The 72,089-nt window shown below is 43.8% G+C and overlaps 2 protein-coding genes across 2 annotated transcripts in view; one reads left to right on the forward strand and one right to left on the reverse strand.

Moving 5' to 3' along the window:
* Positions 1–11,558: 11,558 nt before the first annotated feature.
* LOC142814176 (lachesin-like) lies at positions 11,559–45,398 on the reverse strand. Its single transcript, XM_075892203.1, has 6 exons — positions 45,187–45,398; positions 16,665–16,774; positions 15,719–15,950; positions 14,263–14,535; positions 12,974–13,261; positions 11,559–12,042 (listed from the first exon to the last, which is right to left on the reverse strand). Exons 1-6 carry the CDS (start codon positions 45,227–45,229, stop codon positions 11,909–11,911), a joined length of 1,080 nt encoding a protein of 359 aa, XP_075748318.1. The 5' UTR covers positions 45,230–45,398; the 3' UTR covers positions 11,559–11,908.
* Positions 45,399–62,068: 16,670 nt separating this feature from the next.
* LOC142814127 (uncharacterized) overlaps positions 62,069–72,089 on the forward strand; it is an 18,351-nt gene continuing 8,330 nt past the window's right edge. Inside the window, exons 1-4 of the mRNA XM_075892057.1 lie at positions 62,069–62,086; positions 68,729–68,862; positions 69,402–69,502; positions 70,431–70,531. Of these exons, the coding sequence (XP_075748172.1) occupies positions 62,069–62,086; positions 68,729–68,862; positions 69,402–69,502; positions 70,431–70,531 (354 nt within the window). The remainder of the gene's footprint in view (positions 62,087–68,728; positions 68,863–69,401; positions 69,503–70,430; positions 70,532–72,089) is intronic.

The raw sequence follows: 72,089 nt of genomic DNA on the forward strand, positions 1-72,089 counted from the left end.
CGAACGACAATGGTCTTGCGTCTGGAGAGAGTGAACAGAACGTTTATTTGATGTATTGTGCAAGAAAATTGGTGAATGTTATTCTGGAGGCGCTGCGTTAGAGTGCATCGATACGTGTTGCGGAGGCGAACGAGTTCATCGAGACACGCCTTACGTGAGACATGAGCACTATCTGGCAGTTATATTGAAAAACGAAACGCGTGGCATGCGCGCCCGTCTCGGAGGCGATAAGGTGTAGAACGCAAGGTGGCGGGTTGGTGCCACCACTGTATCGTCTTAGCTGAAGCTCCTTGATAGTGGCTTTAGTCTTAGCAAAGCGTTGGAAACACTTTCCTTTTCGTGCAAGGGTTGCATTATCAGCGCAGCGTGATAAACGCTACGGTCCTCAGAATTACTTATGTATGTATTTTCTAGTATAAAGACACACATAGAGAATATTGACGTGTTGCTATGGTGCCTCAGATATGCGCAATAATTGTTTTTATGGACAATCGCACAAACATGGACGCTCAAACTTAAGGGATACCGGTGGGCACTGACGATGGGGTCGACCGTTCGGTGTCGTTTAAGGTATAGTTATGGTGCACAAACAACCAAATGTACAAACACACCAAAATTTTTCCGTCGAAGGTCCCCAAGAAAGACTATCGTTTTTAAAATTAAAACACGGTCACCTATCTTCTGCATGCTTTGCATAGCGTGAATTTACAAGGTACGGGGATCTGCCTAATTTTCGTTTGGGCTGTATGTAGGCCACTCGAATTTTCTTCTAAAAAATACCACTCTCACACTACCGAACCCATTTTAAATAAAGTTTATTCATTCTTGCTTACTAAAAAGATGTGCCATGTGCATGCTTCTAGATGTTGAGTCTTTTTTTTGATTTCAGGCATACCATGCGAAAAAATCTATTGCTGTTTTTTTTTTTCTTCTTTAAAATGGAATGGCAGATTTTGCCCCTGCCCACCCTGTTATATATTGTGGGTTAGAACTAAGACAAAATCGTCAGCGAAACGTGCCGCACGCCTGATAACGCCGACTCAAGCACACATCACCTGACCGCAAACCACTTTCTTTGCTTGACTTGAATGCGAATGTTGTCATGATATCCTTGCCGGTGTTTTATATATTTATTTTTTGTTCATTTCTTAATCTAGCTATGTATTAATATACCTATTTATTAATTCTCGTAAAAGATTTGATGGTGTACTTCAATTGTCCACTTAAAGTGCATCGAGAGTGCGTTTCCGTGCAACAAACGGTAGAGGTGCTGCACGCCACCACTAATACAAATGTTGCAAAAGATGAATAAAACAAAATGCTATCTGTGGTTTGATACCTACACGAAAGTGACATCAGCCCAATATTGCATAGTGTGCAAAATTTCATCTAATTTAAAAGAGTAAATTGATTTGACTGTTTACTCTATTTTATGCCTTGAAAAAGAGAAAGAAACTACTTTATTTCTGATTGTTTTTATCTCTTCCCTAGACATCGCGCCAGAATCTGCCAAATACCATATGCGACACGAAGGCGTCATCTGATGCATTGACCTGTTGGCTTTCTTGCAGACCTTGTGACAGGCCACAACAGAGCGCATAGATTTTCCCTAGCCATCGCCTCTCTATAGATTCAAATTCCGCGCCAGAATCTGCCAAATACCCTACGCGACACGGTGGCGTCATCTGATGCATATATCTGTTACCTGTCTTGCAGATCCTGTGATTGGCCACAACAGAGCGCATATCTTTTCCCTAGCCATCGCCTCTCTATAGATTCAAGTTCCGCGGCTAAATCTACCAAATACCCCATGCGACATTGTGGCGCCATCTGATGCATTCACCGGCTACCTTTCTTGTAGACCCGGTGATCGGCCATAATAGAGCGCGCTACCGTTCTTGTGCCACGGGGTAGTGCCATAGTGCCTAGAATTTTTTAGGCACCATAGTAGTGCCTAGAATATACTTACGAGTGTGCCGACTGCCAAGCGTTTCCTATGGAATACGCTGGTATTGCCGATGATGCCTTCCTCCTGAAGCCATCAGACGGCGACACGATAGAATTCTAGCCACCCTGTCCGAGCGGCGGGGCGCACCATGAGCGCGCTTCGCGCGGGTAGAGTACACTCTAGCGCGGGCGTTGCATGGGCGTCTTTTGCGCTGTGAATGCTCTTCGGATGCGCGTCCGCAAACCCAGTCGGTTGCGGTGTAGTTGTGGGGCATTTATGCTGTTCAACAGGCAGCGCATGCCTCCGCATGTCATTGCCGTGTTTCTTTTCTGCGCACGTTGTTCACTCTCTTCACGAATCTGGGATGTCGTCGCAGAAAAGGAGGCGTGAATACAGCACTTTTTTTTTTCCACCCTAACAACGAGCGGGTCTAATAATTCAGTGCCCCTGCATATCCCGAACACTTAGCCACGTGGGAAACCAAGATATAGTGAAAGGATCGTGTCTCCGGCGGCAGTCGTTTGTGAGAAACATCGTAGTAATTGCTATATTGAGCAATCGTCCAAATTTACAGTCAATAGTGTCATCAATGAAATTACCCATGATAAAGTCGCACTGAATTTTTTATCCTTTACTATTTATTTGCAACACTCTCGATCTCTTTTTTCACGCGTACAAGATGACTTCTCGTGGAAACCAGCGTCACCGACACCGGCATTTCTGCGATATGAGCTGTTTAATGCTATCGCGTTAATATATTGCATTATTTTTGTTGCAACACTCGACAATGTCCACATGTGTACCGGGTGTTTGAAGAAACGTGTCCAAACTCCACAAAAATCAAGAAAATGCTATATTTACTGTAGCACTTGGAGCATTAATATTGAAAGTTAAATTATTTACTTTTAAAGAGTTCAGCTTACGTTAATGTTTTCTCCAATTTTATTCTTAATTTTTCGCGTTTGTGTGTTCATCTTGTACATTATTGTGATGATGTTGGGATAGCCGGCTCTAGCGTAGCCTATGTTCCCATATTCTGCCAAATATAAATAAAAAATAAAAGAATCGAAGTTCTTCATACGAAGAACTCCTTCTAGTAATAGAAAAAAAAACGGCTTCAAATAAATGTTGTGGCATGATGAAATGACCAAATGCCGTGATTTTCACTGCTGAATTTCGTTCAACATCATTACAGTTCACGTTCTTTCTAAAAAACACGTAAATTTATTTATTGGTAATTTTTCCATCAAACACTCGATATTGTGTACCGTACAAGTGAAAACGGTACGTTCGTTTGTAAGTACTACGAAAAAGTATTGCTTTGATTACCCTTGCCCCCAACCAGCGTTCCTTCGATGGAGGCGAAAATGCTGTAGGCCCGTTTGCTCAGATTTGGGTGCACGTTAAAGCACCTCAGGTGGTCGATATTTCAGGAGCCCTCTACTACGGCGTCTTTCATAATCATAGGGTGGTTTTGGAACGCTAAACCCCACGTATCACTAAAGCAAACAGCGTCACACAGCTCTAAGCGGGCTGGGAGGATCCATTTGCGTCTGCCGTACGCGCGCGCGTTGGCTGGAGTATCGACGCCGCGACACCACTCCGCTTGGATGGATGGATGGATATGGCTGTACCCTTTTGATCGGGCGGTGGCTAGCGCCGCCAAGCCGTAATACTTAATCAACCAAAAGCTAGATTTATTTTTTTTCTTTAAATAGTGAGGTGAGTATTCGTACTTTGCAGTGAACGGTTTAATTTTCACTCGTGCATTGACTTTAGCCACCATTCAGATAACTTCCTTCTAGTTAATTCTACCCGCTTAAAGTTTATTTTGCCCTCACTGGTCCCTGCGGCTATCGCCGTCTGGTGGCCGCCGGGGGAAGTCATCATTCTCCGTGCCCCCACGGCGCCCGCAGTTGGCAAACTAGTAGATATACCACGGCGCATGGATATCATAGCCACCCTAGCATGGAGGAAGGAAACACTTCCGCCACGCCATGAGGCATACTTGCAACCGCGATAACGATGTGGGCATTTTGCTGTGGTGCATTGAGAACGCGTACTTTGCCAAATCATTTGAGACAATTAGGGTATATATATCATTTCTTTAGGAGGGAAATAACAGAGAACAGTCCCATTACAGTTAAGTATAGCCACACGGACATCAGCACCTGGGAAGTTTTACTTCCAGTCTACCCTAGGGCATGCATTATGTTTTACATATTATCTTCTTTTTTCTACCCATAGTAATCAATTTTTGAAAAGTGTACCCAGCAAGGTATTCCAGAAAATACTTGCTTCTTTGTGCGTGCACTTGTATGTTACGTAATTGATCTCCTGCAGGGAATATAACTACTAGAAGTGTTGCAGAATTTAAATAAAACAACATAATATCTGTCTGTTCATACTTTCACTGAAGTGACATATCTGTGCCTAGCTATTGCATAGTTTCGAAAATTTTATTGCATTTATTGGAGTAAATTTACACCTTTATTCGATTTTTTCGTTTTTGCACCTTGACACAGAACTCTTGTTTTCGTGTTTGATTTTTCTTTATGTTTCCCTGGCACTCAACTCACCAGTCGCGTCCTATGTTCTGTCAGATTCGCTATGTGACATAGTGCGCCATCTAGAGCACCATGTGCCACAAAACTTGAGACTCTGTGGTTGGTCATGATAGCGCACGCAATCCTTCCCGGACCACGGACTTACCTGCAACGTGAAGTTTCGCTTCTTTTTCGCCTTTGGTTGGGGGTTGCCTTCACAAAAGCATATACAACCCTCATTGGATTCACCGACAGTGCGGAATGCGACGTCGGCAGCAGCGAAGAAGACATCGAGCATGTGCTACTCCGTTTACTTGATTTGCCTCTGAAAGACAGAAGCTTTCTGACGCATTGCGACAATTGGACGAACGGCCACTCTCTATGCAGCTGCTACTGGAGCACTGTCCTCCTTTTCCGTCGGCTCAAAAGGCAGTCAAAGCCGTCGTGCGCTTTTTGAGGACTACAGGCCTATGTGAAAACCTTTTATTTTGTGTAGTGTCACCGCTGCATACGCGTCATCCTTTTTTTTTTTTGTCTCTCTTCTCTTTCTTCTCTCTCATCTTTATACTCCCCCTTGCCATTACCCCAGCGTAGAGTAGCAAACCGGGGATATGTCTGATTAACCCCCCCTTCCTTCTCTTTTGTTGTTCTTGTCCTCCTCTCCTCCTCTAGGATGCACCGGTAATCTGTACGTACCCAAAAGAGAGAGAGAGAGAGATAGGTTTACTTACAGAAAGACAGAGAGGTCGGCCTGAGCGATAGCTTGCTCTAGCCTGCTACTCTACACTGGGGGAGGGGAAAGGGGAAATAAAGACTAATGGATGACGATGGTGAGATGGAGAGACGAGTATGCAGTATTCTTTCTGGCTGAGAGAAAATTTATAGCCACTCATATAGTCCAGTTGCTTCCAAAAAGGTTATGACCGCTCTTATGACCACAATCGCACTGCTGGTGTCTGGCCAAGGGCCCAACACGGTCTTATCAGTTAATGACCTACTGCGATATCGTTCAGTAGAAGAAATCAGTGTTTGTCGTTCACGTGCGTATGTTGGGCAGACACAAAATATGAGCTCAAGTGTTTCTGGCACATCACAGTGCACCAGACGTTACGCCCATGTTATCGGTCGCTGTGACACCAGTCCTAACTTACCCAAAATTTATATGTTATCACTGTGCGTAGCTCCTTCCTTACTTTACGAGGAGAATAATAGAGAATATTCGCATTATTAAAAAAGTGTCACATTATCGACATCGGTGCCTCAGAAGTTTTACTTCCATAGAGTTGTCAACCATAAGCATAGCGCGCAGTTTGAATTTGCACTTCCATCATGAACTCATTATCACCTACGGACATTCGACCTAGCAATGAACGTTGTACGTTGGACGCTTTGAAGGGGGTCAAAAAGCAATGAAGCAGAGCATGGGTCATGTAGTGTGTGAGCGAAATATTTTCGTTGGGGTATAAATGCCGAAAGGCAGGCCTGGATCGGTGTTATAACCTCATGAACAGCCTTGGGAAGAGTAACCAGTGCAATTAAATATATGAATGGGGAGAAGGCGCTAATCTCTTGAATCGCTAAAGAGTCCCAATACCTTCTACCATATCTACTTTCGTGCGAAAAAGTTTGATCAGAGCCTCGGCAATATCGGGTTGTTGGCGAAGATTCGGCCAAGGTTTTCACCAGAAAGGAAATGCCTGATGGTTCAGTTTTGCCGAGAGCTACATCAGGAACTGTATGCACAAAACATTGGGGAAGTCTGCGATTTTAAGGAAATAAGTTGAGAAAAAGGAATAAGTAGAGTTAAGGGACGGATGTAGCCGCAAGCATTTGGAGTGCTTTAGGACGGTGCGGCACACTATAGATGTTTGACAACATTGATTCGGAATTCAGTGATCTATAATTGAAGCCACGTTGGTCTACTCAGATCAGTGTGAAGAATCTGCGCAATAATTCGTGCTGACAGATAATTTTCAGGCTAGCAACAAAGTTGGTTAAGTATTTCATACTACATAGACTGACCAGCGAGATAAAATGTGGGTACCTGAATAGTGCTGGCTGCATTCATTACGCCACAAATTACTTTTTTAAAATCTGTGCTTTATTTTATTCTAAAGCATATTGCCTGTAAGATATGCCCAAAAACCCTTGAGTGTGAACTTGTCTCTTACGTAATTGCTGTGGTATGGAGCTACGAGATGCAGTCAAATCAATGTATATTGCACGCGACAGGCATCAAGAAACAATCTTATATAGCTGTCCTGTATGCTCCACTATATGTTTAACAAAGGGCACATTGAGCAGTGTGAACATTTATATTTCCACCTTTACTTCTTAAAAGCATTGAAAATATGAATTCATCTACTAGTGATCGTTTTTCTGAGCTGCTGCTCAAGAGAAATTTTCTTTTCAATTTGTACATATACTCGACATTGTCATTACATCATTAATATGGCGTGTCGCCAGCATTTTATATCAATGGAAATTGGGATCCCACATCCACACACCTGTGTCTGTACAAATATGTACAGAGATTGAAAAATTTAAGGAGGCAGAATGATAATAAATACTGAAGCCTATTTCTTGACTACTCTTATGGAGTTAGTAAGAGATATTACGCTGTGTTCCTGCAGTTTTATGTATGAAGAATGCTTATAAACGTTTTCCAAGTGAGTCATGGCATAAGTGAAATTCACTTATTTGTATTAGCACGCTGATAGCCAACACTCTGCGAGTGCTTTCTCGAATATCTGACACCACCATAGACTTTGCGTACAGATTTCAATCGGACATTACCATGTATATTTCATTGTCGAGTTTTATTTAGATTAAGAAACGTAATTGTATATTATACATAGTGGCGATTCTAAAGGTATACTGAAATAATGCAACACCACCCTTTAGTATATGTTAAGCAGCCTCAATTTTGACAGGAACAAAAAAAATGCATAGCACATCTACTGTGCTGGCTTGTCCCAGTCAAAAGTAGCGTTGTTGAAGATTGACCATTGTCAATTGCCTAATTTTGAATCTTCATAAGATGCTGATCGACATTCAGCAGATGGGGTACCCTAAAATATTCTCAGCAACATTTCATTTTCAGAAACATGAAAGCACTTCTCGAAGAAGGTACTAAAGTAGAATGAGAAAAGTTTATTCCAAGTAAAACAAAATGCCACACACTCATGTCGAAACCGCACTGCGGTCGTCTTAGTCATCAATCCAGACAGTACAAAAATATACGCATTCCACAGCTTGTTGTGAGAAAATACAAGCAGTTGATCACTGACCAGTTTTTAAGCAGTGTTAGAGGATAGCAGCCATTGGCTTTTATGGAGAAGTTTGACAACACGTGGGAAGAGTGTGACGCTATAATTTGGGAAAAGGAGACAACGGGAACTCTGAGCTCGCAGACAAGTGAATATCATTGAAGGGCACATATTTTTTCCGATTCCTCCCTCATTTTAACCACCCTAAACTATACCATTCACCTCTGTCTACGCTCTTACTTCCCCAGCATCTACTCCTAGGTAGGGCATAAAGTTGAAAAAAGTTTAGACAACTACTCTGCCTTTTTATTTCTAATCTTTTTTACTACACATCAAATATATAGAGCTGTAATGCATTCAAAATGCCCACTATGTAATACTTGACCAAACAAAAATAGATATTTGTGCTCAATGCTCTGTGTCCCCAAATTCACCATGGTCTGTGATAGACTTGCACAAGTCTAGACATTTTAACAGATACATTTAATTTGCTCTATGAAGTACAGTGTACGAAGGAACATGCCTTAAATCAGAAAAAAATGTAGTACTATGAAGGTAGTGTCTCCTTGTCTCAAATCTTCAATTTTAGTGGTACTGTTGAAGCAGATAGCTCTGCTAGTATTAAGGAATGGCCACACTCTATTCCAATGTTTTGCAGATGTTAAAGGAATCGATTAAAGATTATTTTGTCAATTGTCGTCTGTTCAAGCGTGCTTTGCTTCACCTGTAAAAGCCACGTGGCAGGCTCCTCTACACAGCCAGTTGATTTCCACATTGGGACATATTTGAATGAATACATGAATGAAATGTGGCACCTCTGGTACCACGCTGATGTGTATATACAGCATGCAAAAATGAGATTTTCCAGATTATACATGTCCAAGAAATCTGATTAAGAGGACAACGTAAGCCAGAGTCGGGGTGAGTCATTTGAACAGAACAAAGTTTTAACATGAATAAAACAGTGAAAATTTGAAAATACATTCAAACCTCATTATAACAAAATCACACCTGTTATGAAAATACTTTATCTGAAAATTTGTTATAAACACATATTTGCACTGCTGTATCTGTGACTGACCTATTTTTCATTTACTTCGTTATAACCAATAGTTCGTTATAATAGGTTTTGTTATATCGAGGTTTGAGTGTACTTTATTTGAAAGCAATACAAACATGAATGTCTGTTATCACTCTTATGACATAAGTATAGGATCATGAGAACCAATTTCTATATTTTAACTAAATAAAATAAAACAGATTAAGCATTATTCCAGAGACTCCCTACACTATATATATACACAGCCTGTGCATCCTGTTCTGTGGAAGATATAACATCTCAGTCCTGAAATAAATCAGTTTCCAATCAATTGCAATGAAAGGCTTCATATAACAAGTCACAAAATAAGGAACACTTTCACAATGTCGCAGCATGTGAATAAAAGGCGGTTGCTGCAACTCTGCAATGTTTAGCCACCATCAGCAGGCCGTAGTACCTTTTAAACATTTCTCCATCTGCCACAACAGTTATGGCTACTAAGCATATTATTGCTTTATGTATTGGAACTCGTGAAAATGCTTGCCAGTCGAGAACTTGTAATATTTAGGAAGCTTGTTTGACACAACATCTGAGGACGTGGCAAAGACAGCAAATTTAGAAATACTTATAACAGTGCTCTTAGACTAAATAGTTCTGATGAACCCATTCCTTTCATCAGGCTTCTGTGAGCCAATCGGCTTAGCTTTAGCTGTGACACGCATGTGTGCTGCGAGCACAAGCACGAAAAGCAGCTAATAGGTAGTCTTGGCAAAACACAATGTGTTTCATGAACACAAATTTCTCAACCTCGTGCTCTCTTCTTCTATATTACACAATCTTATGGTAAGTCTCTAAAAACACAGAAAAATAAGCTTCATTTTGTGGTCATTGAATGGTCATACAAACAATACTAACATATATTTCATATTTAAAACATCTCGTCACCCCGTTTACACGTACAATTACAGCAAACTGAAAAAAACATTGTCCCGGCAACCTTATGTGTAAATTTAAAGCATGCAAACTTGAGTAATGAAACACGTTAATCATCTTCCCACATTTCAGCATATTCTGTTCAAGCATTAACCTTTCGCAATCTCAAGGACAACCTGCTTATTTGTTCACAATGCTCCATTTAAACTTGTAATAAACACAACATACATCCTTACACTTTAAACATTAGGATATAATTATTTTTATATGTTACAGAAAAAGGTACTGACTTAAAGACTTCTCGAAATGCAATCAATATTTCTTTTAATTTTACTTCTTGTACTGTTCTGTTCATTTTCAATTGACTACCTGTGCATAACATATGTTTACACACCTCCACATGGTTAGCACAAATATAGTTTGGGAAGGGGATTCATTGTTAATATAAACAGAACAAAACTTTTGGTATGTTTCAGTTTATGAGTGCTTGTGAATGTTCTCCTGCATGCTCCAACTAACCTGCTGATATAAGGACATGCTGAATTCAAGCTTTTTAAATATATACAGAAGGTATATAGACAAGATGTGAGCAGAGTTTCAATATTGTATTTTTGCTTATGAAAGTATTTCACATGTTTATTCATGTGAGAACTGAAATAATTAATATGTTATGTACATCAATAATTTCAAGAAATATCATGTACATGTTTGACAAACATCCTCACCAAAAAGATAAGAAACTATACATATGGCTGGCTTTAGGAGGAAGAAATGGACACTGAACAAAACAACTGCTGGCAGGGAGGAGTGGTATGATTTAAGTAAGCATCAAAAGTATTTTAGTGAACAATTCTATCACACATTTTTATGTTATGGCTGAAGCAGTTAGCCTGATAGTCAAGTAAATCGGCTATATTAACTTCATAAAACATTTTTGCTGTTTTTCTTTCATGCACTCATGCCAATGCTGCACTCTGCTCTAAAGTCAAGCATCCCAAAGACAGTTTCTAAGTGTCATTCCACAAAACAATCTGAAGTACTAAAAAGCATGTAACTGACATTATACCAACGTTTCATCTTTCACACTGGGTATTTGTTTCCAAGAAGGGCAGTGTTGAAAGTTTCACAAAAGTAAATCAGAAAACACAGAATCCTTTGTTATCACAGCTCTTCAAGCATCTGAATATTCAATGTACTAAACCACATTGCAATGGTTAACTTTTACCTGAGAAAGCTGCAATATAAAAAAAGATTAAAGTTTATTTATGTTGACATACTTTTATTATTCCTAGCTCATGTAAGCTTGTAAAAATTGCATTAATGCCTTCAATAGGGCCATTTGACAATATGAAACACGAAGATATTTTGGGTACCACTTCTTGCTGAAATGATTTCTAAGCTCTGTTCTAAAAGAACTTCATTACATGCTTTCAGTGTTTAATCCGATGGTGAGGGCTAGTATAGCATCGGTTAAATGTACTATTTCCATATTCTTAAACTAGACATTCTGCTATTATTGGTGGTTGCTAAGCTAATAGAGTTGTAAAAGCGCAGTTGACTGATCTTATATGATACAGAACATTATTCTTGTAATGAAAACGTGTCTAAAAGCAAAGCCTAACAATGTGCAGCGAACTCATCATCTTTATTTGGACCATGACCAGAAGTAGAAATATATTGTCCAGTGAATGTAGCAATACAGTGAATAATACCTGGCAGAAAAGAAAAAGTCAACTCATGCTGTCAATTCCTTATGATTGGCTTTTTATGGCACGCACTCCTTTACTACTTTGTTGAGAGCATAGCACACTATGCACATTAGCAGAGAGTGTTCCTGCTTTTATTATACGCTGATTAGGCACAGCCCACATGTGTTGTCACAAGGCATGTAAGAGACTTACATCCAAGTTAAGTAGTTAAAAATACACAAAAATGGTGAGCAATGTGCCTGTTATACATTTGGGTCTGCATAACAGCAGCTGGGCAGTAACTTCTTGAAAAGTTTGCCGTACACTTATATTTCGAAATTTCAAAACTGCTGTAATCTTTCTTTTCTTTTGTGAGACATCACTTAAAAAAAACTTGACGTGGGCTCTCAAGAATACTAAATCTTCTTGTTCATAAAAAGGGCTCATTTTTTCTTCACAAAAATATCAATATAAGGTCATGATGCTCATTGCTTGTTCACCGTAATGGCAAGTATCATTGAAATCATGACCAAGAAGCAAGCGAAAGAGCTCTGCAAATGCGAGGAACCAGACTGGTACGATTTGTCACACGCTGGCGGGCAGATCACGTTCACAGTTTCTGTAAATGACAGAAAAAAAGAGCAAAGCCAGTGAGAAATCTTCAAGCAGTGCAAATTATCAGAAATATTCTGGGCAGATTTTAACCCATTTTTGTGTGCAGTGCTATCGTAAAATATAATGACACCACATATGAAGAAATAAAAATAATACACTTGCAATCTGCTCTTACATGGAACATCATATGACTGCTCTTTGTGTATTTAATATTTTTCTTTCTGATATAGCTTTCCAGTGAACAACTATGCTTGATCCAGCTCAAACAACCCTTTTAAATAATGATTCAAGCCATGCTCTTGTTGACACTCTGTATCAACAGTTTCAATGCATTGTCAGACAAATTTTAGCAATGCCAATGAAGCACTTTAGGACACCCAATGTCATTTTACCTCTCTTACTCTCATTTTAACTAATGAAGGGGTCAGTTTCCATACAGTTAAATTTCTTTCACTTGGTGTCATAATTATTAGAGTATAGTAAAAAAAAGGAAAATCACTTTTGTATTTCCCTACATGTAATCGTCTTTTGGATCCATTTGATGCTGGTACTCTGCATTGCGCACAAGGACTTCTGTGCCTGCGAGGCAAAACCTATTGCACAGTTGCACTTTCTGAGAAAGGAAACACATGGCATTCAAGCCAAGATTATTACAGAGGCCTTAATTTTTGCCTTGCTTTCTGCAACACATCAGCAGGGCTTCTTGTATGAATAATGCATTTTTGATGCTTTCAAACTTGAATGGAGAATCACGGGATAGTATGAATCTTCATAAACATACAGGCATCTACATTTGTACCAACTGTTTCCTTTTTCCTTAAACATCCAGCGTCACCATTATATACTTACTTAGTACCTCCGGCATGATACCATTTTATGCACTGTTCATGAAAGTATGCATATATAGGCACAGCTTGTAAGAAACTCGTACTCACCATATAACTCGATGATCTTCTCATCAGAGCCCAACTTGTTCAGTGCCTTGCATGTATAGTTTCCGTACTGCTTCTTCTCGATGGCAATTATGCGCAGAGTGGAGTCGGTGAACTCATCGGCCGTTGAAAAGATGGAAATCTGGTAGTACTGATTGTCATTCAGCTGGTAACCATCCTTAAGCCACACGATGGACGGTGATGGAAAGGCTTCGATGTGGCACAACAGGTCCATAGGGTTTTGAAGTGCCTGGCCATACCTCGGGCGGTCCACAGATACCACTGGTGCAACTGTGTGAATGAAAAAAAAAACACAAGCACTTGACAAGAGACCAAGAATTATGAATATACATGCTGGAAATGGACATAATTGATTGAATGAATAGTTTCATCTTTTGGCAGGACTGACAGCATGTACAGACCTTTTGTATCTAAGGAAAACAGGCTCACTTGGATTTCCAAGGAACACCATTGCATAACTTACAAGTCTTGTATTCCAAATCACTATCTATTTTGCCTGGTACAGAAGACAAGCATTAAAAATTTAGATACCAGTACTCTTGAAAGGTTGCCCTAGTACTATCATAGGTTTACCAACACGAAATGAGGCTGTGCCCAGTCAGCCCTTGCTGAAAAAGCCCATTACTCGCTGCAAGCTCGCAAGTTATGTGACACATGTAACTACTTCTTCAAGAGATATGAAAAGTCAAATATGGAACACATTTTTATGTTTATAACCACCTGGTCTATAGGTCTTGATTGTGTGTCGGTCAGTACAATTCAAGAAATGTGAACCCAGTGCAGGAACTATCTGTCACTCCTGAAGACAACAGCTCCGTGTCCTGACTTCGAATCACTAAGTACTGATGTCCTCTACAGAATAATACTTATGCAGGACTGAAATAAGTGCCGGTATTTACAAAGTACACTGAAAACCTATATTACAATACTACACAAGTACTTTGAACAGGATGTAATATGACCAGTAACAATAGAATAACTTTTGTCTTATTTTCACAAGCAAAATATGGAATATATAGTGTTTCAAACATTAAAAGCAGTAAAGCAAGAGTACCTTTTTAGCCAGCAGGGCAAGTGCTCCAAGCATCACATATGAGAGTTAATATTGACTTCATGTCTCTGCCATTTAGGCAGCCATCACTTTTCAAATTTGGTTTGATGCATTTCATCCAATCAATACTACACTAAATACATAACAATATCAAAGTTCCTTTTCATCCTAATATGTAAGTAAAGCAACAAGGAAGAGTCAAAAAGCAAAATATGCTTACATTCCACTTCAACACCAATGTTTCTACGAGCCCCGTTGCCGACACCATTGTCAGCGATGCAGTAGTATGTTCCCCGGTCGTTCTTGCTGACGTTGAAAATGCTGAGGATGTTTCCCCGATAAACAGCACCACCTGTGGGCAGCAGGTCATTGTTCTCCCGGCGCCAGGATATGTGCGGCGTAGGGTGACCCGTAGCATAGCACTCCAAAGTGATGTTCTGGCCTGTGCTGGCTATCACAGATCTTGTGCTGTTGTCCGATATAATCGGAGGCACTGTGAAAGAAGAAAAGGCAAAAGAGGTAAACTGAAAAAGCACTCAAGTCGCTGTGAGCATCCAAATATCATTAGGAACATGTGCCTACACAACATGAGCATTCCATTATTAAATGTCACTCCTCCATAATGATTTTAACTCTCATCTTGTTTTATTTAGCAGTTAGTTAGCTACATGTTTCCTGTAAGTGCAACTTTATGTGCAGTGTTGCTGACAATGCAGAATTTCAAGAGATGGTTATACAAACCTCATCCCAATACTGCTAGAACATGCAGCTGTGATATGCTGAGGCCATGTGATAACCCAGGACTATATTTCCCCTAGGCATGCTGATGTGCAGCATAAGTGATAAAATAAAAGTAATGGTGAGGCTAATTTCTTTGTCAAACAAAATGAAAACAAGAGAAAATGAATCTACAAAGAGCAGCGAAAAGTACTGCATTATTGTATGCACAAATACATGAAATGCAGGTGTGCTTTTCACATGTCAACCCCATTATACTATATGATACTCAGCAATGGTTAAAACACAGGCCCACGCATTTGTTCATTAGGACCCAACTTACATTGGACTAACACTCGTAGGCTTAGTTTGCCATAAATGCCAAACCAAGAGATTTAGAGGTTGGCTGTAGGGGTGGCTTGACTGGCAAAGCATTTTATGCAGAATATTTGCATGTGCATAATGCTACAGTTATTTTGTTATATTTAGAAAGGATGTTTTCAATCATGCCAAAAGTTTATTGCTGCTCATACTTAACAGATTATGGCACTATTAGAAACTAGGCGCAACTGCTGGGAAACCCTAGTTGGTATGCACATACAGCAATTTTAATTTTCATGTGTGCATAGCAAAAAACCACTGTATGTCCTTACTGTAGTATAGTGCTTTGTCTAATGTGCCTGTCTGTGTAGGTCTCATTCTGCTTAAATGGCCACACTGTAGGTCATTTAGCCTAACAAAGCATAAGCATACTGCTAGGTCAAACAATCTAATTATGATACTCAGCCTGTAATGCAATATAAAAGCACCATCAAAAGTTTTTACCACACCCTTGACTGCAATAAAATACTGTCCTACCTTTGCACTGTTAAAGATAACTGTAATTTTACGTGACAAATTTTTGACATCATAGGTGCTTCAAAGTGTCATGCACACAATTCTAAATGTCAAGTCAATACCTCTGACATGAACATAGACATTTGAGCTGAGCTTGCTTGTGGGTCCCAGGATAATTTGGCACTGGTAGAGGCCAGAGTCTGTTTCCTGTAGCTTGGTGATCTGTAGTGTGTATGTGTTGCTGCCTTCATCATGCCGAATGGAGAACCTCTGATCTGGCACAATGGCCTTGCTCCCAGATGATATAAACAGGTTGTTGCTTGGATCCCGTTCATTGATCTTCACCCAGATTATCTAAAAGAACAAAAGCAAGTTGCCAAAGTGACTACACACATTTTTCATGAATCAGGAGATACAGTCTTGAAGCACTGTTTAAAAGCAACGAATCCTGCATGAATCCCTTTTAGTCACCCCATGCTTTCTATTGAACCAAAGGAAATGAATTGGTGATTTCATTACTTCAGAAAAATAAAATAAAACAGAGATAACAACCAGCAAAGTGCTGCTGCATGAAATAGCGAATGTGATGACGGCACAGCCGGCATGAATGGAAGTGGGGTTGAATTTAGTCGAATTACAGCATGTCGATAGTGACGTAATGAAGACCAATACCTCAAATTGTTGTGAACAAGATGCCTAAGTTTGTGCAAGATCAATTTCCAAACTGCCCTACATGTCTAGCACCAGATTCAGCCGCTTATTAGGGTTGCTAAGTTATGCTGCCTAGATGTGGGCTGGGAGAGGTCCTTCCATAGACACGTTCTGAAGAGAAGAGCACCCCGTTCAGCCTTGGAATCTGACAATATTCAATGAACATCATTACAATGCTACTAAAGATCAATTATTATTATTCCCAATTTTGAGTTTTATTGTCAGGATCTCATAGTTGACGAGTCTAGAAAGCTTTCGCTGAATTAAAGTAATGAGCGCGAACAACTACACAAAAAGATTTGATCTTTGTCTTTGCAGTTTTATTTTGAGGAATGTAAAAGAGTGGACACAACTTACAGGGTACGCCTCAGCATACTGCACAGAACACTGTAGGTCCACTGTGTCTCCTATACCGACCACCATTTCTTTGCTGATGTATGATATCACAGGACTCTGCTGACAGGAACCTGCACAAACAAAGAAGAGCTCTTTCTGAACTAAACATTTTATGCATTCAATCACAATATATGTGCTTTCAATGACATACAACGAATACTCATGCCTTTGTGTAAAAAAATTTCTGAAGTAACAGCACAAGCCTTACATAATTATTTTATTATTTTAACACAAAGGTGTTTTATGCCAGGGCCAACCCCGGCTCTGCTGATCACGAAAGTGATGTTGAAAAATATATACTAAGAGATTTCAAAGAAAAAAAAAACGAGAAGCAAGCATACGTTGGGCGGAATTGAACCAGCAACCTCTCGATTCTCAGCGCACGGCGCTGAACCCTAAGTCACAGAGCATATGTTGCCTGGAGTGCTAACGGCAAGCCATTTATATACACCATACACCATTTGGCAGTCCTCTGAGCTTCGAAACTTAAGCGCGTTTTCGTTATCAGAGGCGAGATGGCACGACTGACTCTCGTTGGGCGCGCTCTAAAAAGGTCGGCACCTCCACGAAGCGCCGCCTCCACTGAGCGTGGTCTTTCTTGCGCGGGCGCTTATCAGACTCGTAATTTGGGAGAGGACGACGGTCACTTCGAACGCTATTGCGGCCTCGTTTAGGAAAGGAGCGCGCTGCAGGCACCCGACGCAGGAACAATTGTGACAGTTGTTCACGCTTCTCATGTGTATATTTGTGGGCTCGTTTTATGCGTCTTTCTGTCTGTTTAAGTGTCGAGCTGTGACCATTGTTAGTCCGCGCTCGTACTTGGTATGCTTATTTCATTCGTGCTTTTTGTTGAGGTGTGCACTGCGAATTTCGAGCACTTGCCGTTCTTAACCTCACTTTGCAATTTGTGGCTGTTGCTGAAACAATGCACCAACTACCTTTGTAAAGACACCTTCCACTTCCGTGTTATACCGATTCCTACATAGAGGGATCAGCTATTCTTTTTTTGTATCAAAACACTATCCTCGTTGCAACAACCAGCACACCCACCCCGATGTAGTAAACGATGTAGTACAATGAATTATCGGATAGACGGTAGTACATATAAAGTTGGTTTGTCATGCTAACAGTTGGCATCCGGTGAAGTAATGAAGTCGCACGCTACTTTGGCATCAGTACAACTTTCAGTTTGGCGGACACCAATCCGCTGTAAAATGCGTGTACGTTCATTCCAGCGACATTTTGTCAAACAGTAGGTACCTGACTTGGTGTATTGGTCACAGCGAGCTGCCGAGATTGATGCAATAATATTAAACAAAGTTTTTGGCCGCTGCCACTGCAAACGACGTGAATCTAACTCACGAAAATTATGATTCAACCTGCACGCTTGGCCAACGTTTGTGGCGTTTTTCATAGCAAAATATAGCGTGCGCAACGCTGACTCGAAATGCGGTACGTGTAGTGACTCAGACTATACATATTCAACGCTGCTGCAGCGCGGGACACCAGAGTCGTTTAGCAATGCCGACACTTCCAAAAACTGGAACAAATGTGTTCTATCCCATGATACCGCAAGGAGTATCACGTCGTAACACACATCTACATGACGCAGAATGAGTATGGACGTCAACAAAGATGTGAGTAAAAGAAGTAAAAAACTGAAAGAGTCGCGGTAGTATTTGGAGAAAAAATGAGACGCAATGATCTGGCCACTTATGGGCGGCTCTACGTTAAGAAATGAGAAGGTTAAGACAGAAACTTAACCTTCTCATTTTATTTGTGTGTCTGTTCAGTGCGCGAGGACGGAATATTATCGAAGAGACCCCAATTTTACTAACAGAAAGTTACAAATATCTTGGCGTAACAATCACCAACAAACTAACTTGGTCTTCTCACATTGAAAATATTTGTTCATCTGCACGTAGGAAATTAGGCATTCTAAGGCATAGACTCAGTAGTTCTCCCCTCAGTACTAAACTTCTAGCTTACAATACAATAAACAGGTCTGGTTTGGAATATGCATGTGAGATGTGGGATCCGCATACTAAAACAGATATTAACAATCTAGAGAAAATCCAAAGGTTAGCCGTCCGCTTTATTTTCAACCGATTTCGCTGATCTGATTCCCCAACTGAACTAATGCACGATAACAAAATTCAAACTCTAGAATGTCACAGGAAAACTGCAAGACTAAAACTTCTTTTCTATGTATCCAGCAAAAAAAAAAGTGTACTTGAGCTATCAAATATTCTTTCTCCGTTATCTTCGCGTCCAACTAGACGATATCATTTGCAGAACTTCACTCCTATCTTTGCTCGAACTAACAATTTCAAATACTCTTTCTTTCGTGAATGGAACGAACTACCACATCACATTTTTGAATCAGGAAACGTGTTAAGGTGTATTGAAAATTTTTTATGAAGTAACTTAGATCTTGTACCATAATGTGTTGTACATTTTCCTGTTAGTTTGTTCCTCCTGTATTGTTGCTTTTTTGGTCATATTCTCATACTGTACCAGCCCCACTCCTGCCTGGGCTATTCTTAGCCTGCAGTATTTTTTAAATAAATAAATAAATAAATAAATAAATAAATAAATCTCTATGCATTCCAAGTTCCATTCAGTGATACAAGCAGCGAAAGAGTAAATGACCGAACAACTATTATAGTGCCTTGAAGTGATCTCTGCGACGAACAGACGACGCGCCTACATTGAGTTACACGAGCCTGGTTTCTTTCGTTCGCCCACGCAAATGTTATCGACCGCAGCGTCACGATGCTGGCAAGACCACCTCGGCTGCCATGCGCTCGCTGGCTCGACTATACCAGCACACCATAACACACCGACCAATCGATGAATAAGGGAAGGGGGGGGGGGATTTGACGACACTGCAAAGAGCGAGCCATGCTGTACCAACGGTGGGACCATGACTCAGCCTAGGACCACCAAGCGAGACGCCATCGCCGGGGCCACTCGCAGCGTTCGCTTTGGAATAGGTGTAAAATTGGCATGCCCCCTCACCGGCGTGCGCCCGTGACGCGCACGGTGATTTGGATGCGCGACGGAACACGCCGAAGACAGCAACAGACGCTGCCCCTCGCCGACACCGGCGGTGGGCCGTCGAGCCGAAAGTCGTGCCTACTCCCCCCGGCGAGGGCCGACGCCAGCTCGGTTGTTTGTTAGACGGTCGCTATGGCGAACAAAGAAACTGCGCCACGCATCCGCATGCATGCAAACGTACAAATACACAAAGTGTAAAGAAAATCAGCGTACGGTACGTGCGTCCACTTTTGGGGGGCACGGACGACTGACTTCCAGCACAGGTCTTCGCGAGGCCTCCCAATGCATTCCACAAAAAGGATATCAGGAAATGCAGCCGATTAACCGCGCTCTTTCTACGAATCCTTACGTTAGTCCACAACAGCATTCAGAGAAGTTGCGTGGTTGACGGCGGTCATTTTAATATGTCGACATCGGTGTTCTCACATTGAGGCTCCATCGCTTTGCTACAGCTGCGGCTGCATCGAACCCACAACCGTTGGGGTCTACCACAAAGCACCGTAACTAAAGACCACCACGGCAGACGCCGGCGACGTATCGAGACATGTATACGTGTCCGCATGCGCCATTGAGGTTGGCCGGTACATACTAACACCAGGTAAACCAAACTCTTAACAATATCCCGAGCTTAAGCTCCGGGCCTCTTGTACCGAAAGCCACAAACGTTGTTTAGTCGTCATAATGATCGACTGCTGACCCGCGGGATCAAGTACCCGCCGCGGCAGCCGCATTTTCGATGGAGACGAAAATGCTCGAGACCCATGTACTTTTAGGTGCCCATTAGAGAACCCAGGAGGTCGACATTTCGGGAGCCATTCGGCCGCTGACCCGCAGGTCGCGGGATCAAATCCCGCCTGCGGCGGCTGCATTTCCGATGGAGGCGGGAATGTTGTAGGCCCGTGTGCTCAGATTTGGGTGCACGTTAAAGAACCCCAAGTGGTTTAAATTTTCGAAGCCCTCCATTATTGCGTCTCTCATAATCATATGGTGGTTTTGGGACGTTAAACCCCACATATCATCATTTCGGGAGCCATTAACATACGGTGTGTCTAATAAACATATAGTGGTTCCGGGACGTTGAACCGAATCAACTAATCAATCAATCAATCAATCAATCAACCAACCAATTATTATTATTATTATTATTATTATTATTATTATTATTATTATTATTATTATTATTATTATTATTATTATTATTATTATTATTTACCTCACGGGTGTATTCCTTATAAAGAAGACTACAACAGCTTAGAAAAAGCACCTGAAGCTTAGCGAGTTTTCACGAGTGAGTGTTACTGAGTCGTAGTTATGCTATCCACATTTACAATAATTGATATTAGTGAATACTTGAAGTGTTTTCTCACATTAGCACATGTGGATAAAATCAATCCAGATAATTGCACTTAATCCAGCTTCAGCCGCGGCGCCGAGCTGGCAGTGAGTTTCAGCTCGTGTACTCATTTGCGAACTCTGCGTGTCAATTCCCTGTTAGGCTGCGACGCACTTGCGCGTTTCCTGGCTGATCACAAACAATGTAAGGGCGTCGGGGAGGTTATGCGATGCACAGGTTAGTCATGCTCGGTTGCCTGGCGAATATTTCATTAATTAATAGACTTGGCAAACGCGTTGTGTATCTGCTTTGTTACTACTATTCCTTATTTTCCCAAAGATATATTTACTTGGCGCCACAAATATATATCCAGCATGGTAGCGTTCTAAAGCTCTGCGCCATGCAATTGGAGGGCGTCAGCAACGGAAAGGAATGACGCATCGGTCACCGTTCCGATAGCCAACAAAACACCTGTTACCAAACAGCTGTTCCGTTACACCATAGGTGACGCGCACTCCCGAAAATGCACAGGCACGAGCGCATGTCATGCCGATTGGCGCCACGTCGCACTACAGCGCAGCCGACAATCATCGTGCGTTCGTACGGGCGTGTTTCAGTACAATGTGCATATATGGCGAAAACAATAATGCAGCAGCGCACTCGTTACAATATGCACTTGCACGTGCATATTGAGGCCAATGCCCTCTATAACGGCTAGTGGACCCACAAAACGTGTGTAAAATATGCTCTTCATTGTCCTCTTGCTACTGTCTACGTTGGCACAGGCGGGGGACAGGTTAGTAGAGTTGAACACCTCCCCCCCCCCCCCCCCGAAATTTTTAAGTTTGGAACGTGCATGTGGACCCACGCACTCATATAAATGCACGCACGAATGTGATTAAACGGTGCTCAACATCCCACCTTCCCTCTCTATCTGGCTACGACCATGGCAGTCGGAAAGTGAGGACACCCGAAAAATAAGTGAATCAAAAGCTTCTAATTAAAGCATATGTAGACTTAAGTATAAAACACGTGAACAGGAACCATTGCAAAGTACAGTGCAAATAATAGAGTTAGGTACACCCATAGCAGTACACAAAAATCACTAAAATACATCGGTAAAAGGGCAGGCCTACAGTAGCCAATGGGCACTGTTCTAGTGAATTCAGTGTGACCCACACAAGCAATACAATACTTTTATTGAAGTAGCGTACCGGTAAATACTTTGTAACAATTAGATTTTTATGCAGCAGTTCACATACAATGATTATGCGTAAGTTGGGGTTTTCTAAATTTTCTTCTTACAAACTTTTCTCCTCTTTTGTGTTGAATCAGAAGCGCTCCAAAAAAGCTCGATTCAGCTCCCATGGAATACGTCCCATGGAAATATTCATCTGTTTGCAAACTAAAAAGAAAAAAGGCAGAAGGATAAAACTGTGGACAGATCTAACAGCCAAAAGGGACTAAAAATTTTAGAAATTTTTATCAGCTGAATACGATTACAGCACAGCGAAGATCTCGAAAAAAAGAAGCCTTCCATTCCTACGCGCTCACTGCTGATGTGTTGTGTCTACATGCGCAACCATGCGGTCGGGATGGTGCCAAGGACCTCTCGCTGTTATTCAGCACATCAGAGGGAGGACGCCCGTGAAGCGATCTCAATGGGCGACCATGAGGTAACAATGGAGCACGACTCGCCAAGAGGTTTTCATTGCGATAAACTGGGAGGAGCAAGTTACAGATGGTGCTCCGCGAGGGGCTTCAAATGTGGGGTCAATGATGCAGAGTACATCATCTCGTTGTTCCCATAGGGGCTGGCTAATGGTGCAGTGCGATGGCGGTGGCACCTTCAAGCATCCAATGTCTCAGGCTCAGAATCCATGATCTTAGGTGATTCAGAATGCTATAGTTATGGGGGCATCGTGTAGCATGAAGAACGCAAAAGCTGGACCATGCAGAAGTCATTTTTAAAGCATTATTTGAAAACTTACCTTTTTGCTAATAATGCGTCGAAAGTATCTGATTATTCTGATGCATGACTGCTGCCCGAAGGTCACAGGACCGAAACCCGGCCGCAGCTGCCATATCTCAATGGAGGCGGGGCGCTTGTGTGTACTTAGAGTTAAGTGCACGTTCAAGAACACCAGATGGCGAACATTCCTGGTGCCTCATAATCATAATATTTTTTGTTAATTTTCTTTCATTTGACAGCGAGTAATTGACAGAAATTTGACAAGAATTTTCTTCCATTTGGCTGTTCGATCTGTTGACAGTTTCATCCTTCTGTCTTTCTTCTTTTTAGTTTGCAAACACATGAATATTTTCATGGGATGTATTCTATGGGAGCTGAATCGAGATTTTTTGGAGCACTTCTGAGTTAACACAGAAGAGGAGAAAAGTTTGTAAGAGGAAAAATTGAGGAAACCCAAACTTACGTATAATCATTGTACGTAAACTGCCGAATAAAAATCTAATTGTTACAAACTATTTACCGGTACGCTACTTCATTTAAAGGATTGTATTGCTTGTGTGGGTCACACTGAATTCACTAGAACAGTGCCCATGCTGGCTAATATTGGCTACTGTAGGCCTGTCCTTTTACCGATGTAGTTTAGTCATTCTTGTGTACTGCTACGTGCGTATTTAATTCTAAAAAATGCACTGTACTTTACAATGGTTTCTCTTCACGTATTTTATACCTAAGTCTATTTATGCTTTGATTAGAAGCTTTTGGTTCACTTATTTTTTCGGGGTCCTCATTTTCTAGCTAGACTGCCATGCTCGTAGCCAGATAAAGACTCAGATAAGGAGGGAAGGGAGGGGGGATGTTACGCGCCGTTTAATCACATTCGTGCGTGCATTTGTATGAGTACGTGGGTCTACATGCACGTTCCAAACTAAAAAAAAAATCGGGGGGAGGTGTTCAACTCTACTAACCTCTCCCCCGGCTGTGCCAACGTAGACACCAGCAAGAGGACAATGAAGAGCATATTTTACACACGTTTTGTGCGTCCACTAGCCGTTATAGAGGGCATTGGCCTCAATATGCACGTGCAAGTGCATATTGTAACGAGTGCGCTGCTGCATTATTGTTTTCGCCATATATGCACATTATACTGAAACACGCCCGTACGAACGCACAATGATTGTCAGCTGCGCTGTAGTGCGACGTGGCACCAATCGGCATGACATGCGCTCGTGCCTGTGCATTTTCGGGAGTGCGCGTCACCTATATGGTGTAACGGAACAGCTGGTTGGTAACAGGTGTTTTGTTGGCTATCGGAACGGTGACCGATGCGTCATTCCTTTTCGTTGCTGACGCCTTCCAATTGCATGGCACAGAGCTTTAGAACGCTAACACACCGGATATATATTTGTAGCGCCAAGTAAATATATCTTTGGGAAAATAAGGAATAGTAGTAACAAAGCCGATACACAACGCGTTTGCCAAGTCTATTAATAAATGAAATACTCGCCAGGCAATCGAGCATGACTAACCTGTGCATCGCATGCCCTCCCTGATGCCCTTACATTGTTTGTTATCAGCCAGGAAACGCGCAAGTGCGTCGCAGCCTAACAGGGAATTGACACGCAGAGTTCGCAAATGAGTACACGAGCTGAAACTCACTGCCAACTGGGCGCCGCGGCTGAAGCTGGATTAAGTGCAATTATCTGGAATGATTTTAGCCACATGTGCTAATTTGAGAAAACACTTCAAGTATTCACTAATATCAATTATTGTAAATGTGGATAGCATAACTACGACTCAGTAACACTCACTCGTGAAAACTCGCTAAGCTTCAGGTGCTTTTTCTAAGCTGTTGTAGTCTTTTTTATAAGGAATGCACCCGTAAGGTAATTATTATTATTATTATTATTATTATTATTATTATTATTATTATTATTATTATTATTATTATTATTATTATTATTATTAAACGTTTTTGTGACTACATTGGCTTCAAAACATTTTGTATTTATTTGGGAACTTTCGGTGCTTGAAAAGTTCTAGAACCTTTCAAGGCTGCCTTTTAGGTCCTCTTCTAATACAATTAAGCTGAATAATTAGACCCGAGCCAACATCATCAAAAACTGTTGTATCACTGTGCATTGGTGCAGGAACGTTCAAGCCGGTGTTGTTCTAGTCTTTTGGATGACGTCTTATTGTCGTGCAAACCACCACGTGACTGTTGGCTACTAAAAAAAGTATAATTTATGAATACAGCGAAATGTCCGTGTAATTAGTAGCAAATTAAGAATAATATGCTAGTACTTACCATCCCCTCCCGGTTATTATGTGATGATTATCGATCATTTTGCTTGGGTAATAAAGAACATCCAGAAAGGGAAAGATGGTGCTACAAACCACCGATAGACATTTTAGAGCAGCGCAACGCAAAACTTTGCGTTTGCCTTACGCACGCGTTGTCCGCCAATCTCTTGCGGGCTCTAGTTTAGTGACGCCCGCAACGCTACGTCCGCGACTCCCGCAAGCTTTACGTACGCCATTCTAAAGCTCTATATTGACGTCAGCAGCGGTAACGTCTGGCCACTGTGGACATTGGAGTGAATCTCACGGGTGAGCCAAGGGGGGTTCTGCTTCCCTTGTGCAAAAGCTATGTGTATGTGTGTTGGGGGGGGGGGGGTGACCTCTTGCAAATGTCCTCGCATTAGCTTTATCTGTTGAATGTCATTTCTGCATTGCTCAACAATGATATAGAGCACATTCACTTACCTAACGCAATTGTACCTTGTATTGTCTGCCTTTCTGTCCAGTACACTAATATAATTGTGATATCCTATGTATGTCGCAACGACCATTCTAACGGTTTCCGAGAAGGCTGAATAGTACAATGCAATTACGCGAGCTGGAAACCCATGCTCGTCTTTCAATTTTTCTTTGTAAGCATAATTTTATTTTTATATACATAAAAAAGAGGCTACATTTCCCAAACAAAATGGGCGCCTTGACGATACCTGTGACCCACCTTGTTATTTTTCTGGATTTAGGCCGCTGACTGTGGGTGCAATCATGTAAAAAAATGCAATTATTGAACAAATCTGACGAAACACACACCTTGGATTATTTCTTTCATAAAAAAAGACTCCTCTACGCGAAAGAAAGCTCTCTTTGTCGAATTTTGAATACAAACAATAACGTAGCTTTATATGCTTTTCATTGAATTGACGGCATGTTATGTTTCTCCACAGGACTCTATTTTTATTAGTGAAAGCTTCGTGCATATTTATTCCCGTATAACATGAATTGAACCACGATCTCTGCGGTGTCATTAATTAAAATTCTATGACAAGTTTTGTATTCGAAGTATACCTCCATCCTATGATTTAGACTTTCTCGGCACAACGACTATAATCTTTCTTTTCATATGTACATTTTGCCTAAACAGGCCTCACATTAACATCGTGTTCTGTGAAGACAACATCTCATCTTCGTGATACTGCTCTATGTACATAGAATAAATGGTAGAGAAGGAAAGGCAGGAAGGTTCACCAGGCGAGGATAACCGATTTGCTACCCTACACGCACGAATGGGAAGTGGGAGAGGAAAGAATTGGAAGAGAGAGAAAAGATAACACGTAACACAGGAGGCACATAAGCATGCAGTCAGTCACTTGTGATACGCGACATCACTGTCAAGACGGCTTGTACATGTTTGTTTTTCTTAGAAACCACAGCAGCTCCTTGGCCGCTTTCAGTTGCGATGCCCTCTGTGGATGGCATGTGGGCAAACGCGCTTGTCACTAACTTCAAACGATTCATTTCTGTTCATAGTGGTCATAGATTTTATTTACTATTTTCACTTTTTCTTTCAAAGCAAAGCAAACGAACTATGATTTGCATCACCGTCATTGTCACAGAAGCGTTTAAGGCTAAAGGTTATCAATATAGCTCATGGTAACACCACGAAATATACGGTTATCTCACTGCTCCCTTTGGTAGCAGGCTACAGAGGGGTAATTAAACAATAATATACGTCTTTGCGCATATGTAGGCAGTATGACTCAAGACGTGCGGCTAACTGCGCAAAACATGCTATTCCTAATGCAACGGGGCTATAAAAAAACATTCTTTTTCAAACACTGTTGCATTGTTTTTTCTGGATTCAAGCTTGATTTCGTCTTACGCGTAGTCCCTTCCGAGGCAGTGAGCCTTCTTGCCGGCAGGTGGCGATATTAGCCGAGCTAAAAGTTCGACCGCCATCTGGAGCAAGCATGCAATGGTCGTATGGAAAACAGCTGCACTGCATGCAGATCCGAGTGCGGTAGCCTCCTCCTCGGCCGGGCAGTAAGCGAGAAATTATGGGAGAAACTGCACACACAGCGGCGCTCCGCAATCGGATGCCGCCTCACGAATTGAGCACAACGGGTCGACCAAAAATGGAACACGCGCAGTTGCTGTGGTTGCGGCGCGCAGGGACGCGCACGATGCTATATACGTATTGCTGCGGCGAGGCACGAAAAAAATTTCATTTGTGAGATTTTACGTTTCAAAACAAGGATATGATCATTGGGAACGCCGTATTGGAGGGCTTTAGATTGTTGGACAACCAGGTATTAGAGAGTTTTAGTACTGCGTACGCTGCGTACGTGGCGGCGTTGCATACGTAAGGACGCCACGTTCTGCGTAGTGCGCATGCGCAGACCGCAACGCGCACGTATCGCGTTACGTACGCAGCCGCTACGTACTCACGCATGAGATGCGTGCGTGCGTACGTATGAGGGGATCGCGCCGCTCTCGAACAAATTCGCGACAGCACGAGACTTCGTTTTGCAAAATGGCGGCATCGAAGGCAAGCACCGACCGGCTCTGTGGCTTAAAATATGGCCATAATCTGGCTATAACACTTGGATTGGCTCCCATTGGCTGTCAACAACACGTACTTCTATTTTGATCTACCAGATGACGCAACACGCTTCACGCTCGTTACGTACGCGGGTACTACGGCGTACTAAAAGCCGATTACTGACAAACGACGCCACGTAACGCAAGACGCTTGCGCGATGCGTACGTAGCACCATTCCGCAGTACTAAAACTCTCTATTATTATTTAACGTGCCCGTAAATCGAAGTACACGGGCCTCAAGTAGCTCTACTCCTTCTAAATGTGGCCGCCATGGCCGGGATTCCACTCCGCGACCTTAAAACGACGTGATCCTCAGCATGCGCTGTGTGGCACTTCGGAAAAATCTCCACTATTTGGTGTTCTTTATCATTTGCCCACAGAATGAAAAGCGTCGAGTTGGGACTATAAGTAATGCACCAAGAAGCGAAATGGGAGAAAGTGCTGCCTTTCGTTTTCGGAACAAATAGTTAGTCTGCGGAGAGATTAGCTGCCAGACGAGGGTGCCGTGTGCAAACTGGGGGAACTACTGTCGCACTAAAGGGAGGTTCTCACACACGCTGCGTTCGAAGGCATGCAGCTTCGCACTGCTGTGCCAGTTGTTACGTTATAATATATACAGGGCGGTGGCGAGCTTTGAGTTGGGTGACGTCGCTACAAGCACCTCAGTATGTAGACGGCGCATACCTCTGTTTACCCGCATGGAGCAGGTCTATAGTGAAGGTTTGATAGCACGGTCTAGAGTTAACGTCGAATCGACATAATTTTGACTTGTGCGCTTACATTAGAGACAACATTACCTTTATCAGCCGGCCGGATCTGCTGTGAGATAACACGTGGTTATCTAGAGCAGTCATAGCAGTCGTCATACTGATAAGCACATGAACACGTTGACACGTCATCACGTGTGGCCATCATATTAGATTTCGATACAGTTTCCACGAGTTAAGTCACTCCGCATCGACCGCATGCAGACCGCAGAGCGCACGAACTACGGCTCACCTGATTATCATCAATTACAGAAGACTAAGAGGGATAGAAAATAGAACGGATCGCCAAAGGTGGTCTAGAGGTGGCTATGGCGTGCAAGCTGTGATCGAACTGGAAGCAGCAAAAAAAAAAAAAAATGTTTTTTACAGAAATGACAACTTATTACAAAAAGGAAAAACATTACAAGCCGTAGAAACGTCATGTTTTCAGTTTTATAGCGTAGATGATGTAGGCTTTTTTTGTCATTACGCCTATATATTTTATTTTCATCAGACCAGCAGGTGCCATGTCATACCAATCTGACGGAAACGCGAAGCTCGAGCACACGCGCGACAATTGTATACCCCCAAACAATTTTCGCATCACCCAGGCCCTTGTGATGAACTGCTGCATGCTATAGATGTTAGCTACAATATTCTCTCACTGCAGTCAAGTCACTTTTAAAGTTACTAAGCAGATCACTGGTAACCGCTCAGACAAGAAGAACGCAGTGGAGTAAAGAACTGACGAATTCGTTAAGGATTTGGGAGAAAAATAGATCGCAACCATTGAACAGCGTGCCTCCTAATCACATCGTGTTTCGAGCATGTACAACCCAGGCAATCATTATTGTAATGCTCTCATGAAGCAGGAGGAGAACTGGTGTTATATGTATGTGCGTTTACTTAAGTCTTGCTGTATTGTTAAACTAAGGGATAACATAATTATACAACTCCGTAACTACAGCGGAATTCCAAGAGAACCACACTGCAGCTTATATTTATGCATCAGAATCATTTGGTGTTTCTGCATGTTTTCATGAAATATGCGACTGAAATTATTTCGTTTCTTGTCTTTCCTGCAGAGGTCAACTTCCACGATTGGGATCTTGTCTCATTCGAACACATTGCTCACAGCTCTGGGAGGCTTCCTGAAGCCCTGTTCTCGGAGGCAGCTTTGCAGCTGCTGTGGCAGTGGTCACGTGTTCTTAGACGGCGGTGGTGAGCTTTGGGCAGAGCGGAGTCTACGCACCGCAATGTAGCTACAAGCGCATCTGCATGCAGACTGCACCTACCGTTGCTTACAAACGTAGAATAGGTCTATACTAGGTGGGAAAGTGTATGCACTGCTATAGGAAGGCAGAACTCGAATGTATGCCACATCAGTATTTACGACTACCATCAGCGACCCCTCAAGTGCGCAGCGTTAAACTAAAATCGCACGAAACTCGGTAGACGGCGCCACTGGTCATCGGGGCGTAAAGCTGTCATAAGGTTGTAATCTGCTGAGAAATAAGTGGAATAACTTGATTAATGTCCCGCAAGGAGCACACAAGCTCGCTTAGGGCTGCCACGTTGGGGTTGAAAGGCCCAGTCAAACAGCCGCATCGCGGGCTTGCTTGACGGCCCATTTCAAATCGGCTGGGCTGGAGCTATGCGAAGCAGCATTCGAACTTGCCAAGGTAGCAACGGGTTTGCGTCTTTATACATAGTGGTGCACTCCCAGAGCGTGTGTACCACAGCCGCAGTCATAGTGCATGGGTTGAAAGCATCGGGCTATCTAGCCCGATGCTTTCAACCCATGCACTATGACTGCGGCTGTGGTACATATGTGGTAGATATGTAGGTTCATGACATGAAGTATGTGCGGATATGGGCAAGACTGTTTGCAACTGTTTTATAATAATTAGAGCAACCGACGCCCATTTCAACCCTAAAGCAATTCATTCCTGTTGTCACTCCGAAACAGCGTAAACAAGTCGCCACTCTTAGGCACATGTTACTTGGTCCGCGCTTTAAAAGAAAGAGCAAAAAGTTATATAAACTACTCCAAGCAATATAAATTACTCTCATTAGTCTATTTTTCTGCAATTAAAATACTTTAGAAGTATTCAATCTAATAATGCGGCTACGTGACTGTTCTAACGTATAGGCAATGGTTAAGCATTAAGTCAGATTATACGTGAAACCCAGCTTAGCCAGTGAAAGCGAATGCCCACAAACCTTCACTTTGGATTTCGTACTTGCGTCTATGGCCTTGTATATTCTCCAACACTCCCTGACCAATATTTCAGTGTGTCGCATAACGAAAGTAACCAAGTTGGTGAACAGCGCACATATCGGCTACCCATGAATATATGGAACAATGTATATATTTATAAAATCCTGTATATGTTTCGCCTAATGATGTACAGTATATGTAATCGTTTGTATGTGTTTTTGATTACCTAACTGTCACTGATGTTTGAGTTATGTGTCTCTAAGAAGGGATGTGACACTCAGTCAGGCACTCGTGCCTTTTTGTCACACCTCCTAGACAGGACAAATGGACACATTATTTCTCTTTGTCGTTGTCTGAAATAAAACCTTTCAACTTTTCAACTTCTTTTTCCAGGACACTTCGTAACTTGCGAGAATGACGCTTACCGCCCTGCGTATTCTGCTCGGCCGTGAACCATCTGGAGCTGCGTGACTAAGCCATAATGAATGAATTCATCCCTCAGACTCGGGTGGCCCCCTTTCCTGCATGTATGCTGGTTTCCAAATTGTGCCTTCAACGACGAAATGGCGTCGGACGAGGGTCTGGCACACAATAGGATGAGAGCAGCGTAAGGCTGTAATGCTGTCACTGGAAGACACAGCTTAGAACGCCACGACTTGATGCCATATTTGAGTGCGATCTAGCAACAATGGCACGCCATTAGCGAAACGCGTAGGGGCCTCGAAAACGGAGCTTTAAAACTCGCCCGGCGTCGCTGAATTCGGTGAAAAGCTTAGAAAAAAAAAACACAGCAATAACAGAACCCCGTCCAACAAACCTCCGTTCCCGGTGCCTACACGGTGCTAGCGAGAACCAGCATTGATATCACGGCGTCACACACGAGCAGGAGGAAAGCGTGAGCTTCCAACTATTGTACTCGCCTGGATTATGGCGATCAGCATTATGGGCACCCCTCAACCCTCCCCTCTCCAGCGCTTTACCCACCTCCGCCACCACTATTACCACCGCCACACGACGCCTCGACCCCTCTCGGCGACCTCTTCTCTTCACTGGGAGCGTCAAAGGAAACATGCCATGCTGTTCCCTGGCTGCCGAGGCAGGCATCAAAATCCAGTCTAAACTACCCCCCCCCCCCTCCCTCCTCGTTCACTTCCTTCGCATGAAGCGTGCATTCCCCGCCGGTGAAGTTCACGCAGCTCCGGCAAGCACGCTGAAAGGAAGCTCCAACCGAAGCCGCGGAGCTTGGGACCGCTTCCTAAAGCGAAGAAGAAAGGCCATTGGAAAAAGAGAGTGGACGGTTGGGAGAGAGACCCTACATAAAGGTGCGCGAAGAAGGATCGGTCGGTGCTTGTAAGTGCCCGCAGTGAAACGAATAAAATAGAAAAAACAACAACAGCGAAGGTCATCCTTTCACGAACACAGTCACCCACACTTTGTGGCCTCCTTCCTTCCTTCCGGACGCGCTTCGAGACAGCGCTCATCATGCCTCCGGAATTTCGGGGCGTTGCCACCGAGCACGCGCCCGTGCTGCGACGAACCGGCGAAGCAGAGGCGCCTTCGACACTGTTCAACACTACAACTCGCTCTCGAGACTCCACGCCCGACGGATTTATCTGCATAAGATGTGCGAGACAGTGCTATTCGTGCATGCATGACTGGCACGTCCGGAGACAGGAGCGCTCTAAGACAAAAAACGAAAAGAAAGAAACGCAGCGAAGAAAGGAAGTCGTAAGTGGTGGTGGAACGTCATGCCGCTAACTGCAGAGCGCAGTGATTTAGTCGACCACGAGTGGTAAGCGGAAATTCGGATTCAGACAATCACTTGGAAGGGCGGGACAACCTTGCTGCGCGCCGTGTTGTTTCGACCTCTCTTGGGGAACAAGAGAAAGGCATCACGAAGGAGTCCCGCAGCGCCCGTGTTATGTGATGGTAGCCGAAACGTAGTACATGTGTACTGTAAAAATCGCACTTTCGTAATGGTACGCTAGAGGAAAATCTGGCGCTAGCAGTGGCGTAAAGCATGGAAGGAGGGTTGAGGTGTGGTCCTGACCCCATGTGTTCAGGCAGCTTTTCACAATGCCTCCCCTCGAATTTTTTTTTACTTTGAAACATCATAGCCGAATTTCCTGATAAGAATAACCCACTCTGCGTGAAATTAACTCTATAATCTGAAGCCCTTCATTGTTGATTTCGAGCTTTCTGGAATCTTCCTCCCAATTACTTGTCCCGTTTTTGTCCATTCCCACTTCACATTTAGGTGAACAGTTACGACCTCTCCCGATTCGCCATTCTATTGAGTTTCTGAAATATTACGGGGTACTTGTGACGTGCCGCGAACATTCATTGTTGGTGGCTTAAAAATGAAAGAATCCCTAATAACCTACAATTATTTATCTCGACGATTCGCTGTTAGACGTTCTAAAACTGCGCAGAATGACCACGGCACGTGTAACAAAACGCACAGAACAACACGAGCGCCATCTAGCCTGGAAGAACATTTTACTGGCGATTTGCCGGAAGCATTCACAATCAAGTGTAAATGCGATTTCTTGAGTACGACTGTGTTATAGTTTAAAATCAACGGTGAACACAAAAATGTTCCGCAAGTAAGATTCCAGGGGCAAATTGTGGGGACTATTTCAACAGGTGTGGAAAACACACCACGTGGGATGTAGCTACAGCAAAACTGTACCTTTACTCTCTGTCACAAAAAAGTGACATCACCTCTATTTTTTGGTTTCGGCCGGAGGACGCAGCCGGGAATACGCTAAAGCCTATCCCTATAGTTACGCTTAGGAACGAACTTTGCCATGAAACGCACGCTCATATATTTTCTTTTTTTTCTAAATATCGTTTTGTTCCTAAATATTGATATTCAATTCTATATAAGTAAATATAAAGCGGAACTATAAAAACGAAATGGCAGCCATTCACAAATGCACGTTCCCCCTTGTATATATTCACGTCACTGGGTGCTAGTGTCTATGGGAGCTGCTACGCATGGCGCTTCAGCCAACATGAAAATGATGGGCCGTACGCGAGTTCATGGAAGCTTCGTTCTTTCATTTACGTGCGAAGGCTCCGCGTGGCCTGCGCCCGGCTTGTCACAAGATGAAGTTATGCAAAAGTTTAGCAGTCCTCCTTTACCACCCTCTTAGGCTGGCCAGTTCAATTCAGCTCACGATGTTGCCAAAGAGTCCTTATTTTATCCGAAGCAAAAGCCAAATCACAACAACACAACAATAAACAAAGAAAAATGCGTTTTAAGCAGAAAGCACGTAGACAAGACACATTCATGAGCTACCAATTATTTCCATGATATAGCTGAACAATCACAGCGCCACAGTTCCTTCTAGTGGAGAACTTTGCGGTAATAATTACCTCCGCCTTCCTCTGATCCATAAGTACTCCCTCTTTTTTTTTTTTTACAGGAACACACGGGAAAGCAGAGCCAGTGGAATTCTTCGAACAATGTGCGGCTTATCTGAACGTTTTATTTGACACGCTAGTTCGTATAGGTTGTTAGACAGCGTGAAAATAGAATGACAAAAATAGTCTAACTATGGAGAATGTGGTGCATATCGAAACGGTTAAAGTAGTACTAAATGTAAGACACGACATCAGCGACACTTTTAAAACTAGTCATACTGTTCTCTGTGCGGCCTTCTCGCAGGTTTGGCGGTACTCTTATCTCTCAAGACGGGTCAACCTGACCATCAACACCGCCTGCGCTCTTTGATGTATCTCTATGTGCCAAGTGGACTTCAGCGAAGAGAGGCCGCACTGCTTTATCATTTATGGTTAGGTGTGGCATTTAGATAATTGTATTCCTTTCGCATTTTAATGCTCGACAATGCTCCCTGCGATGCCTGTGATTGTGAGGATACACTACTCCACACGCTGTGTGTCTGTCTGGTCCACAATGTGTAGAGACAATCATTGGCGCCCATTATAGCGTGTCTTGATAATAGACAAATGTCCGTTGAATCTGTTCTAGCATGTCGTCGACAATGCACATTGCAGCAGAAGGTGACCAAGCAACTGCTGATGTTCTTGAGGAAGACGGACCTGGTCAAGCGGCTGTGAGAGGTATGTCTCGTTTCCACGCCAGCTTGATGGACCCTCACTGAGTAAGTGCTTGTCCACGTGCTGTGTGATGTGCTATTTTGCCCTTTCCACTCGTCTTTTCAATCTTCCCGTCCCTTTCTCACGTGTAGGGTAGCAAACCGGTCATCCTGGATTGATTTACCTCCCTACCTTTCCTTCTGTACCATTCTCTTCTAACCCCTCAAGGCGTGCAGTGCATGCATGGCAGATGCTAATTTCTATGTGTAATTAGAAGAGCATTTCTTCCATACCACTGCACCCACCACATACGCAGAAGCTACAGGACAGTTTCCTTGTTCTTTCTCCAATATATATATATATATATATATATATATATATATATATATATATATATATATATATATATATTGCACATGATCGTTTTACGTAAAACCTTATCATAACACCATATGGTGAAGTAGCGCACATTTAGGACACGGCACGATGGATCAGTCACCATCAGCCCAGCTCCCAGCCATATATACTAGAGACCTTAGCTCCACGCTTATTTTCAATCACGCACCTCAGTAAATTTCAGAGCCATATATATTTATAGCTTTGAGCTCCCGGTAAACATCAAAGGACCGAAAGGCCACGCCATTTAACTGCTTCATTTGTTAAACTAGCGGCTACGCCGGCAGGGTTGCCGTTGGTTAGCTTTGAAAAGTCGCCTCCACTCAAGCTAAATGTACCAAAAATAGCCATGCTATTTAATTTCATTGCCAAAGTTTAGCTATACTGTACAAAAGAGGTATTATGAATGGAGTTTTTATTATCTGGCAATAAATAATATTATTTTGAATAAGGAGGGCAAAAGTAAGGTCACGATTTCCCCCTCTTCCTTGATCATCAAGACAAATAATATGCAAATAAAATAATAAATTACAAAAATTCCAGTTTGTCATGCATGTAGTTTATGCAATAGATACAGGGTGATATCGAAACACTCAGGCCAACAAGTAAGTGCGAACATGAAACGTCGAAGCAGCTTTTCATTGAAGCCTCGGGTTGAATGTGATTAGAAGCGTTTACATAACTCCAGTCTAACTAGTCAAATTCAATTACGATTAACAGTCCAGCTTCACTTTGTCACAGATACCCGTTATTTTTGTTTTATTTTAGCCAAATTCACAAAAGAACACGAGTTGCACTGCAGAATTGGAAACATGCGAGTAGCATCCGCCTAAGCGGCGGGAAGCGTGAAACAGCGGGCGCGTCTGCCAACACGCATGTGACTTCCGTATTTGCGGGCGCACCGCGCGTTGCGTCAGATGCCTCAAACCTGCTGGTGGGTGGAGGACGCGTAAGCACATCGGCTGATATGATAGAACAGCATTTTAAATAGGGTACTTAGTATGCAAACAGAGTAACAAACGACTACGTTGTTCGACCAAAATTAAGGTAAATGTAGCCAAAAAGTTACGCCACGAACCTGAAAAGTTTGTCACCAAACGGGATTGTAAAGTCGTCAATTTGGCACAATGTTGCCACCAACGCCAACCGTGACGCCCAAAAAACTTGTTGCTTTCTACACAGCTTCTCATACCTAGAATTTATTTGGCCTACACGGGGACCTATGCGTTATTATGTTTATAAACGCGTCAATTTTTTTTTGTAGGAAGAGGGGTTTTTGCGCGTGGGAATACTTTTTCGTGTTTTTACATTCAATGGGTGTCTCGACTCGCGTTGGAGGGGACGTGCGTTGAGCCACCCAATAATCAGAAGCGTGGGAAAATGCACCAAACGATTTCGCTGCAGCCCTGCCATCCCCCCCCCCCCTCCCCACCTCCCTCGCTGCTTATCCGCCGCACTCATTGAACAAAAGCCTCCACTAAAGTTTTTTTTTTTTCAAGCCAGTATTTACCATTGCCACGTATGTAAGTCAAACGATGTTATAATCAACCCCCTAGAGTGTGCCCTTAATATAAAGCTAGAAGGGTTCTGAGGTCATTTACGTCCATCACAACCGAGCACGTCCCGCCCGAAGCGACAAGGTGACGTCGCACACCGCCTGCTCAGCTGTGCATTGAAAACTCCCTCCCTCACGTATCTCCCATCTTTCGAGTACGCGCAAACATTTTGTAGCCTTTGAGGCTGGTGTGTGTGTGTCTGTGGCTTTAAGCCCCTGCAAATTCCCTTCGCACCTTCCCACAAAAGAATGACGTACACGAGCAAGCCACACCAACACGTGACCAATCATTCATCCAGACAGCCCGGTCACGTCGCCTGCCACCCAAAGCGGCCGTTCGCGCCCTGTCCGGTCCGGCTTAACAACGGTCTCTCACGCTCCCACGTGACGCGCTGCCATTCGCGATGGTGCCCTCTCCTAAACAAAGAAGGGGGGGGGAAGCGCCGAAGGAAGAGAAAGTGGTTATGCTATAGTCACAACCTGTGAAGTATACAAGCGAAACCATGTGCAGTGTGTGCGCATATATACCGAAGCTTGTTTACTTTCGCCTCCTCTAAAAGCTACAACGCCAGTGCGTTCGCTTCTGCTATCACTCACTTCACATTACCGCGAGCGCCAGCAGAATCACATCACCCAACGAAAAGCTACCGAAAAAGTTAAGAAGGTTGCTTCGCGCATGCTCTCATGGGCATACGACAATGAAAAACTAAACCTGGACTATTTAGTGTATTGGAGATTAGTGCGACCACCAAAGTTTTCGTGCGTGAGTTCCACCTGAGGGCAAACTACTTCCTGAAGGCTTCACATGGGCACGTATTCACAAACCAACCTCGGCCTTACCTCACGTTTTCAACTTCCTGTACTCTCTACATGCTTTATAAAGGCATAAAAATGGTAACAGGGCGAAATATGAGGACAAGACTGGTTAATGAATACTGGTCCAATTTGTTTATCATGCGCAATAAAAGTTTAATACCGATAAGGAAAACTCAAGGAAAGGTTGAGGTTGGTTTGTGAATACGGGCCATATAATCTGAACGGAATTGGCTGGGCTGACTGCAATGCTCAACAGCTAAATGCGTTTTGAGTGTTTAACAAAAATAAACAAAATTGGTTGACGCCACGTCCAGTGGGAATCGATGATAAGTGAAGCAAAAATGGGGAAGGGTAAATGTCGCTTTTAAATCAGCGCAACGATACGAAGCGGACATAAATTATGCCATACATGACTTAGGTATCATGATTATCAAGTTTGGACGTGTCATTCACATTATTCGTCTAGTCACGTCAATTGATACTGAATTCGGTATTTGTTGAGCTAGCGAAACGGTCGTGAGCACGCTATGAGCGTAGCATGTAGTCATGTTTTACATGATACGCATGTCATGATTATCATGTTTTCACCAGTCATATGCATTCGTCATCCATTCACTTCACATAACTACAAATTTGGTATAACCGAAGGTAGCGAAACGACCGCGAGCGCACCATGATCGTAGCGTGTAGTCATGACTTACATGGAATGCTTGTCATGATTTCCACGTTAGGGTCTGTCACTTGTGTGGGCCATGCAGTCATGTCATACCATACCAGTTTTGCAACATGTCATGTGAACGGAACCACCGCGAGAGCACGAAGACCATGAATTGTAAAGCATGACATTCGTGACATACGTCATGATTTTAAGGTTATTACTAGTAACCAATTTTCGTCATGCAGTCATAATACGCGATACCAATTTTGGTATCGATACCAATATCGAAACGGCCAGGAGAGCTAAGTGTCATAGGCGGCTGGACGAACGGACGGACGGACAGACAGACAGACGGGCAGGCAGGCAGGCTGGCAGGCAGGCAGGCAGGCAGGTACTAAATCACCGAAGTTCGCTGAGATGTGCTTCGCATTAAAAAGAAAACACTGGGCTCTCTTACATTCTTCGAAATTCCTGGGTCTCCGTGTTTTTATTTCTTTTCTTCGTTTTTATTTTTACTATTTCTTCTAAATACGATTATGAAGCATGATATGAATATTGATCAAGCAGAGTAGTCTTTATTGGGTACACAGTCTCTTTCCCTCTTTTTTCTGTAAGCCTTCAAAAAGATTTCTAACTAAAAGTCAGCTTTTGTACTCCATACAGCTCACAATAAACAGCACACCTCCCTCGCTGTGCTGATTCTAAGAAGTAACACCGCCTGCGTGCATGGACTGGAAGATTTCGTTCAGAACTTTCTCATTGGGCATCACCATGTACAGCATAACCGAGAGAAACTTCACATTTCCTCGAACGGTGTGCTTTCTTCCAATATTATGACGTGCTGATAGTAAATTTCACTACATTCCTGTAACTAACATCGTATGGATGGTGAAGCGGCTGTGATAGTGATGTCACATTTCCACGCCAGTTTGATGGACCCTTAATGAGTAGGTGCTTGCGCACGTGATGTGTGATGTTTTTTGTCTCTTTTCCTTAGTTATTAAAGTCTCCCTTTCCCACGTGTAGGGTAGCAAACCGGTTATCCCGGACTGCTTGACCTCCCTACCTTTCATTCTCTATCATTCTCCTCTCTCTTTTTCCCTCGCCCGGGGGTTAAGTGATGTAAAATGGTTTCATCGTTGTTGTTTTTTTTTGTTTCTTGGGCAAAAACGACGCATAGGAACCGGGCACTAACCGAAACATTCAGTTCGGGGGTGGCGCGGCTTAAGTGCAAGGTAGGACAGCAGCCTCCTCCGCCTTCTCACCCCATATAGCAAACAGAGTACAAGCAAAGCATATAATTTTCCTGCTCTTACCACCTGCCCATTCTGCCCCACCAAAGCAGCTCGCATGTCATGGGTGCACTCCCTTGCAAATTAAATAAAAGAAAATCCTAGCGAAACACCGCGGCTGTGGCAAGGACGCAAATATGTGACATATGAAAAAGTCGGCGATATCGAGCCCGTATGGAGTCATAACATAAACATTTCAAGCGGGGTGCAGGAGCGCACAGCATATGTAGAGGCACGCCACTGTATATGGCGCACTTTCAAACTCTACTTCAGTCGTGGCATGGTGATCGTCATACCTGCGCGTGAAACATGCATAGCAATGGAATTCATCCCGGCGGAAACAGCTGGATGGAAAACACATGCGGCCCGTTTCAAAGCAAAATAGTGCTGCGCACTTTCCGGCTCGGAGTCATAGATGTAAAACATTTGTCGCTATTTTTCACGCAGGACGGAAACAGCGAAAGAAAGCTTTCCCTGAACGCCAGTGCAAAGCGCTCTTGAGTCATAACATTTTACGATAACTTAAAGAAAAAGAGAGAGGAAATAAGACAGTGCACGCAATGCGTTCTTAAAGGTAAAATGCAATATACTGCTCTTTTGTATATGCGTTTTCCCATCGGTCAGCCTGTTCGTTTTTGTGAATACGGGCCTAGATGTGTTCCGAACTCTGGTGTCCCGTTCGGACGGAAAATTACGGCTTTGATAAACCAATTTTACTACTTCTGGGTTTGTAGGATATGAAACTTTAATATAATTATGCGGCATAATACAGTGTGGAGCTCAGAAGGTTGCGAACACCGGGAATTATGTTATTTTACTTCGAATAACCAAAATAACGAAAGTTCGAATTTACTTCGAATAACTTCGAATTTACTTCGAATTTTACTTCGAATAACCAAAGTACACGAGCATTTCGGCTCCTTCGAGATGTTCCCCCAACGACCACGATCAAACCCAACTCTTTCGTGTTAACATCTGCAGGCCTCACAACCAGAGTACCACCTAGATAGCAGGCCCTTATTAAGTCAGGTCAAACGAAATCCTTCTTTAGCTTCCTTCAGCTGTGACAAATGTTAAATTTCGATCACGGCAGACTATGGTCATGTACACTTCAGAGACAGACCGCATACTTCCGATGTGAATTTCTTTTGGTTTTAACGACCGCAAAAAAGATGTGAACGGCGAGATGTGTCTCGGAGCAATTTATTTGTTGTAATACTTGGAAATTACATTTCCTTGACGGGCTTGCCCTTTGCAGGGGCGACTGCTTGATAGCTGTCTCAGCTAATGGAAAATTTCAGTTGCTGCAGCCAAGGCAGCGTATTAGTAACCAAATATGGTCACAGTGCCGTCCTCAACCACACTTCGAGAATGTGCGCGTTTAATTGGCGTTTTGAAGGGTGTGCTCTTTCGGAATGCAGATTTTCATTGCATACATAAATAGCAAATAAACTGATGGAGGAATAATAATAATAATAATATAATAGTTGTGCTTACATAAATAATAGTTGTGCTTACAGGTTGCGCAACCCCTATATGATTGTGAGAGACCTCTTGGTGAGGATCTCGGGAAACTTCAACTACTCGGAGTTTCTTCCACGTGGTGCACATAAGCCCAAGAACACGGGCCTCAAGCATTTTGCCTCGACCGAAATGTGGCCGCCATGGCGGGGATTCGATGTCGCGACCTTTGCATGAGCATTCAAGCACCGTATTCACAAAACTATCGCGAAGGGGTACTCATTAGAGGGACAGGCGCTTGCAAACATATGTGTTTTCTAGGCATACGTTTAGAAGCTGCGAACACTCCCAAATCATAAGACTTGAATACGAACGTGGCATGGCAGGCAGATGCGGCTCGAACGCTCAAACGGAAATAACAACAATGAAGCATACATTCTATAGCCACCCATGCATAGGCCATTGACACTCGCCGAATGCACGGCAACGAAGGAGACAGGACAATGCCGTCTTCACGGTACATAATAACCAAGTAGAGCACGCGTTCCCATCTTAAACAAGTGGATTTGAATCAAGTTCCGACAGTTATGTAAGTTAACAATTCTATGAAACCCCCACATGGTCGATTCACTTGATTCCATCAGTACTATTTTGCTCTCGACTTAAATTATTGTTCTTAAATAAGACTCGAACATCATCGGCGCTGGGTAGTGACTTGATGTGAACAGTAAGAGAGGATCAAGAAACAACGTGTAGTGCTAAAAAGCAATTCTCTTACTTGAAAATCTCAATACGTATAAAATGTGGAGTTCGTTCTCACGTATTACACTCTTGTATACTTTTGTATACTATATACTTTGCATCCTGAATATGTTTTACGAAAACCAGGCGAAGCGTGATTTTTCCTTAAGTTAGTCATATCGTGAATTACAATGTTATAAATTCAGGTATCATAACGCAAGATAACGCTACTTAGCGCTCCAGAGAAAAACAATATTTAAAATAGTGCGAATAACCACCGGCCTTCAGCGAAAGCAATTTGATGTTTTGTTCTTGGAACAGCGTTTGCGTGAACACGGCGTTGACACGCTGCATTTTCCGAACGCTGCATGCATATGCCTGCATTGCGCAAAGAGCGAACTCAGCGCAGGCATTGCTTTGCGCAAAGAGCAGAAGCTGTGGCGGCTAGAGGGCGTTTACCCAGCTTTGTTACGTTCAGCGAAGCATAGCGCGTTCGGCTAGCTGTACAGTGAACTAGAACATCATAGGTCCCTATTCGTGACTCAAAGTGAGCGCTCGCCACCCAGCGGCCGCGCCTGGAAACGGTTCTCACAGGGTCAATATTGAAAGGAGATATGTTAACACGTCGCGCGCATAGTTCCTTTATTTTTACCATGCCACACGCACACGCTCGAAAATGAAGAAAGCGATGTCCGAAGACCATTGCAGCGTCCCGCAATGCGTGGCATCGCGGTGGAAAGACGAAAATTAACGTATCGTTTTACCAATTCCCGAAGGATGCAGACGACGCACGACGGAAAACGGCGCAAACAAGAAACTTGCGCACTAGAAAGAAGCTGGCGGGAACTGCGGTAGTTCCAATCAATTCGCTCGACACGACCTAATTCTCTTCTGTGAGTTTACCATTACTTGCGCGTGTGCATTCTTATCAGTATCCGGACATCTCTGAGCGCGGAATAGATAGTTTCGTTTACATAAGCAAGCGCTTTCTGAAATTTGATCCTTTAAATGTGCGGCTGTATTTTTCGCATATGATCGTTTTCTGCGCAGGTCGCAGTGCTACCCATTCTCCAATCAAACTGCACTAATCCTTCCTCCCGAAAATTTCAGATTTCACATGTGTGTGTATACACGCAGCGCGCGCATATATCTGCTCTGGATATGAACTACTGCCAACACGAACAAGCTATTGTTCGGAAGTACACGACCCTATTTATTATAAAACTAATAACATTGACCAGCAGACGAAAAGAAAGGAGCACTCATATTATAATCGAAACTACGATTCGCCTTCTCTCAAGATACACTGGCCCAGGCATAAATCCGTTTTGCAATAAAATGAAGGCATGCGTATTCAGCTTTTTCACGGGACAACGGTACTTAATGGAATACATGTAATCGGCAGCACGAGTTGCTTGATAACTGTTATGGCCTCGCCTGTAGCAGCGTGGCGACGCAACGCTGAAGTGCTAGCACCCTTCGGAGAGGCCCGCTACACATCAGCATTTGCATTCTTCAACCTCGGAATCGCTAGACAAGCTCGATGTTTGTGAGCACAGCGCAACTATTTCCGCTGTTATTCCAGTGAAGTTCTTTATGGCGGTGAGAATGAGGCGGCTAGCACCCTCTCGCCTTCCACGAAGCAACGCGATTTGACGCCACAATCAAGAAACTTCAGCACAGAGCCAAGTGAAAGTTGACCCTGTTAGGCGTAGCCATCTTTGTTTATTTTCACCAGTGTTGTTAGCACAAGGAGCTTTTTCTAGAATTGCGAATTACTAGCTGCTATGCCATTCATTTTGTTGAGAAAGCGCGACGTGGAAGCCGGTAATAAAGCACAGCAGACAACGATGGGGGTTACGCAGATACTCAACATGTGCATTATCCGGTATGTAGACATAGGCTCTTCAAATAGCGAGAAGCGTCGATCCCCAAGAGAAGCATATCCTTCAGCGCCCCTAGTTTTACTCACTTCTCTTTATTAGCAAACAGAAAACATATTCTGAACAAAATTAAAAATATACTACCAATAATTATGCTTTTGTTGCATTCATTCATTTAGCTTTTTTTAGTGTATATACACTGCTTTTTGCCAAACAAGAAATGGCCAGGTGAGGTAGTCAAATGATTTGCAAGGTTTCTATGCAAGTAGATTTGCAAGTAGATGTGCTTAATGAATGCCTGCAGTATAGTTACACGTGTTTCTGAGTGAGGGTGCTAACTCAAACAGAAATTTTCTGTAGTACAAACGCTGGTACAATATTTTAATTGTCACGCGCATGAGTCACAAATGTAACCACACATTCATTAAGTCAATAAGCAAAAAAAGCACGTATTTCTCCCAAATATACATTCTAGCAGAAAAACGCGACATTCTCAGCCCTCCACATTCGAACACAAGAACAATATAAAACCTGAAACCGACCCTTTCGATAGTGCGTAATTATTTTGTAAAGGTACTTCTGCAGTCAATGAGTAGCGGCGAATACAATGCGGCTGTTCAATTGGGCACAGGTAATGGTCAGCACTTGAAAAGGCGGTGGCCTAAATAAAGAGAATGTCTGAACCACTTACAAGATTATTAGAATTTGTTCAGATGTTTCGTACGTTACCCATGCGGGGTGGTTTGGTAACTAAGCAGTTTGACTGCGCGTATGTCTTCAAACGGTGCCAAACCACTGGAAGTAAGCAAGGTGCTGGCTAGTTTATGACGGTCTGTCATGTGCTCAAGATGAGAAGCCCAGGCAAGACACGCCGTGAGTCTCGAAAAGTAGGGTTCCTTGAAACGTTCATCGCACGATTCGATCTTGCAGTTTAACTTATCCGGCTTATGCTGTAGCGTGTATTCTTGATCTGACGCATCGCAGCGCAGGAGACTGCGTTACGCAAACCGGTGTTTACGGACCATGCGACCTCAACACGCGGCTTCGGCAACACACGTCGGCGCGAGATTATATTGAAAGGACCGCAGAACATTTTGAAATAGCCGGGGGGTTGCGCGCACAGCGCTCGCAAGGCGCGCATTCCAAACCGTTGCCAGAAAATCGCAGAAAAGCAAGGATTTCGGCCGCAAGGCTAGGGGCCTCTTTGTCCCCCCTGGCCGCGGTTCTTCACCGGGAGGACTCACAAACGCTTTTCAAAAGTGAGAGAGGAGGAGGCGGACAGGAAGGGCCCTGCTCCTTCCTGCCGCGAAAACCGAATTCACTCGTGGCCGCATCGCTGCCACAATGGCTGTCCGCGATTCCTCCTTCTGGCACAGTGACTGGAACTCACCTAGAGACACCAGCGCAGCAACGAAGAAGATGACTGGAGCCATGGCACACAAGATTCAGTTTCGTTCGTTTTCACGTCCCACAGCGCCGGGATGCTGGCCGGCAGATTGTACACGCTGCTGAAGCACTGGCAGAAGCGGCAAAACGGCCGTTGTTGACGCGGCTGTGCACGTCGAGGGGTGGTGGCGCGTCGTCGTTGTGCTGGAAGCCGACTCACCGGCGAAGCCTGCCTTCTCTCTCTCTCTCTCTTTCACTCGCGTACAAGCAGGGCGTACAAGTTGGAGTTTCCTACTCTCGCACGAGAGAGCGCAAAGCGTACTGCTGAGGGTAGCAAAGTAAATACGCGAGAAGCAAGATGGAACCGGCCACGTGATCTGCGTACCTGTGAGTCACGTGACGCGAGAGGGGGCCACAGGGCGGAGAGAGAGAGGCCTTTTCCTGCGCCTCTGCGTGGTGGGGGAGAAACAGGAGGGTCTGTTCGCGTAGAAACGGCGATGACGAAGAAAAATATGAAGAGCGAGGCGGCCAGAAATGTGCGAACCCTCGAGGACGGTCCGCGTAGCACGAGGAAACGCACAGACAGCGGGAAAGCAGAGCCGGCTACGGAACCTTTGAGCAGTCCGTTGCCACCTGTTCGGCACGGAGGAGAGACGAGTGGCGCCGTCTGGATGTCGTGAAAAACATCTGCTCGCGGTCGAGAAGGCGCAGGCAGAGTTAACACGCTTTCGTACTCGGAGCGCTTCCGACGGGGTGTTTCGTGGGAATCGGCCAGCGAAAGTCTCGCCCGCCTTCGTCGCTGTCCCTCTGCCGTGTCTTGACCGACGCAGAAGACGAGGGTACTTCCGGACCTGCAAAGTCGTCATTCAAGACTCGAAAAGAACGCCTAAAAAGCAAGCATGTGTGGAGTTACGCAGAGCGCGAAACTCTCCTCTACGAAGTAGTCACGCTATCACTCAGGGTAGCGCGTTATGTCCGTCACTATTTCGCTCTGGGTGCACGTGCTTGCGTAATTTGGAAAACGCAGGAATGGAGTTTTGCTAAAACAAATTGTGGAAAAGCCTCAGTTCATTTGCCGATTGCTCAGCGCACCCTTAACACTGCGTTTTGTTGAGCATTCTTTAAGAAATGATAGCATCACGAGAGATCGCGTTCGGTATCCAGGAGTCACACTCACCAGTAACCTCAACTGGGAAATGTATGTTGAAAACGTGTTTAGAGGTGTACTGAAGAAATTGTCTTTTTTTTTTTTTTGTAGAGAAAACTGCCTGATACTCCTACCACGGTAAAATTGAAAGGATATATAGCACTGGAGGCAACGAAATTGGAGTACGCCAACAATATTTGGAGCCCTTGGCTACAATATTTGACAAATAATATCGATGGTTCAAAATTGAGCTCTGCACTTTATATATTCCGCTTACTCTCGACAACAAGTCTACGCAAAAAGGCGAGCCAACAAAAACTGGAGCAGCGCCTCCAAACTGAAATTTATCGACCAACTATACCGTGAGGACTTAAAGTGATCGCGGGAACGTTATCTTTAGCATCCTTCCAAAGTTGCAGCCCGGGCGAATCACAATAAAATTTCTGCGCAGCCGCCTAGCCACCTCAATGTTCACAAGCTTGCTCTCTTTATTCGCGTGAATTTTCGTTGAAGTGCATCCTCTGCCGAAGCAGGCAATGCTGCCTTGGTGTATTCATTTACGAAACACAGTGAAATTATTAGATATCCAAATAGAAGTGATGTATACCCAAGATAGCTTGATATAATGCAGTTCAAGTGACTTCCTTGTATTGAAAATCTTTTTGAGTGTAATTATGTTGTATAACAAAAATATATAGGTATGTACTGGACATTGATATGACTGTCCAGTTGTGTACTTGTCATTTGTGTATTCTTGCAATTATGCCAAGCTCTTCAGAGTGTTACCATATACTGTCTGACTGTATTGTTTGTATTTCACTTCTGCGTGGACTCTAGGAGGGTCTGCACTATTTGTAAATAAATTAAATTTTTACTCGAAGAAGTCCTGCACAACGCTAATCATACTCCGTATACTGAGAGTCATTCGAGAGACACATCGATCTCGATGACAAAGAAGGGGAACCCGGCTGGATATCAATCGTAATGTCCAACGCAAACATTGAACCACCAAAATGGCCCATCATGAGTCACACGCAGCGCCATCGAGACGCCATCGAGCTAACCTCATGGCACCAGGCGCGGCTACATTCGTTATATAGGGAACACTCGAGTTCCCGACGGCACAGAGTGCCCTCACTGCATGTGCGTGCATGCGTGTCCTGCACAGACGAACTAATGTCACCGATGATGACTCACGCCCTTCGATCAATATACAAGGGCAGGTGGCTACTACACTTTCGCAAGGGAATAAGGACAGAAAACACGAGGCTAAAGTATAGTGCCTGTTCGCGTGGTCAATAAAGGGCAGGTATCCCGTTTACTTCTATTTTTGCCGCTGCTTCTCTCTCTCTCTCTCACCACGTACGCACACCTGCATTGAGCTGTCGGACTACTGGCCCACAGCCACTCGTGCTCGAATGCGTTGCGCAGCCTTCAGTATTAAGGCAACTGCCCCCCCCCCCTCTTTTTTTGTTGCGTGTTTATATTTATAGTCTTCTTTATTTCCCTAGCAACTTCTTAAGCGAGTTGCTTTCGGCCGCCTAAAGAAGATAAACTGGAGTGGGCACTCAAATTTGGTGCGGAGAAAGAAAAGGAGTAACAATATATTGCATATATGCGGGCAAGTTGTATGACAGTCACATGCGAGTGGGGCCAATTCATACTGATTTATAAATAGTTACCGTTCCGAGAACCACCCCACGGCTCGCATTTTCTTTCTCTTTTCACCTGCGCCGCGTAGGGACGATCAGAGTACGCTCGCGGCACAGGAGCTAAATCAATAATTCCATCGCCACCGTCGCTGCCACCGAGCGCGGGAAATCGCGTCAGGGATGACTGACCACGCCGGCTCGTCTCTTCGTGGTGGACCGGTAACACGGACTGTCGCGGCGAGCCAGAAAGTAAAAGTATTATGAACCGGGCCGCAAAGACAGGATCACGCTCTTCTCCGCATTGCATGTCCATTCACGCAAGGCTTTCAAACTTCTGGCGACTTGTGCCTTGCATCAGAAAGAAGGCTTCCGAAATAGTGAACCCAGAATTAGTGGTAGCACGTATGCAAACAATGAATTAAGAAGAAAGTGGTGGTATACTTTTGGGGCACCCATGAATTTTGGGTATTCGCGAACAGACAAGGACGTATAGAAGAAAACTGACACGAATAGAGTGCTATACTTTCAACTGATCTTTTATTTTTGCCCGAACTGATAATTATATGCCGATCGAGTGGAAAGAAACAAAAAGAACGTTTTGCGGATTCACATCGCTGAACCAAGCACGTGTACGTCAAACTACAACGACATAATGAATATTCATGTAACTGCGGCAAATCAAGATAGCAAAACTCGTTTTGAGAAAGTGATATACAGAAAATTGGCTAACGCACATATTTACTACTCTCGTTATTTCATACGCCTCTGTAATCCGCCTTGTCGTCTTACCAGGTTCCTTGAATAAGATTGTCGCGTTTTCGAAACAGGGCTTGCATCCACATATAGTCTTGGCAATGAATGCCCAAAATGACCTGATATTCTTTTCGAGATGATATGATGATGCTCTTTCAATTTCTGATTGATACATCTGCCGGCATCTTGTACAAGAAAGCGGAGTAGGGTAAACAACATTGTTACCACAGTTTACAAAATTTGTTCTATGATTAAGGAGATAAGTGTTCACACCCTTCCTTTCTGAATTAACCAGTCGACATAACTTTAGAAGACGTTCGGGAGCGGAAAAGAACACATCCCCCTTTTGACTTTCCTGCGATTCTTCTGAGATTGTGCTAAACGCCACGCATATATGGCGCTACGGTCGCTGTTTCAGCTGTACCACCACTATTGCCTTTAGATGATTGCTTCACCTTTCTGCTTAAGTCGTCTGCGAGGGATCCCAGCGTATAGATACTGGGTAACCAACTCTGCTCATCAATTGGCCTGCTTTACAAAACTGCCTTCCACCTTGTTGTTACGGGACTTCATGAGTGAGTTATTAAGACAGGATTGTACAACGGCGCACTTATAAAAAAATTGGAATGAGTGGAAGGAAACGGCAGGACATGCTTATCGCATCTTGGCTCATAACTCCAGCAAACTCGCTGTGATGAAAAGCAGAGTACAAAATCTAAAAACCTGATCGAACTGCCCTATAATTGCTCTTGGGCACTTCATGCGTCAACAACAATGGGGACAGGGCTTCCGTGATTGTGAATGTGAATTTAGAGACCTCACAGTCAAAACTACGTGATTCATTGTCTAAAGCAATTAAGAAATCCTCCACGAACGTCACCAGAAGAATATCAGGTCATTTTGGCATTCATTGCAGAGACTGTGGATTCAGGCCTTTGTTCGTAAACACGGTTACCTTATTCAAGGCACGTGGCAGGATGACAAGGGAGAATATATAGGTGTACGAAATGACGAGATTAGCAAATATGTGCGTTAGCCAACCTTCTGTATATCACTTTCTCAAAAAGAGGTTTGCTGTGTTGATTTGCCGCAGGAATATTCGCTATGTCGTGGTAGTGCATTGTGCACGTGCTCGGTTCAGCGATGCGAATCCACAAAACGTTCTTTTTGTTTCGGTTATTTCCGCTCTCTCAGTATATAACTATTTATTCGTGCGAAAATAAAGGATCAGTTGAAAGTAGTGCTCTGTAGGTGTCAGTACGCGCTTACTCACAATTCGTGGATGCAAACCAACTGGCCCATCAACGTGTTTTAGCTCTGGAACACGCTGACGCCCCTTGCGTATCCGCGATATAGTGCAACGAATAATGGCATGTGTATAAAGCCGGTATCAAAAAACGCGGATGCTGTGAATGTAGATGCTGTAGTTTTAGCATGACAAATGAATATGTTATAGCTCTTCAGCGCGTGAAGAGGGACAGTAACTGCTCAAAAAACTCCAGCTCATGTGAGCGATAGCGGGTGTTAAATGGCGTAGAGATTTGATTGATTGATATGCGGGGTTTAACTTCCCAAAATCACCACATGATTATGAGAAACGCCGTAGTGGAGGGCTTCGAAAATTTCAACCACCTGGGGCTCTTTACGTGCGTCTAAATCTGAGCACACGGGCCTACAGCATTTTCGCCTCCATCAAAAATGCAGCCACCGCAAAAATATGAACGAGTTGCAATCGAAACGTCGAGCTGAATTCCATATTCACCATCTCATTTAGAGTGTCATTGATATAAAAATATGTTGACACGGTTCATGACGGCGCGACCCAATGAATGCTGCCGACTATTGCTTCAAGTGCATCATGATATTGTTGATGCCCTTATTTTGTATGTTTATTAAACTGACTCATGAAGCAACAAATCAGAACATCGCATGTAGTGAGACAGTAGTACAGCAGTTTTCAAAACGTCTCATCAGACAGTTTATAAATATGTATGTGTTAAGCACTTGTTTGTGTTTTTCTGCTTGCTACAGGTTTTTCTGCTTGCTACTACAATATAGTACCTCGTGAAAGACGGGACGATGCCACTTCAGAACACTACAAATACAAAACAATGCGCCCCGATGGAGTGCAGTGCTCCCGAACGCTTCGCAGACAAACGATACGCTTCCCTCGCTGTGGTTCATTACAGCAATAAGCAGGCTCAGCGGTTATCGCCTGTGTTGCCACTAGCGAACTGTGCGTTATTCCACAACCCTGTTAAAGAAGGACATCCTGTCATGCTGTGGTTGTTTTCACGCGGAACGGTAGCGATCACCACAATGCAGTGCCAAAGTGCCGCGTTTCCAGCCATCATGTCACGTGATATCGTTTGGCATTCCTGGTGAATCTGTAGCAGGCCGACAAACACCTATGCTTAATACATGAGTAACAAACTGTCGAGTTAGACGTCTTGCAAAATGATATTGAACATTCTCATCGAAATTTTTCCTAGCTTCTTTGCTTCAAAGGTTTAGTTATTTAGGCATGCCTAACTAAGCAAATACGAACACAAAAAAATTGCTTGACGTATCCCAGGCATTAGTCAGCAACCTGCACGTCATCCTGGAGTGCGTCGGCCTATTATTCAGCCCTGGCTGGAGATAGCTGGGGCACCCTGCATAATTCAGATGTGGGTTGAATGGAATGACGCACATCCCTGCGTTAACAGGTGTGCCGGGCGCTTATTTCAGATTTTTTTTCGCCATGAGTGGCATTTGTGTGAGCGCTCATTCACGCCGGCTTTCGTGGAGATAGCAAGATTGAGTTGGTCGCGAAATGTTCGAACTCATTAAATCTTGGTGTCATGCCACAAGCTTAAATATAGAGTTCAGGTTGAAAAGAAACCGCTTTACATCTTCCCTGAATTCTGCAGTCACGCCGGAAGCAATGTTGGCCACCTAGCACCTGATCCAGAACAGTAACTTTTCCGCCTATATGACCATTTCTAACTCGTACATTTGCGACACAAATGCGTTATGAAATACTTGTGACAAACGCGTGACGTATGTCAAATCACCCTGCTTGCAATAGACCTTAGGTTTTCTGCGTGATTCCAATAACAGTATCTAAGCAACCTGTGTGTAGTGTGAACTATACGCCTGTGGCTCGGAGTGGCTTTTACGAATGCTTGTTCGTCTCGCACCGGAAGTAGCCCGTCATGCCATAATTGTAGTTGGGAGGAAACATTCGCCCATGCATCTTCTGTCCGTACACCTTCACTTCAGTGTACAAAGGAAACTGTAGAATGTGTTCAATAGACTTCACAATTGCCTATTGCCAGAAGAAAAGGTCTTGGGAGTCAGGACACCGACCAAAACCACCCTCGGCACGGAAAGCTTTGAGGGTGTCGTTGCATTTCCTATGTATACAAGTAACTATAGCCACAAAGATAGATTTCAAACGGTGTCGTGTAACGTATTATTGTTGTTTTGTTTCTTGTCTTTGTTTCCTTTTGTAATTTCTCTCTTCTATCATCTTTTCTTCCCCTTACCCCTTTCCCCAGCACAGGGTAGCCAGCTGGTCTGAGAATCGCCTACCTCTCTGTCCTTGTGTTTTCCTTTCTTCCTCCTTCTCCGCCTCCAGTAACAGTATGGAGCGCACACACTAAGTCATCGTTTGAGATTGTGTCATACGGCCAAGCACGCTGTAGATCGAATGATCGATCGATACACAGACAGACAGACAGACAGACAGACAGACAGACAGACAGACAGACAGACAGACAGACAGACAGACAGACAAACAGACAGACAGACAGACAGACAGACAGACAGACAGACAGACAGACAGACAGACAGACAGACAGACAGATAGATAGATAGATAGATAGATAGATAGATAGATAGATAGATAGATAGATAGATAGATAGATAGATAGATAGATAGATAGATAGATAGATAGATAGATAGATAGATAGATAGATAGATAGATAGATAGATAGATAGATAGATAGATAGACAGACAGCAGGCAGGGAGGTTACCTGCTAGCAGTTACCGTGTCACAGATTATCACGAGCTAACACGAGGATTCTGGAAGCCGCATGGAAAAAGTGACTGCCAGAAAACCTCTCTAGGAGTCCCGAACAGCTCAACAGCCTCGTGAGCGGCAGCGGAAACAAGATGTCTCCCGCTATATGTCATCAAACCCCAAGAAAGTGGGCCTATAATGCCTATTTATCATCGATACTGAAGAAGCATTTTCTACACCTCATCGATTCAACCCACAGCAATTCTGCATCCGGTCTAACTGTGGAAATGCTGCGCTTTACAACTAATGTTCAGCCACTCAACTGTCTGCTTTTCACATTTCATCACTGGACACTTTCGCCTCTAGAGTAATTTGCACCTGTCATAAATGGGACGAAGAGCTGCATGCCACAGACCGTTGTGCTTTACTTTGCTGAAAACTACACGCAGCCTGTTGCTGAGTATTGCGTATGAGCGGCAACATGGAAGAAGGAAATAGGAGAGGAGGGGGTAGTATAGGTTCGGCACATATTGACACTGACACCACTCCGGAGACTTGCTTCTATGGCTTTCATGTGCCCTCCACCAGGCATGTCGCTCGGAGTTGACTCGGATGCTCATTGTTGCCAACGCCCTGATTAATATCACTTCACAAAATGGCTATCAATGGCACGTGTTCACTCAATGTATGTGAACTCTGGCATATCACATGAAGCTGTGTTTGCGGCATCGAGAAAACGTTTAAACATTTTTTGAGCAGATTTTATCGTGCCAGAATCTCCTAAATAAAGTGCGAATGGGCGCATTTCACGAAGTACCATAGCGTTTGCTGCCTGCGCACGTGGAAATATTACTGATGACTACGTTGATAAAGCGTTGGTATATGCTAGTTTATCTCTTAAATGTGAGTGTATACCACATACGGCAGAGTGACTCTGTGTTTGCTTTTTCCCTTTCGACCTGTTTCCTTCTCTTTCGTCTGTCGTTCCTATGCGTGCTACATTTCGCGCAGGTTGAAGATGTACCAACTCACTCAAACTGTCATTTTATTGCAGAATGCCTGTGTTGTGCAACCGTGAAGATTCTTTCACTGGCATAATTCACGAAGGTCTGCGTCCCTTCCACTTTTCCTTGTGCAGGCAACCATGCCGATGTGGTACGTTGTTTTCATTTCTACGTTTCCGGTCGTGTTCCTGCTATCAATTGTTCGCGCGCACGAATCCGTGACCCAGATGTCGGTAGGCTCAATGCGTCCTATTCTGCTTCCTCCCAGACGTCCGGTTGCGCAGATGACCACAGGCTAGTGATTGTTTTCGAGCAGGTGTCCATTTTATGTAAGTGTAGCTTACGCCGTTTGATATTAAACTTGTCACACAAAGGTAATGGACAATTAACGCCATACAGTTTCGAAAATTTCTTGCTGCTCGCCAAGAACTTCCGTTAGATGGGCTCGCACATCTCAGCGCGTCATGGCATTTATCCAGGCAGAAGTGTAGCGAGTAGGTAACGTTAAGGTAATAATTACACAGTCTAGACCAACGTTTATAGAACCTGTTTAGTTTGAAAACTCGCCGGTGTGGCACGGAGCTGCCGCAAGTGGTGGCTGGAAGGGGCGCTGCTGTCGCAAGAGGCTTCCGTCAGTCCAGCAACGTGCGCCGGATTGAGTGTGTGTTCGGCTGCGGTTACGCTTTCTTCGTGTGTTACAGTACTCGCAAAAGATTTGTGTGCTATTGTTCTCGCTGTAGCGTGGATGTTTGTTCGTTTGAAATGCTGACCTGTGTGCTTCTATGCACAAGCGGCTATAGCAATTACAAGTGCCCGCGACACTTTTGGGCTCCACGTGATCTGGCTCTTCGTGCTGCGTGGGATCGTGCTATTCCCTGTATTGACAAAAGGCTGCCGGAAAAATCATAAATCTGCGATGTGAATTTTCATGCCGAGGACACGTTGAAAGCTTACAACAACATTGTTGATGGGGAAAATGTTGAAAACGCTCGCGGAAATGAGCAGTAAACCGTGCGTATATTTTTTCTGCCTCCCGTGACATCTTCGTAGCCACAACAAAGATTACAGATCGAGGGAGGATAATCGAAGAACAATGTTTGAAGTGTGTTAAATTGCCACGTCAGCCTGAAAAGTGTGCGGATACGGCAAGCGTTGCACACACGTTGAATAATATTGGAAGTGTTCGTTTGCCGTTTGCGAGTTAGTGTGGCATTAGACAATTATAGTATACCGGGCTTAGCAGGATAACGAGCTTGCCGTGATAGTGGGATCGAAGTGTGCATGCGCAGATACGTACGTTACTCGTACCGTTTACCGTACGCTCACAATTTTAGGGGCGAAGCTCCTTATGGCGTGGGTTGGGCGTCCCTCGTATGTAACCACCAGTGGCACATACCCGAAATAGGTATAACACTTGACCTCCAAGGTGGTGCCAGTGAGCGATTTCTTCTGTGCGTTGTTTAACAATAAAAAATAGTGCTTAATGTACATGCCAATGGCTGCTAATGGGGAATGAGAGACATGAGCATTCGGCTTTTAGTCAACGCGCACGCTGCGATCCCCATTAGCAGCCATTGGCATGTACATTGAGCACTATCGGACAAGAAAGGGATGCTACATTATACTCGCTGGGTGTAACCTCCTTAGCTTTAGAAAGGTTTAGCGAGCGTTGAGCCGCAGTGCCATGAATACAATAAGCTTGTATATACCATGAATGAACTCAAGGTGGTTAAAAATGAGAAGTAGATACGAAGCTCAAGCCGTAAGAAAGTAAAAACCGAATTCTCCTGTCTCTCATTTCTCATTAACAGCCATTGGCATGTAAATTGAGCCCTATCTGACAGGGAAAGGTTGCTACGTTATACTCGCTGGGCGTAACCTCCTTGGTTTTCGAAAGGTTTAGCGAGCGTTTGGTTGCAGTGCCATGAATACAGTGAACTAGAATATACCATGAACTCGAGGTGGTTAAAGGTGGGAAGTGGACCCAAAGCGCAGGCCGTAAGAAAGTGTGCGTGTGCCACCTCTCGTTTAGTCCTTGGAATGTCCCCTGGATGGCGGTGCTTCTATATGGGGAATATATGATAAAAAGATGCGAGATGGTGGAACTTGGAGTGTTGAATAGATGAACGAACGGACACACAAACAGATGCATGGATGGACGCATGAACAGACGCAGGGGCGGATGCACGAAAGAACGCAGGAATGGGCGCACAAACAGACGCATGGACGGTCACACAGACGGACGCATGGACGGACGAATGCTTCGCCCCACTCTCCATCATTCACTCCGTGGATATGCTGCCATTTTTTTTCAGATTTTACGTTACCATGTTTGCGTGGTGTACGTAGTGCACACAAACATAGCGACGCTTTCGGACGCCCGCTTCGAAGTGATTTTGGCGTAATTGTTGAAAGATACACTTCGTTCGCATTAAACAACTGTTTGAAATGCTTTCGCTTGCCTTCAGTTAGCTTTCTTGACCCAGTATTTTGAATGCGCTAGCGTAATTTTTTAGATACCTTCTTATTTCGAACGTCTTTAGGCCTAACTAGGAGCTCGATGTTGACATATGGACAACATAAATTTTCGCGCGTTTAGTGCGTGGTTGATATTCATTTACTTTTATTATAATAAAATAAACTTGTAACAATGCTGCGCGAGGTGATACCGGCGAACATCTCGTCTTCTTTTCCTTTTCACTGATCTTTATCTTATCAACCCCCGATAGGTGGCGCCACCCTCCCACCTGGTGTTCGTAAACAACGTAAACGCCATCCCGTTAAACTACACGACTTTGTCCGCAACGGACGTTTTCTGCGCGGTAACGCCATTCCCTTAACCCCGGCTATCACGCTAACGGTAAACTGTAACTGTCTACTGACAGCTCTGATGAAACTGCCATTTTGTTGCCTTTTGAGCAATAAAGGCCGAAGAGTGCACACTAGTCATTGAAAAATGTCCCATCGTCACGGAGAATATATCAGTGAGCGTTAGTGCGCATGTGTGTTTCGCCGAGACATTTAAATCTGACAGCCATGCTTTCAGAACTGACAGAATCGCTCGTGTGCGTTGACCCTCTGTGCACAGGCTGCGGGGGAGATAGCAGCTGCTTTGAAATATTAACCCAGACTTTATAAGCTGAAACATGTGTGCGCATGTGAACTTCCCGACCTCAATGAGCTCCATCTCGCAACTTACCCAAATGAGCCAGCGAAAAAATTAGGTCGCGACGGGGCCTCGTCGTTATCGAAGTGGGCACTTAGTCGTGTGCTTGCGAGGTTTGATTTTGGGTTGATTTAGTCATGTGCTTGCGAGAGTGCCGCATAGCCAATCTGCACAATAACGTTAGCGATGTTACCTAGTCTTCTTGGCGTTTCGGGCACTTAATACGAATTGTACATATAATGGCATCTAGGGTTTCGTAGTAATGGTGGGTGGCTGAAGTTTTGGCCATCTGGTGTTCTTCAACGTGCACTGACACTGCACAGTGCACGGGCCTCTCACACTTCTCTTCTATCGAAATGCGACCGTCGGGGCCGGGATTGAACCCGCGGCCAAATGGGCATGTTGCATGTGAATATTGATCTGACAATATCACCGCGCTTTCACAGCCAACAGATCTGCTCGCGCGTGTTGAGTTACGGAATATGTAGCCGCAGGCTGTGAAAGAAGCAGCAACTGTGAACTCATAAACAGACCCCCTTGATAACGCGTAGTATTATTAACTTGAAACGTAAAATTAAACGTCTAAAAAAGAAGCGTGCGGATATGACTAAAATCGGACCATTGCAGGCTAGCCTCGCACAAGCTGTGCGTTCTTCTAAGGCTTATTATTTCCAAACAACTCTCCCAAACGTCATAAAAAATGACCCTGAAAAATTTTGGTACCACTTGACGGATAAAAAAAAGCCTGTATCCGAAATGTTAGTAAATGAATCTATTATTACGGACAAAGAGACTATAGCTGAGCATTTCAATATATACTTCCATAGCGTGTTTACTAGCCCAAGTGTATACCCATCTGGTGTTCCATCATTTCACACGACAGAGGCTGACTTTGTTTCGTACCCGGGTGTATTTCCCATGCTCTTAAAACTGAAAACTAAGAAATCAAGCGGTCCTGATAATATTCCAAACACCTTTCTTTGCCGATATGCTGAAGTGATAGCGAAATATCTTGTGATGATATTCCGTGTATCTTTGATATCTTCAAAGCTCCCTAGTGACTGGAAGGCAGCCCGAGTTGCACCGGTATTTAAAAAAGGTAACCGCTTGCTTTTTGAAAATTATCGTCCAATATCCTTAACATCAGCATGCTGTAAATTAATTGAGCATATAATCGCGCAACATATCACCGAATATCTTGAAAAAAATGCTGTCTTAACTGATTCTCAACATGGTTTCAGAAAAAGGTTTTCAACTGTGACTAAACTGCTCACTATATCTCATTCCTTTGCATCTACTCTAGATAAGAACGGTCAAACTGATGCGATATTCTTGGATTTTAGTAAAGCGTTTGACAGGGTTCCTCATGACAGACTAATACTAAAATTGAACAATATTGATCTTTCTCGCATCTTAGTTTTCTGGGTTATTAATTATTTAAAAAACCGAATTCAGTACGTAGAAATTGGGGATCAGCGATCGGGTTGTCTTCCTGTCGCCTCTGGAGTACCGCAGGGGAAAGTCTTGGGACCCCTACTGTTCCTGCTGTATATAAATGACATTGTAAGTGTGGTATGTTCATCTGTGCAAATTTATCTGTTCGCAGACGATTGTGTCTTGTATAAGGAAATTACTTGCCCAGAAAATCAGCATGACCTTAATCACAGTTTGTTTAATGTTTTTCAATGGTGCAATCGCTGGGGGATGGCTTTGAACTTAGATAAAACTGTATGCATGCGTATAACCCAGGAGAAAAATCCCCTTCAGTATACTTATACATTAAATGAGTCACCTCTACAGCAAGTTTCTGAGTTCAAATATTTAGGAGTAACACTCACAAGTAATTTATCTTGGAATGAACATATTGACAATATCTCCGCTTCCGCCTTCCGTAAACTGTCTTTCTTACGACACAAATTAAAAAAACGCTCCTCCTGATGTCAAACTCCTGGCCTACCAATCAATAATCCGACCAAAGTTAGAATATGCATGCATAATATGGGACCCGTTCACACAGAAAAACGTCAATAAACTAGAAAGAATCCAAAGAAAAGCTGTAAGGTATATATACTCTAAGTTTCGTCACACTGATTCACCTTCTGAGTTAATTAGAGCTAATGGCATTGAGCTCCTTGAGTCACGACGGAAGACATTTAGGCTTAATTTTCTTTCCCAACTTCTTCAAAAACAAACAGCACTTGGCCCTACACAGTACCTGACACCCATATCGACAAGACATACGAGACACCATCACCCCGGAACCCTAACACCTTATTTTGCACGGACAGGATCATTTAAATTTTCTTTTTTTCCAAGAACAGTGGAAGAATGGAACCTTCTAAAAGACTCTGTATAAAGATTCACTTTGGTTGATTTACTGTGTGTAAACAGTGGGCTGGGTGTGTAAACCTGTACTTGTATGTTGAATTCTTTCCTTTTTCCTTTTCTACGTGACTTGAGTGCCTAACATGTACTTGCTACTTGTACCGTGCCCACCTGCCTGGACCTGTGAAGGTCTGTAGTATGCATTGAAATAAAAAATAAATAATTAATTAACTTAAATATAAACAGCATACTTCTTCGAAGCTGAAGCTCTCGAGACCGATTGGCTCCTTTCCGCATCTTGCGCAGATGAGCCAGCGAAAAAAGTCAGGTCCCGACCGTCGCTACCGAAAGGTGTCGCGACACACGCATAGCTTAGTCATGTGCGCTTGCGAGGGATGATATCTGCAAATGTGCTATGCCACTTAGTAGGTCTGTTAAGGGATGTTTTTAGACGTTTTTTTTTTCATCCTTTAACAGAAACTGTAATGAGTAATGCAAACGTTGCGAGCAGATCCCGCCTCATGATTCGCGCAGCTCCAACGAAGTTCTGCCGTTACGTATTTCCACAGAACCTACAAGAGCCTTTGGAGTCGTCCCCATTAGTTAAAAAACAATTGTTGTCAGAAATGGTCGCTTAGGCAATGAACAACCCTAATGCCTGTCGTGCTCAACTCGATGAGAGCCGCACCGCCTACCGATCACTGGGTGCCTGCTATATGTTAGCACAACATAGAACACTACATAAGGCTTTTCAGACATCCCTCCTTATGTATTAAACCTTCACGATTACCTAACGAAAAAAAAACTAATCGTTCTCATCCTTGCGTTTTCAAGCAATTAAATTATTGCGCGGATAGCAGCTGCACATGCCACGTTCGCTCCAGCTTCGTCGTCTGCTACGAGGGGCCTGTTGCACCACTTGGACCGGAAGCAAGATTGGTGCCGCTTTCAAGGCATGGCTGAGGCGGAGAGTTTGGCAACTGAACAGGTCCTCTAAACGTTGGTCTATACTACGATTATTGCTGGGCGACCAAGCAAGTATAACAAAGAATACTGGAGTCTACAGCGTATGCTCGTCATTGTTTTCGCCCCGGAGTGCCGTCAAAAACGCAGAGACGTAAACTACAGGTAGCGCCAGCTAGCGCGTATCGAGAATACGAATACCAAAAGTAGGCGGGCTCGTTTCCTGTATCACCGGTGAGAGTGCGCTGAACGTTGAGCATTTACAGCACATTCCTCCGTGATTTACAGTGACTCTAAAGGTGGATAAATGAGAATAGTTCGCTGGTATATCAATTGTGGTAGCCTGTAGGCTAAGTCTGTGGTATACTAGGATCTCATTAATCTATATCAAGTGTAAATTTCACTACGCGCCACCTTGAGCGAGTGGCAGAAAGAGCATCGTTGGCACTCTTACTTCGAAAAACTCACGCATCATTTATCTTTAGGTTTTGAAAAGTAACACCAGAAATGATTTTTTTTTCTTTTACCTCTAAACCCGAGTGGGCACGTTTAGATTTACCGAAATCCTCTTACGGTAGAAAGAAGAAATTTCGGTAAATTATGGCACTGGAATAGAATTAGCCCAGACGACAGGCCAACGGCAATTATCACTTACAGATGAAAAGCGCATGCGAGTTGGTCGTCACTCGATGGTAGCAAGTTTTGGTATTTAAAGAGACCGATTAATTGGTAGGTGCTCGCTTTTGGGCTACATAGTGCATGCTTATAATCGGCAATAGTTTTCTCTCGTCATTGCGTGAAAAAAAAAAAACAAAAAAAGACCAGTACATGTATGTATAAAATGCGTCATTAAAATAGTTGCAGCAATTACATGATTCATAAACTCGTTTTGTTCCTGCATTTATTTCGCGAACTTATCGTTGCTGGAACATTTATCGAAAGTATTCGCCGTTTCTTTCGGTATAATAAATGTTCCCACTCACTGACACATATCATGAAGCTATGAAATTTCTGATGGATTTACTGTTAGCCTGTTACATTCTCAGAAAGGCGGTATAACCATGCAGTGTGGGTAGTTCTCAGTCGCAATCGATATTTGTCTGTATTGCGATGTTAAGCAGCACAGAAATACGAGAGCGGGAAGAGCACGCACACGCGGTGCACACAAATACTGATTTGCAACACGGCTTCATTCGCTGAAGTATGGCTTCGGGAAACACCTGGATGCAGGAGTGCAAACATACATTTTGTTACTGCGGCAAGGAGCAAAAAAAAAAAGAAAGAATTTCAGACACGCCCTTCAGGTCTTCAGATGAAGCCCACTGTCACGGCAGCATGACCTCCGTGGCCGTAGAGTAGCAGACTACAGAAACATCTCAGAGGTCGTTTTGACCTTGTTTGGTTTTTGTATTCAAACACAGATGGCGCAGCAAGTCAGCGTCGGCCCCTTGGCACGTTGTTGTTGCGTTTCAGCGCTTCAACACAGATGGCGGCACAGCGTTACGACGAGAAAAAGAGACAAAGGAGACATCAAAGTACTATATGGTACCCTGATTTGATTGATTGATATGTGGGGTTTAACGTCCCAAAACCACCATATGATTATGAGAGACGCCGTAGTGGAGGGCTCCGGAAATTTCGACCACCTGGGGTTCTTTAACGTGCACCCATATCTGAGCACACAGGCTTGCAGCCTTTTCGCCTTCATCGAAAATACAGCCGCAGCCACCGGAATGTGATCCGCGACCTGTGGGTCAGCAACCGAGTACCTTAGCCACTAGACCACCGCGGCGGGGCTATATGGTACCCTGAAATAGTTGTTGCAGAATACTCCAGAGACTCAGAAAAATTCACAAAATACAGCAACAATGACGGAGGATGGCATGGTGAATGCCTTCTCACTACACAAGAATTATGATTTATGATGTAGGAGGTACCCTGCAAGTGTGCTTGTCGCAGTTGTGCGTGTGAAAGGCCGCTCTTGTAGTTGTCCTTTTGACTTTGCAGTGCGTTGCGCGCAGGCCTGGCGGTTTTTAACACGTGAGTGTTATGAAAAAGCTCACATTGGCTGCGTTGACCCGGTGAATGCAAATAATAATTGTCAAGGTCCCAGAAGTAATTGAGCCCCAGCATTGTGCCTGACAATCAAGAATTCTACCTTGGGGTCACGACAGGTCTCGGAACTAATTTCAAATAGACCCTAATGTTTGTGAAACGTCATTTGTGGTTGCAGTGCTAGCTATACAGTTTTATCAACATTACATATGTATTCCTATGACGTCAATTGTAGTTAGGTGCAATCCACTGAAGCTGATTTATGTGGCAGTGTTCAGGGCTACCATACTCGCGAGCACAAGCGCTTGATATCAGCTTACCACTTGTTGTGTTGCTAATATTCATATTGCTTTTGAGAACGTTACGCAACCGTAGACAACACGTTACATAAAACATATGTGGTCGCTTAACGTATGTCAGTGCGTGCATTTGTACACAAAAAATACAACACCTCCACCTTCCATCCGAATGCTTCGTATAACATAGATATCTGACTTACGTGGAATCTGCCGAATTTATTTCTTTAGGTAAGTTAGCACTTAACACTATAATAATAATGATAATTCCAGAGCTTGTACACGACGAAATCATGACGTTATTACGAGAAACGCCATAGAGGATTCATTTTCACCCCCTGCGGTTCTTTAACCAGCAAGTAATTCTAGGGACGCGTGTGCTGCTTGCATTTCGGGCGTACCAAAGTGAGGCCACTGTGGCCAGCGACAGTACATTGATTGATTGATTTGTGTGGTTTACCGTCCCAAAACCACCATATGATTATGAGAGACGCCGTAGTGGAGGGCTTCGGAAATTTTGACCCCCTGGGGTTTAACGTGCACCCAAATCTGAGTACACGGGCCTACAACATTTCCGCCTCCATGGGAAATGCAGCCGCCGCAGCCGGGATTCGATCGCGCGACCTGCTAGTCAGCAGCCGAGTACTTTAGCCACTAGACCACTGTGGCGTGGCAAGCGACAGTACAGTACAACAAATGTTTTTCACTGAGACATGAAATTTTTCGTGCACCTAAAGCACCGTTATAATTGATGTACTACAGATAAGTTCTGTGGCTATGAGTAAAACGTCTTTAACAGTTATTTGCATAATTCAAGATTCAAGATTTTTTATTGTCTTTTTTTCATTTTCACCAAATGCATGCATGTCTGGATCCTTAGCCTATTGGCTAGTAATGGATCCATTAAAAACATAATACAAATGAATCAGGGGCTATGTATGTACAATCACATGTTTGGTGGGAAATGTAGTATATACAGGTGTTCAAAAAATTGTCCATAAAAAGCATGTGTATGAATAGGAAAGATACAATCAAGATAATTTACAGTGCTAAAAACAAACGCTCGGTTTATACAAAAACTATAAATAAGACAGCTGTGTATAGTTCTCATTGCAATAACACACATACAGAAGACCACACGTCAGGACTGCAGTACATCGTCAGTGGTAGAGGCTGCAAATTTTTATCGTCGTCCCCAAAACAGCAGCAGTAGGAAAAACATGTACAAGGTATTAAAAGTTGATGTTATTTTCCTACTTTTTGTTCTTCGATAAGCTGGATGTTGTGTGATGCAAGAAAAAGTCTTTTAACGCCTGATCTACCCTGGTTGATTGTAAAACGGATGACGAGAGATCATTCCAAACTTTAATTATTGCGATAGCAATCTTAAGGACACTCTCGGTTGGATTTTTCCGCCGTCATTCACCTAGTATGAATGATTATCTGTATATATGAAAACGCAAGAAAAATAATCCAGAAAGAACCTCCGGCGTGCGGAATGGAATTTCCGCCCTCTTGCTTATGAGTCCGTGGCGTTAGCTTCTGAGCCACGAAGAAGTACCTCCTACAACGTTGAAACAGCAAGCGACTTATTTGTACCACTTACTGCTGGCGATACCGATCTCGGGGATACTATCGCGTTTTCAGCATTGCCTACCACATAGCACAACGACCACGCGTCGCCAGATTATCACGACTTGGCAACGCACGCTGATGTGTTCATCTCTCACGCATACATTGTCACGTGGAGAGGGGAGGGGGGGGAAGACGCTCACGCGTGGGCACGCTTATATCTCGCGGTGAGAATCGTTTGTCTTGGGCTTTTACCGGAATGATTCTGTTGTAGTTACCGGGCACAAAAATGTCACTGCACTCACTGCACAGTCTCCGTTTGCGATAAGGGCGCGCTTAGAGCGAAATATCAACTGAGACGCCTATTCACGTTCATCTGTGCTTGTGAGCACGTTTAGTGCGCCATTTGTGCGTGAGCAACGTGGGGCATGTTTCAATGTACTTGCCATTCTTTGTTTGACATTCCAGTTTGTTGTTATTGTATTCATTGCTCCACCTTTGTGGCAGAGCTGTGGCATTTTACATATCGTGTATTTCTGTTGTTCAGTCTCAGTGTTGTTCAGTGTTAATTTTAACGAAACACCACTTGGATAACTTTTGATGAACACTTGTTCCAAGACGCCAATAGGAGAATGCTCGTCACTGTTGAAGCATACGCTACAATAACATACAAAGGCAAAGCATGCTGAAAGAGCCAACAATCGAGAGAGAGAATAAATAGACAAAATGCACTATGGTTATCTATATTGCGTCTGGTTTGCTACTGTAAACGTGGGAGGTAAGACATAATTAGGGAGCAAATGAAAGAGATATAAATAGAGGCACATATCATAACACGCACACACTGTACCGTATCACAGGTGGTCACTCAATTGTGTTGCGTTCAGGAACTACAGGGCTTTCTGGGATGCTGTGCTTTTAGACTAGGCTCCCTATATCTTTTTTTCCCAGTAAAATGCCTATAATCGAGTCTTCTGAAGGCACCTTCGATAGCTTAGCGATACTGTTCAAATTGGAGACAATGACCCAAGAGATGATCAATAGTCCTTCCACAGTTGCAGTTATTGCGCATCGATGAATCCACCGTATCAGTGCAACAGCTTAATGAATAATTTAACGCTACAAACCGAGCCCGAGGATGCCGTTGAGCATGAAGCTTTGAACGTGACGATGGTCGATCGAGATGGTACCACGAAGCCGCCCACCGAACTTCCCGAGACGGAACCATTCGTGTAAACATGATTTTGGTTAGCAAACCACATATGCAAAACGTTCAATTAGATCTGTTTGAGAGCTGCAGATGACAGACTAGCCTTCTTTGGATATCCCCGACACTGCATGGCACACAATTGGTCTTTTCAGGCACCACTTCGGAAATAGCGGTGTGGTTGCGGACGACGTCTCCACGAGATGAAAAGCTGATTGTCCGCTTAAACTTTGCAAGGTTCAGCTTTCAGTCTTTCTTGCGGTAAGCTGGTGAGGAGATGGCCAGGCACGTTGAATGACTCACGAATATGCGACCAATGTGAGACGACAGTTATACACAACGAAATGGGCGGGGCTTTGACGATGACGATCATAGCTACATGGCGCACTTTGACAACCCAAACCTAGTGCGAATGACTTGGCGTTGAATGTTGCGCAGGACCCGGATGTTAGTTCCTTTACGTTGGAAAGCACTGACTTACCCCAAGATGACTTGGACGTGTTCCACGTTTTACCAGCGATAAGTCTCATTACGTGTTAGATAAAGGTGAGCCTCTTCGTCAAGTGCGAGATGTGAGTACTCCATGAAAGCACTCCGTCGTTAATTACGCCCAGAAATTGGTGCCATCTCGTATTCGAAATCCTTACGCAATCATCGACTGAAATGGAATACCGCAGATTCTAGGATTAACAAACACAACATTATAGTACCCTGCGAATGTGGGCGCTGATTTATGTGACGAAGACTCATGGCGGTGGAGCTTACACAGCCCGGGCTTGGATTTACAACTACTGGGTGTCCGGAGGGCGTCGGTCATCGCGGAAGGTTTTCACCTTTCTGAGCCGACCTGGGTGGCGCCGCCGACTACGCGGTTGAGAGGGCCTTAGAACCTCGTTAAACTAGTCTCTCTGGTGTTCAAATAAACTTCTTTGGATGCATGTACACGCTATCTCAGCAGCCAACTCTTTTTCTCGGTAGCGGTGTAAATGTTTGGGATCGGTGCGATCGTAGACAAATATTCTTAGAAATCTGTCCCTTTTTTTAGCAGGAACAATGATCGAATTCGAGAGAATGTGTCTATAAAAAAAAACTGCGGCTAAACGAAGTACGAAGGTACTCGGCTGCTGACCCGCATGTCGCGGGATCAAATCCCGACTGCGGCGGCTGCAATTTCGGTGGAGGCAAAAATGCTGTAGACCCGTGTGCTCAGATTTGAGCTGGCGTTAAAGAACTCCAGGTGGGCGAACTTTCCGGTGCCTTCCACTACGGCGTCTCCCATAATCATATGTTTGTTTTGGGACGCTAAACTTTAAATATTATCAATGAAGCGTGATATGATGTTGCTATGTATGTCCGGTACACTGTAAAAAATATCCGTGTTTTAACGTCGGAGCAGACCGTAGAAACTACAGAGTAACATCTGTTTCCTGAAAAATAGCGAGACTGGACGTTTAAAGCACAAACTGTGCTGCGGTTTATGGGAAACAGCAGGAGTTGCCGTAAAGCAGCAGTCGATGTTTCCGTTCTTTCGCTCCTTCCGTAAAACACCAGAAAAACGTATGTCTTCTGTACTTCAAGAACACGCTTCCGTGATTTGTGTGCACGGCGACATACTGGCTGAACTTTGACCATTCCCCCCGTTCGACAATGATACAGTGAACTAGAACAGAAAGTTAAGCGACAGCCATGGGCAATGCCTTGAGAGAGCTGTCGGCGACATACTGGCTGAACTTTGACCATTCCCCCCGTTCGACAATGATACAGTGAACTAGAACAGAAAATTAAGCGATAGCCATGGACAATGCCTTGAGAGAGCTATCGTGGCGGGTGGCTAACGTATACATACAGCGGCAACGCTGCAGTCGCCGACTAAGATGAGGCGTCCCACAGTGTGTAAGGAATGCGCAGATTCGCATTGTACGCTCATGGAAAGTCAGAAAACGAAGACGGAAAGTGTGATAACTGGGCAGGCTTTGATGAGGAAATTAAGCTTAGAGCAACATTGGGTTCGAAGATAGACTAAGAAATACGAGAGAATGAGGAAGAGAAACTGTTCATTAACTCACAATGGAGAAAAAGAGCTGCATGCAGGATCACTGGAAAGTGCCAGTATGGATACATATATATATTCGGAGAGGCGGAGAAGGATAGCAGCGGTAAAAAAGAAAAAGAGAACGTTTCAGAGTTTTTACCGATTAAGGAAGAGGATAATTACAGCATTATGATACTTCACCGCAAGGGAAGCTAAATTTACTATTAGTAGCGAAGTCGGGTTGCCATAAAAAGTTATAAAGCGAGACGATATGGTGGGCCAGCCTTCGTTAGTGTGGTCACACTGACGAAGGCTGGCCCATCAGCCGAAACATTTGTAATTAGTAAAGGTGTTTCGGCGTACGTCGTGCTTTTTCGCTTCCGATATATATATATATATATATATATATATATATATATATATATATATATATATATATATCGTCGAAAGGCGCTGCACTTCGTTTTCAATCTTGCAAGATTGAAAGCGAACAGGTACTTGTACTGCGTCTATGAGACTTTATTGACAAAAGATAGTGAAAAAAAAACATACCCGTCCAAGAATCCCTGCATATATGTGAATCTTGATGGTGTGCATAATAGTTTACGTTTTTTTTTTTTTCGTCACATCGTGAGAATGCACGACACACAGAAGAAGAGACAGTGTACATGTTCTCCTATTTTCGTTCCTTTTTTTTTTCGTGCTTGCAAGCCTTGACTTGTTTAGTGAGAGCAATCCTATAATCGTAGCTGCGTTGTATAGTTGGCACACCAATTAACACGCAGTCAATGAAACACAGTAATGAAGTGTATTTTAAAAGGGTGCGGTTTGCTGTTTCTTTGTATGAACTCGTTGTTTTCACGCTGTTTCGCACCGTCAAGCCTACCATGCAAGCTCAAGCCCAATAATAAAATTTGGAAGGCTCGGGGAAACGTTTGTTCTTTTTATGAATTCATGAGTCTACTCGGTGAACACCGACGGCGACTTCACTTCGTCACCGAAGAATTCATCGGTTGTTGAATGGTTCTCACTACCTGCGACGAGAACATCGATTCTTCAGAACTATTTCCCTTTACACCACTTTTCCTGAATAACCGATAAATTTTTTGCACCACCATAGCTCTTCCCAACCACAACAGGCCAAAAGAAAAAAAAATGCGTTGATGGTCACACAAAATAACACGACTGCTGCGGTGTGTCCGGCCATCACTGCCCAATAGAATGGGTGCAAGATAGCATCGGTGCATCGTGGTGTCGGCTAGAATACAAAAACAAATTGTAGGCAGGCGCTAAAGTAGTCAGTTTGCCCCAAAGGGAGCGTCGCGAGTTCGATTAAAAGCCGCACCACCCGCCGGTGCCGTTTCAGCTGAGCGCCTCCCTTCGTAGCCTAAGAGGGCGCTACGAGCGTCGTGTACATCAGTCACGGCTGCATCTGCTCCCACAAAAACGCCGGATTGCCCCGGAACTTCTCTTCCTGCCTCCAAGATTCCTGTGCGCAAGGTCAGTAAAGCTGCTAAGACTCTTTTGCAACCAAAATCTTCGGGACTTAAAGCACAGAAGCGAAAAAAACCCCACAACGAGGACGCGCCCGGGGTACGTTCAAGGCTAGGCCTAACAAAGCACCCGCGCCGACCCAACACTGGCGCGGGCGCAACGCCGGCTACTAGTGACCCCAATGCCGAAGTGCCCATGATGCTGTCCGCGTTCGACATGGACACCACACCACCTTTGAGTGCAACAGACAAAGCACACGTGTTTTCCATGCCTGCACCGCTTGCAAGTCATACGTTCATTACTACAAAAATAGGTGTAGGAGACGACAGGGGCAGGAACTATCACTTGGCTGTGTGTAAACTTATTTTGCCATATTTGGCGGAATCTGAGTGACAGCCGTGAGGTACGATTGGTGCTCGCATTTTGCATGCAGGTTGTGTTGCATCTTGTTATTGATTTACGTGCTCAGGACCAAGTAGTGCTAGCAGTTCATTTGTTTGGTTCCTCACTTGTCAAGTTTTTTGGCGCACTCTTCACTTGTTCAGCTCAGTGGTCTCTGGCACCCTACGTGGTCAAGGCAGGCGGCTATTGTCAGAGCTCTCTCACCTTCCTGCGAAGTCCATCACCTGGCACACATCACAATCAGGTAGGCATTTATTTCACCGTTATCGATCATTACCTATCTTATAAACAGTTATAAGGTGCACTCGCATGCCACAGCTCATACGAGCTAGGCATGTAACATGTCTGTCGCTATTATAAGGTGAATAATGAAACACGTGTTTGCCATGCTTGCATCGCTCATACATACCTTATTACTAAATTAGGCACAGAAAACAGTAGGGGTAGCAACGGTAACATTACTGTGCGTAGGCATATTTCAGTGCATTTTGTGGATTTTTAGTGTCGGCTATGAGGTACGACCATAGTGCTCGCACGCTGTGTTGCACCTTTATTGAGTTGCGCATGCAGGAAGCAGTACAGTGAACAGTTTAATTCTTCGGAATTATATGAAGCATTGCTTGCACTCAGCAATAACGGCATTTTTCCTTTGTTAGTGTCACTTAATTGTATTATTGTGGTGAAGCCTGCTGTTGAGTTGCATCTTTGTAGTTTGAGGATGTCACAGGTCTGTTTGTGCACGCACTCATTAGTGATCTCCTCGGTGCCCATGCACATGGCTGTTATAAGGTGCACTTGTAAGCCGGATCAGCAGGAGTCTGCTGTCACGTACACACCAGGCGTGTACGTGTCTTTGTCGTCTTATCGAGCGCAGACAAAGCACTCGTGTTTTCCATGCCTGCATCGCTTGCAAGTCATACGTCCATTACTACAAAAATAGGTGTAGGAGACGACAGGGGCAGCAACTGTCACTTGGCTGTGTGTAAACTTATTTTGCCGTACTTGGCGGAATTTGAGTGACAGCCGTGAGGTACGATTGGTGCTCGCATTTTGCATGCAGGTTGTGTTGCATCTTGTTATTGATTTACGTGCTCAGGACCAAGTAGTGCTAGCAGTTCATTTGTTTGGTTCCTCACTTGTCAAGTTTTTTGGCGCACTCTTCACTTGTTCAGCTCAGTGGTCTCTGGCACCCTACGTGGTCAAGGCAGGCGGCTATTGTCAGAGCTCTCTCACCTTCCTGCGAAGTCCATCACCTGGCACACATCACAATCAGGTAGGCATTTATTTCACCGTTATCGATCATTACCTATCTTATAAACAGTTATAAGGTGCACTCGCATGCCACAGCTCATACGAGCTAGGCATGTAACATGTCTGTCGCTATTATAAGGTGAATAATGAAACACGTGTTTGCCATGCTTGCATCGCTCATACATACCTTATTACTAAATTAGGCACAGAAAACAGTAGGGGTAGCAACGGTAACATTACTGTGCGTAGGCATATTTCAGTGCATTTTGTGGATTTTTAGTGTCGGCTATGAGGTACGACCATAGTGCTCGCACGCTGTGTTGCACCTTTATTGAGTTGCGCATGCAGGAAGCAGTACAGTGAACAGTTTAATTCTTCGGAATTATATGAAGCATTGCTTGCACTCAGCAATAACGGCATTTTTCCTTTGTTAGTGTCACTTAATTGTATTATTGTGGTGAAGCCTGCTGTTGAGTTGCATCTTTGTAGTTTGAGGATGTCACAGGTCAGTTTGTGCACGCACTCATTAGTGATCTCCTCGGTGCCCATGCACATGGCTGTTATAAGGTGCACTTGTAAGCCGGATCAGCAGGAGTCTGCTGTCACGTACACACCAGGCGTGTACGTGTCTTTGTCGTCTTATCGAGCGCAGACAAAGCACTCGTGTTTTCCATGCCTGCATCGCTTGCAAGTCATACGTCCATTACTACAAAAATAGGTGTAGGAGACGACAGGGGCAGCAACTGTCACTTGGCTGTGTGTAAACTTATTTTGCCGTACTTGGCGGAATTTGAGTGACAGCCGTGAGGTACGATTGGCGCTCGCATTTCGCATGCATGTTCTGTTGTGTCTATTGATTTGCGTGCTCAGCAGTTCATTTCTTTGGAATTGCACGACACATTGCTTACACCCGACAACATTGCGAATTTGCACGTCACTTAGCCATACTACTGCTTAACTGCAGCTAATCCAGCATGGGAGTCCTTGTGTGTACCCAAGAAGTTGGTGTATGGCAACAGAATCAAGCGATCGCATATGCGAAGTTTTGGGTGCCCTATCTTGAAGCCACCCATTTCCATCTCTTGCGCGTACTACTGGCAGGCTACGGTGCAATTCATACTTGGTATCAACTGTTTGATTAGTCAATATATCACAAAAAGCTTTAAGTAATTGTTTAAAGTAATTATGTTTCAAGCTAAAATTTTAAAGTAATTGTATTCAATATTGGACCTGGCTGCACTTGAGAGGCTGAAGCTGCTTTCACATATGTGCAAGATATGAACATCTGTTGTCAACATTAGCGATATAATGGATAGCATTACTTAAGTTGTGAACATGTGTAATGTTGGAGCATATGCTAAGCTCACTTTTGACTGCACATTCAGGAATAGCCTTTTAAGAGACCCAAGTTGCGCAAGTATGGGTGCAGTTTTCTGTAGAATTTGTGCAGTTAATGTTACAGTCTCCGTCATTATTTCTTTTCCTTGCGCCGCCTGCTTCAACTTAGTTTAAACATTTGTAGCAGGTCAAGAATATTTATATTCACTGTGCTCTTATATAGAGGACTGCTTAAAAAGCAT

The sequence above is a fragment of the Rhipicephalus microplus genome, chromosome 4, assembly GCF_043290135.1.
Source record: "Rhipicephalus microplus isolate Deutch F79 chromosome 4, USDA_Rmic, whole genome shotgun sequence".
Taxonomy (NCBI): domain Eukaryota; kingdom Metazoa; phylum Arthropoda; class Arachnida; order Ixodida; family Ixodidae; genus Rhipicephalus; species Rhipicephalus microplus.

Coding starts and splice junctions, on each gene's coding strand:
- LOC142814176 (XM_075892203.1), bottom strand. CDS start 45,229: ATGGCTCCAGTCATCTTCTTCGTTGCTGCGCTGGTGTCTCTAG. Junction 15,951..16,664: donor AGTATGCTGAGGCGTACCCT/GTAAGTTGTGTC, acceptor TTGTTCTTTTAG/ATAATCTGGGTGAAGATCAA. Junction 14,536..15,718: donor TGTCTATGTTCATGTCAGAG/GTATTGACTTGA, acceptor CTTCTTTCACAG/TGCCTCCGATTATATCGGAC.